This window comes from Oncorhynchus mykiss, chromosome 3 (genome assembly GCF_057628025.1).
Source record: "Oncorhynchus mykiss isolate SJ-2025 chromosome 3, ASM5762802v1, whole genome shotgun sequence".
In the NCBI taxonomy this organism is placed as follows: domain Eukaryota; kingdom Metazoa; phylum Chordata; class Actinopteri; order Salmoniformes; family Salmonidae; genus Oncorhynchus; species Oncorhynchus mykiss.
The window spans coordinates 71,376,983-71,429,482 of NC_143024.1; the positions used below are offsets into that span (position 1 = coordinate 71,376,983).

The 52,500-nt window shown below is 41.3% G+C and overlaps 2 protein-coding genes across 4 annotated transcripts in view; both read left to right on the plus strand.

The window, feature by feature from the left end:
• The first annotated feature begins 2,681 nt into the window (after nt 1-2,681).
• ikzf2 (IKAROS family zinc finger 2) lies at nt 2,682-29,154 on the plus strand. Of its 2 annotated transcripts, XM_021597497.3 has the most exons (9): nt 3,691-3,967; nt 5,930-5,976; nt 9,691-9,847; nt 10,667-10,774; nt 16,739-16,927; nt 18,269-18,436; nt 23,290-23,427; nt 23,753-23,884; nt 24,970-29,154. In XM_021597497.3, the coding sequence occupies exons 3-9, from the start codon at nt 9,790-9,792 to the stop codon at nt 25,788-25,790; spliced, it is 1,614 nt and encodes a 537-aa protein (XP_021453172.3). In that variant the 5' UTR covers nt 3,691-3,967; nt 5,930-5,976; nt 9,691-9,789; the 3' UTR covers nt 25,791-29,154. The 2 variants fall into 2 exon arrangements, with proteins under 2 accessions (XP_021453173.3, XP_021453172.3); XM_021597498.3 differs by lacking the exon at nt 9,691-9,847 and having other exon boundaries at nt 2,682-3,967.
• Nucleotides 29,155-45,009: 15,855 nt separating this feature from the next.
• erbb4b (erb-b2 receptor tyrosine kinase 4b) overlaps nt 45,010-52,500 on the plus strand; it is a 464,723-nt gene continuing 457,232 nt past the window's right edge. For both annotated transcript variants that reach the window (XM_090230064.1, XM_036974796.2), the window contains exon 1: nt 45,010-45,438. In XM_090230064.1, the coding sequence (XP_090086190.1) occupies nt 45,357-45,438 (82 nt within the window). In that variant the 5' untranslated portion in view covers nt 45,010-45,356. The remainder of the gene's footprint in view (nt 45,439-52,500) is intronic.

Consider the following 52,500-nt stretch of genomic DNA (forward strand, 5'->3'; position numbering starts at 1 on the left):
CTAAACAGTTGAGATGTGTATGTTACTTGAACTCTGTGAAGCATTTATTTGGGCTGCAATCTGAGGAGCAGTTAACTCTAATTAACTTATCCTCTGCAGCAGAGGTAACTCTGGGTCCTCCATTCCCGTGGCTGTCCTCATGAAAGCCAGTTTCATCATAGTGCTTGATAGTTTTTGAAATTGACTGACCTTCATGTCTCAAAGGTAATGATGGACTGTCATTTCTCTTTGCTTATTTGAACTGTTCTTGCCATTATGGACTTGGTCTTTTACCAAATAGGTCTATTGTCTGTATAACACCCCTACCTTGTCACAACACAACTGATTGGCTCAAACGCATTAAGAAGGAAAGAAATTCCACAATTTAACTTTTATCAAGGCACACCTGTTAATTTAAATACATTACAGGTGACTGACTACCTCATGAAGCTGGTTGAGAGAATTCCAATAGTGTGCAAAGCTGTCATCAAGGAAAAAGGTGGCTACTTTGAAGAATATAATAGAGAAACTATATTTTGATTTGTTTAACCCTTTTGTGGTTAATTCAAGATTCCATATGTGTTATTTCATAGTTTTGATTTGATGTCTTCACTATTATTCTACAATGTAGAAAATAGTAAAAATAAATAAAAACCCTTGAATGAGTAGGTGTGTCCAAACTCTTGACTGGTACTGTATATATATATATATATATATATATATATATATATATATATATATATATATATATATATATATATATATATATATATATATATATATACAATACCTTTGGAAAGCATTCAGACCCCTTGACTTTTTCCAAATGGTGTTACATTACAGCCTCATTCTAAAATGGATTAATTTAAACAAATTCCTCAGAAAGTTACACACGCTGTTCCTATCCTGTTTCATGTCCGTTGTTCTTTAAATGTTCTCCCTGTACCTGCTTTCTAAGGTCTCCAGTGTCGATGCTTACTGTTTCCAAAGATCATCCTTGAGATGTTTCTACAACTTGATTGGAGTCCTGTCTATAGAAAGTCCCACAGTTGACAGTGCATGTCAGATCAAAAACCAAGCCATGAGGTCGAAGGTATTGTCCGTAGAGCTCCGAGACAGGATTGTGTTGAGGCACAGATCTGGAGAAGGGTACCAACAAAAATTCTGCAGCATTGAAGGTCCCCAAGAACACAGTGGGCTCCATCATTCTTAAATGGAAGAAGTTTGGAACCACCAAGACTTTTGCTAGAGCTGGCCGCCCAGCCAAACCGATCAATCGGGGGGAAAGGGCCTTGGTCAGGGAGGTGACCAAGAACCCGATGGTCACTCTGGCAGAGTTTTCCTGTTCCTCTGTGGAGATGGGAGAACCTTCCAGAAGGACTACAATCTCTGCAGCATTCCACCAATCAGGCCTTTATGGTAGAGTGGCCAGACTGAAGCCACTCCTCAGTAAAAGGCACATGACAGACCATGAGAAACACAATTCTCTTGTCTGATGAAACCAAGACTGAACTCCTTGGCCTGAATTCCAAACTTCACTGCTGGAGAAAACCTGGCACCATCCCTATGGTGAAGCACGTGGTAGCAGAGACTGGGAGACAAGTCAGGATCGAGGCAAAGACGAACGGAGCAAAGTACAGAGAGAACCTTGATGAAAACCTGCTCCAGAAAGCTCAGGACCTCAGACTGAGGTAAAGGTTCAAGCCCAGATTCTGGGCTTGATCCCGATCTAACATCTCTGGAGAGACCTGAAAATAGCTGTGCATTGACACTCCCTATCCAACCTGACAGTGCTTGAGAAGAATGGGAGAAACTCCCCAAATACAGGTATGCCAAGCGTGTAGTGTCATACCCAAGAAGAATTGATGCTGTAATCGACGCCAAAGGTGATTCAACAAAGTACTGAGTAAAGGGTCTGAATACTTATGTAAATATGACATTTTTTTTAAATATAAATTAGCATAAATCCCTCAAATCTTGTTTTTCCATTGTCATTATAGGGTATTGTGTGTATGAAGGGGGGGGGGAATTTAGTAAATTCTAGAATAAGGCTGTAAAGTAACACAATGTGGAAAAAGTCAAGGGGTCTGAACACTTTCTGAAGGCACTGTATATAATGTATTTTTGCTTTTGTCCATGGTTTTTATTATTTAGAACTCTTAGGCAATACGCAGGCAAATGTGCTGTCAAAAATCTGAAAATAACTTGAATCCCCCCTATAATAATAATAATAACAACAATAATAATAACAATAATAATAATATAGATGACAATAATTAAGTGTTATTAATATATGTTCATGTTGTATCAAAATATTGATTTTAAGTCACAGCCTACTTTATAGCCCATCGGCTTAGTTGATATGCACTTTTTAGTAACAGTTTAATAGGCCAATACAGTTCATATTATTATAAGAATTGTATCTACTGTAATTATTAATTAGCAGTATCACTTTATTATCCTCCTATTATTATTATTATCATCCTATTGTATCCTATTCTATCATTGTTTTCACCATTTACTCCGAATCTAAATGTATTAGTGTTATTATAGCTAAATGTAATGTCAATATGTTATATGCCAAAGAAACAGGCTGTGAAGTCCTGTAATCGATTGCCGAACACAGACGGGCAGTCAGAGAGACAGATCCGTATCTCTGTGTTAGACCAAGTTCCCAGAATAGACACACGCCGACCCGTCTGTTTTGCTTTCTAATATGGAGGAAGTATCGGCGGATTAACTGTTGCTGCCTGCGCCACTACTATATTATATTACAGTGTGATCCAAGAAAGATATTCCAATGGGTGAAATGTGTAGGCTAGTCCTAATTTCTGAGCATAGGTGATTGGATTATTCAATCTCCTGCGTTTATAAAGTAAAGAAAGAAAGAAAGAAAAACAATGCAACTCAGTGATGATATTTAGTTTACAAGGATAACGGTTACTCTGCTTTAATGACATATGCCCGTGGATAAACGCTCAATATCCGACCATTGATTCATCCAGACAATGCGATGCGTGCTGCTGTCTCCACGACATCCAGCGAGACAGGTGGGTCTCACGTAAGAAAGCCAGACGGCTCGCGACTCAACCGTGATCCGATACCTGTTGATGCAGGAGTGGGGGGTTCTGCGAAGTCTCTATGACACCATTCGAAATGTTTTTTTTCCCCCAAACAGCAATGCCAAGAGAGACACTCTATCATCTTATGTAACCTTTTTGAATTAGACTGAATGGGCACTATAGTTGATGAGACGTTCTGTCTCTACTGAAATGTATTTCTAGCTGCAGCTGTGAATATTTTGACAGGTTAGTATGAGACAGCATGTTATCTGGCATATCTCTCAAGGACTGCCTACTCACTCACTCTTGATTTCATACAATACCTTTTGAATATACTACGTATGCTTTTCTGATTCTTTAGCCCCCCTCGGTTTAAAATAGGCGTCTCCTTACTCATTTTTCTATGGCTAATTCCTTAGGAACCGGTGGATCCAGTTCTATCCTCTCGTTCTTTATTTAATTTAGTCTAAAAACAAGTTGAGTCTTCGACCTCATTGCTGCTGTAGTAAAAACAACATCCAGTGATACACAGTCTATAAATGTTGACGTGTCCATATTTAGGCTTATGAAGGTTTACTTCATAGAACACTGTAGGATACAGGGAAGGTGTGTGCGGGGGTCACGTTTGAGGTGGAAAAGTTGACAGTTTAGTTCGGCACAGAGGAAGTAACCACCAAAGCTACTTATTGAGGAGTGCGCTGCTCTGTTCCTAATCTTTATTCAGGTTGTATGCGGGACAGGACAGTGTTATACTCAACTGAAGTTTTTTTGGGGGGCATCCCACTTTTTTCGAGGAGAGTTTCCCCTCATTTTTTTGTCTATCAAAAACATATTAGGCTACTGAGCATTTGCATTTGAATTTTAAGAGGTGCAGCTTCCGCTGACGAAGATCACTGATTATCACTTGAACAGGGGAGACACAAAAGGTAATGCCCAATCAAACATTTTGTCAATGTATCAAGTTACAGGCATCCTACACATTATAATGCACTGAAAACGATTAGGCTACCATCCTTATAAGACAACGTTATGTAACTTTGTAATACGTTTATAATAACTTTTCATAATTGTCTTATCTGGACGCAATATATCAACTTCGACGATGCTCCTTCTGCGTACTGTTTAGGAGCGATTGATAGATACATTAACAGTATATCCCATTTGATTGCTCATGTCATACAATATCAGGGGACGGCCGATTGTGTCAATCCAATGCCTTGATTCATATCATATAAATGAGAGAAAAAAATCTAGCCATATAGTTTTGCTTAAACTGAAGGGAGATCGTTGGCTGTCAGTTAGCCTACACACGTGCACGGCGAAGCGTTTGTAGAGACAGGTGTCCACCACCGAGGCGCGGAAAGCTGGTGAAAATACTTCTTATGGGCTTTCCGTTTATTGCAAATGAAGCACTTCTAATTTCAATTGTCAAAATTATAAAGGTAAATTATATTGATTGAATTAATCAAATAACTTAGGTTGCTTATCACTAAAATAACTGTTTTGTATTTATTTATTTGAATAGCCTAGTCTACCCATGTATGACTGACTATAAATTCGAGAGGAAATACTCTTAAAAATATAAACATATCACGGCTCTTAGTCTTATGTATGAGTCGTTTGCATTGTAGGCTAATAGATATCCAAATGATTGAAGAGTCAATTATTAGGGAAAATCTAAGTGCATGCAATTATTTATTGACTGATTATGAATATGTCTTGTGTGATTTGTATTGTATTGTATGTAGAAAGAAGTGGTAATCATTTACAAGACATTTGCCAAAATGTTGACATCTGTGTTCTAGTTCCTAGTAGAAAATGTTTTGCTTGGTCTGTCCTCAACTCTGGGTTTCTGTTTTTTTTTTTTTTTAACTGAACTATGAGGGCTTAGCCCCCTTGTGGGTCATACTATGAGGACAAACTCCTCTTGTGGGGTCATACTATGAAGCTGTACTCTTATTGTGGGTCATAATTATCTTGTGCATCAAACATCAATACTACACAATTTCATCTGAACCACGAACAGATAATACATGTCTACAACATTTCCGTTGATACTGATAGCAGACATTAGGTTGGCCAGTGGGGGTTTGTTTGCACCTCACTACTGTTCTCTCAGACACATTTATTTTTAGCTTAAGGCCTTTGTTAGAGGACGTGAAACTACTAGAACTGCAATGTGTGTTCTCACTCCATGTACATGTATAGCCCATATTATAGTTTTAGCTGAATATGTGTGTTACTTCTCTAACAGTGCAACTTTCAATGAGCCACTTCATTCTATTCAAAGGCTCTATTTTACAACCCACCAGCCCTTCAGCAGCTTTTTGGGAAGTTGAACAATAGAGTTTTATGTTGCGAGACAAGAAACTGGGTGTGTGAACTTTTTGGCTTCAGTTTTATTTGAACACTATCATTTTTACACATCATATAATTGCATCAGTCATAATAAGTTTAATGTATTTTCACTCAACCTTTATTGTAATATATTAGTGAAATATCTCAAATTAATCCTTGCCTTTTTCAAAATCAAAATATCCTCTAATTTGGCTATTTTAGCATTTATAAATATTTATTATCGTTCATAATGGCTTATTAATTAAATGTATTATGAAGTGTTGCCTAAACGTACAATGATCGCGTAAAAAATAAATCGCTCCAACCAAACAGTATAATATGGCTAATTTCATAAGGATTTAGAATAGGTTTGGAAGAGAGTGCCCACTGGGCACAGACGTCAAATCTACATCTATTCCAATTTGGTTCAACTTAATTGAATTGAAATGATGTGGAAACAAAGTTGATTCCACCTCTGTGTGCCCAGTGAGTAAGCATTGTGGTTCAGCTCAGGTGCTCTTCTAATTTATTGTTTCTTTTGATACCCAAAGCTCTCCACCAACTATGGAAACAGAGGCAACTGATGGATATTCTGCAAGTAAGTCAACTCTTCAATCACTCGCTAACCTGAAGCCTCCTGACCTATTCTAATTCTTAAAACTTTTGAAAAGTTGTGTTAGCGAGATCCTGTTCCACATTGCAGATGCTGAATGTGTCTCTCAATTGACATTTTATGCTTTTATACAAGCTGGTCTTTCTAATCAAGTTTGTAGCCTATCCGTCCGTATCCATAGAAATGGTACATTTTTAATTGTTCTGGTTCCCTGAAGAGAGGCCTACAGGGATACTGGGCAGATGGACCAGGTGTAGGAGCAGGGGCGGACAGTCCTGCTAGGAGAAGGAGGTATCCCCTCTCCTCTCCCACCCTCCTTCTCCTTCACAAGCCACATGTGTTCTGATCCTGTAAAACGATCCTGCCAACTTCGCTCTCCTAGAGATGTCTTATCATTAGTAGGGTGGTTCTGTACCAGGTATACAGTGGTACTTCCCTCCTCTTTACATTCCCCTTCACAGATTCCCACTTATAGAACATACTGACAATCTGGAGTTTGACAACTACTTCTTGTGTTTGTTGGTAATAGGTTTGGGATGAGTGGTCAAAAACATGAACGTTATAGTGTGAAGGAAAAAAGTAGGATGAAGTAGGATATAGTGCCTTCTGCTTTCATTCACATTGCTGATACATATCTATTTTGGTTAATGTTGGAAGTATACTGCCATATCTCCACTAACATGTTCATAGGCAAGTTGGTGAATGAGATCTCTCACAGGTTGAGAGTTTGACAGGAAAAACCAGATCCTTGCTCCAGCCTGTGTGTTTCCAACAAGCCACAACATAGTTCATCTGTCATCCGGGGGGAGAAATCCTGCACAGTTCCAACCCTTGATCGTTCTTACTTTGTGTCATTCCTATTTCTTTGGCTCATTATAGTCCTCCCACTCAGAAATGATGGCATTTTTATAACCAGCCAACCACTTGTTGCTGATAGTTTAACACATGTTCTCAATCTCACTTCATGAGACAACCTGCAGTAACTAACATGTCTGATAAGATAAATCATATACGCGGTAGCCTATATCATGATTTCTTGTTCTCTCTTTTGTCATTTTCATACATTTTATTTTCCTTTTGGCAACGCCAACACATGGAACAATCCATATCTGATGCGTTACATACATTGTCTTCTTCCAGTGAAGCCTCCACTGTCTATACAAGTCATCTGGGCCATGGTGTGGTGGTAAATACAGTATTGAGTCAGCTAACAAGTGGTGTGAATCAAAGCTCTGATTCTGACTTAGCAGACTGTGTGTGTGTGCGTGTGTGTGTGTGTGCTGTTGGCCTCAGTCGCTGATGTGGCCATACTCTGTCTCCTCAACCTGGCCCACGGGTTCCAGCATGCATCACTTTGGGGGCAGCGAGCTGCAATTTTAACTATTGTATGAGGAATGGCAGATGATAAACAAGTGAGTGTGTTTGAGTGAACACATATGACTGTATCAAACCATTACATTTACATTTGAGTCATTTACCAGACGCTCCTATCCAGAGCAACTTACAGTTAGTGCATTCATATTAAGATAGCTAGGTGGGACAACCACATATCGCAGTCATAGTAAGTACATTTTTTGTCAATAATGTAGATATCTGCCTCCCGAGTCACGCAGTGGTGTAAGGAACTGCATCGCTGTGCTTTAGGCGTCACTACAGAACCGGGATCGTGACCGGGAGACCCATGAGGCGGGGCACAATTGGCCCAGCATTGTCCGGGTTAGGGGAGGGTTTGGCCGGCCGGGATTTCCTTGTTCCATCACACTCTAGGGACTTCTTGTGGCGGGCCGGGTGCCTGCAAACTGACTTCGGTCGCCAGTTGGACAATGTTTCCTCCGACACATTGGGTGCAGCTGGCTTCCAGGTTAAGGCAGCAGTGTGTCAAGAAGCAGTGCGGCTCGTGGTTTGGCTGACGCATGGCTCTCGACCTTCATCTCTCCCGAGTCCTTAGGGGAGTTGCAGCGATGGGACAAGACTGTAACTAGCAATTGGACTTCACAAAATTGGGGAGAAAAAGGAGTAAAAGTACAAAAAAACAAAAAAACATTTCAGAGCCAAGTGTGAGTGTTAGTTCACTAAATACTTTATTTATTATTATTATTTATTTAAGTATTTTTGGTGGGGGAGGTGTGAGGAAGGGGTGCGATGGGGGGTGCTGTGGGATTATTTAAGATACTCTTTGAAGATGTAGGGTTTCAGAAGTTTTCAGAAGAGGGGCAGGGTATCTGATGTCCTTGGGGTCCCAAGACAGAGAAAAGTTTGGACTGGACTGTTGGAGTTGCCCTCCCTTGAGCAGAGCCTGAAGGTATGGAGTGGCAGTTCATCTTGCTGCTCCATAGGCAAGTACCATGGTATTGTAGTGAACGTGAGCTCTTTTGATGTTTGCAGAGAACGACAGGGTGTAGTCCAGGGTCATGCCAAGGTTCTTTGCACTCTGGAAGAGGGACAGCGTAGAGTTGTCAACCGCGATGGCGAGGTCTTGGAGAGGGCAGGCCTTCCCCAGGAGGAAGATCAGCTCCGTCTTGTTGAGATTGCGATTGAGGTGGTGCAGAGATGCTTATCACCACCTCAATGTCAGAAGGGGAAAGAGAAAAGAAGTTGACTGCCATCCGCATAGCAATGATAGGAGAGAACATGTGAGGATATGACGGAGCCGAGTGACTTGGTTTATAGAGAGAAGAGGAGAGGGCTTGGAAGCGAGCCCTGGGGGACACCAGTAGTGAGAGTAGTGAGTAGTGAGAGATACAGATCCTCTCCACATCACCTGGTAGGAGTAGACTGCCAAGGATCTGATGGTTCACGGTTTCGAAGGCAGCGGATAGATCTAGAAAAATGAGAACAGAGGAGAGAGATTCAGCTTTGGCTGTGTGGAGAGCCTCCGTGACAGAGAAGATCAGTTTTGGTTGAGTGACCTGTCTTGAAGACTGACTGGTTAGGGTTAAGAAGATCGTTCTGAGAGCGATAGGGAGAGAGTTGGTCAGAGACAGCACGCTCAAGTGTTTTGGAAAGAAAATAAAGAAGTAATACCAGTCTGTAGTTTTTGATGATAGAGGGATCAAGTGTTGGTTTCTTGAGGAGGGGTGCGACAGTGGTCAAGGATGTGTTGATGAGGGAAGTGAGGAATGGGAGAAGGTTTCCAGAGATTGTCTGGATAAGGGAGGAGGGAATAGGGTCAAGCGGGCAGGTTGTTGGGTGGCCTGACCTCACTAGTAGCAGGATTTCATCTGTAGAGAGAGGGGAGAAAGAGGTCAAAGCGTAGAGTATTGCTGTGTGAGTGCGACCAGTGGACTCAATAAGCTGAGTGAATGAAGAGCGGATGTCGTCAATCTTCTTTTTAAAGTGGTTGACAAAGTTGTCCACAGAGAGGAAGGAGGGAGGGGGAGGATTAAGGAGGGAGGAGAAGGTGTAAAATAGTTTACTAGGGTTAGCAAGCTGTATATATGAAGGCCTACCACAGTTCGTCTTTGAAACCAGTTTCAGCGAAATGCCTTTAAGGGTTTCAGTAATAATTACAAGTACATAAACCATATGAACATCAACATTCAGGTGCTACGAGTACACACCACCTTTGAGATAGACTGAGCCTTTACCTGACCTGAGAGGCCCTACAGAGCTGCTAGGCAGCCGTCAAGGCATCAACACTTAGCACAGTAATGGAAAATTCTTCATAACAAATCTGGGCCACCCCTATCTCTACAACAGACACCACTGCCATTGGATAGCCACCCGTCAGTCACCTGAGATTTCATCCAACCCCAGCGTGGCGTGTAATCGGAGACCAGACCCAGGGATTGTGTCATCATGGCCATGGACCACAACTCCCAGTGTGTCTCACCCAGCAGCAGCCAATCACAACAATGTAACACCACATAAAATACAAGCATTTTATTTTAGCTTCCATGAGAGAAGCTTTGGCGAAGATTTACTGTTAGACTGTTATTTTCATCTACTTTCCTGTAAACCTATATTAACAAAATACTCCCAGGTGCTAGCTGGTACAGTGTTGTCTATGCTGTGGTCTGGCTCCTGTGGGATTTGACACCTGGGTCAGTGGGGGTGCTGTGGGTGTTGCTGCTGCTGTATTGTCTGAGAGGCTGTGCTGGGGCCAGGCTGTAACCGGATAAGGGATTGTACAGCTCTCCTTCTGAGTGGACAGGACAGGACACACAGCTATAGCTATCCCATAGCACTGCCTGTGTCAGGGAGGGTGCTGACAGGCCGCAATCTGATCTGATCTGTATGGAGAGGACACGAGGCTGACAGAAAAAGTAGCCAGCAGACAGCAGCCATACCACCTTGCACTCTGGTACCGTACTGGCTAGCACCTAGAAGCTAAGCAAGCAAGTGCTGGGTCTGGTTGGCAGATCATCCACAGAGAATCTGTTTGCTACTGAAAGTGGTTCAGAATGATTTCCTGTTATGAATTAGACGTGTGAAATACAGCATTAAATTATCCCCTGGCTAAGTATCTCTGGGTATCATCAGACATTTTTACACTTTTTTTTTAGATGGTGGGATTGCTACAATTGACACCTCTCAAAGCATTTATGTGAGGATGCCATTACATTTGGAGAGATGGAGTTTGTATGTACAGTATGTACTATATCTGTATGCTGTTCAGTGCAGTGCAATGCTGCGCAATGCGATGTTCCCAGCTCTCTTGTTGTCTGTCACCCAGGTAATGGAGACTGCTCTCCCAGGAAGACAGAGAACTCTAGAATGTTGGTGGACCTGTCGGCAAACACACCCAATGCACAGCAGCCCCAGGGTCCTTATTCACCGACTGGTGAGTGGATACACACACACACACACACACACGCACACACACACACACACACACACACACACACACACACACACACACACACACACACACACACACACACACACACACACACACACACACACACACACACACACACACACACACACACTAACACACACACACACACACACACACACACACACACGTCAAGAAACAGTTTATTTTATTTTATCAAAGGGTCATCAGAAATGTATGTCTTATCTGAAGGGTCTTGTGTAGTTCCCTTCCCTTAAATTAACAGAAATAGGAAGAGCTGAGACATGGTGCCATTCTTCTCATTGTCTTCAGACATGTCACCATGAGGTGGCTGAACCAGAAAAGGGAAGTTGTTTCCCGCAGCATCCCCCAGTATTAGTAGCCTGGTCCTATATCTGTGTCAGAGGGAGAGAGACTCTCACAGATACAGCTTGTGTCATCCCGACACAGAGGTTGCCTAACACCACTACGCCATGACACCGCTGTTGTAACACAACACTGAAATTAATCAGTTGTGTCAGTGTGTACAAAACTACAAAACATGTTTGCCTATACACCTGTGTTTAGAATCAAGCTATTAATATGGTATAGCATTTAAAATATTTTTTTCATTCACTTCAGCAAAATACCTCTTCAGTTCCACTAGCAAAATATCTTATGGGTGGCTCTTCTTGATCTTCTTGATCTCTGACCCTAGAGTAATGTAAACTATGAGGTGTTCAATACACAGCCAGGTATGGGACAGGTATCCTTACTCAGATTAGCTTATGATAGCACTTTTCACTTAGCTTGGATACCTACTGTAGTTTCTCCTCCTTGGTAACATGACCCGTCATGCTTCGGGAGTTTCTTTATATTTTATTTATCTGGGTTCTATAAAATGCTGTTGTCGCAGCAACCATCTCAAGTTCAGCCAGCTTCGACAGAGAGTGGCGAGCTCTTCAATGTGTATACCCCACCTACAATACCCCTAGATCTGCTAGCTCCGTGTTGCCAGGATACTGCTCTGGAGGATAAATTCAATGTCATGCTGTTAGTAAAAGAGGAGCTCTTTCAGTTCACACAAGGCTAAGAGATAAAAGGGGAAATATTGCTTAAGAAAATACTGCCATGTTGTTACAGAGATTGCCATGTCATTGCTGACAATAGCAGGACTCCAGAATTCTATTTGGTCTGTGTTGGAAGATAGATGGAAGTTGTCAATCACATCACCTCAGTGGAGTGGATAGTGTGACTTAGTGTCAATCCTATAACAGTCACCATTACTTAGTGTCAAGCCTTATAGTAATCCCCATGACTTAGTGTCAACCCTATAGCAATCCCCATGACTTAGTGTCAACCCTATAGCAATCCCCATGACTTAGTGTCAACCCTATAGCAATCCCCATGACTTAGTGTCAACCCTATAGCAATCTCCATGACTTAGTGTCAACCCTTATAGCAATCCCCATGACTTAGTGTCAACCCTATAGCAATCCCCATGACTTAGTGTCAACCCTATAGCAATCCCCATGACTTAGTGTCAACCCTATAGCAATCCCCATGACTTAGTGTCAACCCTTATAGCAATCCCCATGACTTAGTGTCAACCCTTATAGTAATCCCCATGACTTAGTGTCAACCCTTATAGCAATCCCCATGACTTAGTATCAACCCTATAGCAATCCCCATGACTTAGTATCAACCCTATAGTAATCCCCATGACTTAGTGTCAACCCTTATAGTAATCCCCATGACTTAGTGTCAACCCTATAGCAATCCCCATGACTTAGTGTCAACCCTATAGCAATCCCCATGACTTAGTGTCAACCCTATAGTAATCCCCATGACTTAGTGTCAAACCTATAGCAATCCCCATGACTTAGTGTCAACCCTATAGCAATCCCCATGACTTAGTGTCAACCCTATAGCAATCCCCATGACTTAGTGTCAACCCTATAGCAATCCCCATGACTTAGTATCAACCCTATAGCAATCCCCATGACTTAGTGTCAACCCTATAGCAATCCCCATGACTTAGTGTCAACCCTATAGTAATCCCCATGACTTAGTGTCAAACCTATAGCAATCCCCATGACTTAGTGTCAACCCTATAGCAATCCCCATGACTTAGTGTCAACCCTATAGCAATCCCCATGACTTAGTGTCAACCCTATAGCAATCCCCATGACTTAGTGTCAACCCTATAGCAATCCCCATGACTTAGTATCAACCCTATAGCAATCCCCATGACTTAGTGTAAACCCTATAGCAATCCCCATGACTTAGTGTCAACCCTATAGCAATCCCCATGACTTAGTGTCAACCCTTATAGTAATCCCCATGACTTAGTGTCAACCCTATAGCAATCCCCATGACTTAGTGTCAACCCTATAGCAATCCCCATGACTTAGTGTCAACCCTATAGTAATCCCCATGACTTAGTGTCAACCCTATAGCAATCCCCATGACTTAGTGTCAACCCTATAGCAATCCCCATGACTTAGTGTCAACCCTATAGCAATCCCCATGACTTAGTGTCAACCCTATAGCAATCCCCATGACTTAGTCTCAACCCTATAGCAATCCCCATGACTTAGTATCAACCCTATAGCAATCCCCATGACTTAGTGTCAACCCTATAGCAATCCCCATGACTTAGTGTCAACCCTATAGCAATCCCCATGACTTAGTGTCAATCCTTATAGCAATCCCCATGACTTAGTGTCAACCCTATAGTAATCCCCATGACTTAGTGTCAACCCTATAGCAATCCCCATGACTTAGTATCAACCCTATAGCAATCCCCATGACTTAGTGTCAACCCTATAGCAATCCCCATGACTTAGTGTCAACCCTATAGCAATCCCCATGACTTAGTGTCAACCCTATAGCAATCCCCATGACTTAGTGTCAACCCTATAGTAATCCCCATGACTTAGTGTCAACCCTATAGCAATCCCCATGACTTAGTGTCAACCCTTATAGCAATCCCCATGACTTAGTGTCAACCCTATAGTAATCCCCATGACTTAGTGTCAACCCTATAGCAATCCCCATGACTTAGTGTCAACCCTATAGCAATCCCCATGACTTAGTGTCAACCCTATAGCAATCCCCATGACTTAGTGTCAACCCTATAGCAATCCCCATGACTTAGTGTCAACCCTATAGCAATCCCCATGACTTAGTGTCAACCCTATAGCAATCCCCATGACTTAGTGTCAACCCTATAGCAATCCCCATGACTTAGTGTCAACCCTATAGCAATCCCCATGACTTAGTGTCAACCCTATAGCAATCCCCATGACTTAGTGTCAACCCTATAGCAATCCCCATGACTTAGTGTCAACCCTATAGCAATCCCCATGACTTAGTATCAACCCTATAGCAATCCCCATGACTTAGTGTCAACCCTATAGCAATCCCCATGACTTAGTGTCAACCCTATAGCAATCACCATAGTAAAAGTTGTTGTCAACCCTAGCTATCGCCACACTCCACTTGAATATAAAATAAATATTGGATGAAATATTGAGTTTGGTCTTATTGCAATTAGCTCATAGAAACACGTTGAATAACAGATTCATACATGGAAAAACAGGAAAAAAATCGAAAGGAAGTTTGTGTCTGAGAGATATAGGAAAGATCGTGAACTTATTTATATATATATTTTTAAACATATCCAACCACTTATTTTAGGCACCAACATTTGAACTGGTATCAGGCTACCTTCAGACAAGTCTTGGGAAACTTGTGGGAGTCCTAGAGAAAAACATGTACGTGTTCGTGAGAGTCTCATCTTTCCATAGAGGGGTCATATTTACGTGTTGCCCAAACTGTTCGGCAAAGGGGCAGGTGCTCCAGCACACCTAGGGCTCCATCTGTGCAAGTGCCTGGTCTAGTATGAAGGAAGACTTCAAGTTTTTGCGCTAAGCTAGTTAGCATTGGCTCACAAAACAACCTTTAACTTCCTTCATACTGGATGCAAACATAAACATGGTACTCACAACTTCATCTGACTCTCGGGACGTAGAAACTGTAAGTGGCCTTATTGCCAAAATCCCCTTTAACGGAGCCTAGGAGCCTGAAGGGACGGTCAGGGGATGGATTATATGGATGTGAGAGGTTTGGGGTTATTGCTCTGGCTCCTTCCGTACCTACGCTATGATTATGGTTTCAGTCACAAATCACAAACAGGCTTGACTGGATGGTTATGATTAACGTCCGTATCAGGTTTTCCTTCAGACTACTGTAGAGGAATGCAAGAAGTCTCCTTCTCACGGTATGATGCCTCTGACTTTGTATGACCTAAAAACTTGTATGTACTGTATATGCTGTATATGAATATGTTGTATGTATATGCAGTACAGGAAAACAATGTGTTCTATTGTTCTTATTTAACATGTGTGTTTCTGTTCTTGTCTAATAGAGTTATGTATTTTGCCATACTTTATGTTTTGTGTGGAACCCACGAAAAGTACAGTAGCTGCTGCTTCTGCAACACTTAATGGGGATCCTAATAAAAAAACAAATTCCAAATGTTCAAGATTAAGGTCCCAACGTATATGCTAAGCATACCAGAATCTTAAAGCTGCAAGATACAACTTTTTGGGTAAACCGAACAAATTCACATAGAAACGTGAGATAGATCTGTCATTTCCATTGAACGTAAGTCTAAGAAGCAGTAGATATGTTCTATGTGTGCTGTTTCTATGCGTCCCGTTCTTAAGATTTATTTTTGTCTTTTACTTTCAGTTTTATACACCAGCTTTAAACTGCTGAAAATACAATCATTTTGGTTATTGAAAATATACTTCAGATGGTACAATGATTCTCTACACAATAGATTGCTTGTTTTGTGAAACAAACTGAAATTAGGAAAACTATTTGAATTTAAGCAACCAGTAAATGCCAGTACAATTTCTGCATATTGTACCTTCAAAAGTTGTGTGGGAGAGGACGATCTCTAATTATTCTGTGGCTATGTGTGTGTGTCCCTAATGACTCAAGAGTCAAAAGTTACTAAAGCCAGACTGGAGGAGTATGTATCTGGGCCATATTTGTGTGTCTGTGTCTCCCTATAATGTCGGATGAGGGATACTGAGAGTCTAGTGGCCAACCCAGTAGGGTTGAGGCCTTTGTGCCTTTAGTCAGCCAGAATCCCCCCCCCCCCCCCCCCCCCATCAAGCCATCCAGCCAGTCTCCCAGCGCCAGTCAAATCGAAACCCACAGGGGCTAAACAGCACCTGTCCGCAGCACTCCGCTCTTCCTCTCCTCCTCCTCCTCCCCAGGGACCAGGGCTGGGGTCAATTCGAATTAAAGGCAGTTAATTCAGGAAGTGATTTTAAATTGAAATAAAATGGAGAAGAAAAAAATAGCTTCTACTTCTCAGTTTATTGAGAAGTCATTGAAAATAGATACAATTTTTCTATTCAATTTTGAATTGTTATTTAAGTTTACTTGACTGCCTTCAATTAGAATTGACCCCAGCCTTGCCAAGAACTGAGTGGAACTAGACCATTCTGTTTCTCAGCTCTCCCTCCACAAATCTCTAATGTTCAGGGTTTGGCCGGGGCAGGCCGTCACTGTAAATAAGAATTTGTTCTTAACTGACTTGCCTGGTTAAATACAAAATAATTGCATATAATTAACAATAACTACCATTTTTTTTGTCAGATTTGATGAGTCCCTGCCTCTAGGGGTTAGCATTAACTTTGGCAATTTATGTTGAGCATCATTATATTACTTATTTCTCCAGGGGAAATAACATGCAGATTTGATGAACTTGTTCCAATCAGTGGATGTTTACATTCAAAGAGAAACAGATTTACAAGGTTAGACTCGTAACCTAGAGCCACTGCACCTCTTACTGGAAGAACAAGGATCATCCACTAAAGACATGTCATGTAATTGTCATGTGATTGTCTGAAAAACTGTAATTGGATTGGTCATACCTGTCTCTTCCAGAACACACCATCAAACAAGAAGAAGAGACAGAAGATGAAAGGGACAGGAGGACCACAGCTGAGGATATGGGACAACGTGGGGAAGAGGAATCGGGATTGGAAGAGCCCATAATTGACAGCCCAAACAACCTACAGGATGGGGTCCCTGGGTCAGATGGGTCATGTGACCCAGGAACTCGGCTGCCCAATGGTAAATGTTTCTCTAAAGTTGCTACCCCTTATGTCCCTTTCACAGTATATTGCCCTAACCTAATGTACTTTATATTGAACAACAATGACTCAATACTCTCTGATGTATCTAAGGATTGTCAATGTTTTACCATTAACATCTAGCAAACTGCAAAAAAACATTAGTTATACGTTAGTAAATTATGAATAAATTAACCTTCACGTTGTAGCTCCCTATGAGATATGAATTTTACAGACTCAAGCAATTGTACGTCACTCATCCTATGTTTTTTTTATTTTATTCTGTGAGTCAGAAATTGTTTCTACGGGTGTGGAGCTAGAGAGCTTTGCTGTTTTGTAGAATACAATAGTTTAGCCTTGGAATGATTTTCATGGATAACATCCCAGGAATCCTCCACAACCTGTTCCCGAGCCCTTAACTGACGCCATTACTGTGCCTTGGTCTTCGCAGATTTAGGATCACATTTCACTTTTCCAAACGTTCGGCCGCAGATCAAGAGATGATCATCGAGATGATCATCGAGACTACTGTAGTTTACTGGTGAACTGGGCAAACGTTTTGCGTAGATACAGACAAACATACTTCCATGGTAAAGCTGGTATTAAAGATGTACAGCACTTTAACATAATGGAAGATTATAAGACACACTGTAAGACTCCTTAAGTCTTAACCATTTACTATCTGAAGAGACTTTGATAGCCACACTAAACCTTATTAACTTATACCAACTTAGTGGTGTTGGTGGTGTTTGTGTATCTGTGTGTAGAACACATACAGCCCTACGCGCCTGGTGAAGGATGAAAACTCACTGTATTTCCACACCTACTTTGTGGTGCGAGAGGGAGCTGTAGAAGAGACCCAGAGCAGAGCTATTAGGGTGGAGATCTAACACCTCATCTCACCACACTCCAGACACTATTACTGTAGTAGCAGTAGGCTGTAGTTCAAATGAATCAATTGTACACAGCATACATCAGGCACCACACGCTAGTGTTTTTCCACCCACTGACAATCCTCCTATAAATATATTCTCTGCATTATTTGAGATTTTACAATGTTCTCAGCTAAGGCGTGTTGCTTGCCTTTACCAATCAAACCATGTTTTACCATCGCAATGTGTTGATTGCTGTTGAGTAGCTGTGAACCTCCATTTCCGTCTTTCTCAAGTTTGTTCGGTCCACTAGCCGAGTGAAAACTCAAGACTAGGTGGCTGGTGGTCTGTGGGTATTGTGTGTTTTCTGGCTATATGTAAAAGGGGGAGTGAGAGATGAGAGCCTGCACTTCCTGTGACCCTTCAAGTGATAGGTCGTTCCAGTGTAACACTTCCTGTGCCCCTCTCAGGTGATAGGCCGTTCCAGTGTAACCAGTGTGGTGTGTCGTTCACTCAGAAGGGCAATCTGTTGAGACACATCAAGCTGCACACGGGGGAGAAGCCCTTCAAATGCCCCTTCTGTAGCTACGCCTGCCGCCGTCGTGACGCACTCACAGGCCACCTACGCACACATTCAGGTCAGCCCTTCTACCTCCTCTCTTTTTTTATTTCTTCCTCTTTGTTCTTATCCTCTTCCTCCTTTTTCTCCTTGTCTTCCTATTCCCTTTGTCTTGGGTCCATGCTTCCTTTAACTTTTTTATGACTGTGGTTACTCCTTAGTATTTATCCTGGTTTCAATAACTTCTAAAATAGTCGATGCTATATGTTGATGCTATAGAACCGGCCTGTCTCGAGGTAACTTAAAGCATGATCTGGTCTGACCTGTGTCTTAGCAACAGACCCACAAATATCTAAACCTGACAGGGTTTCGTATTGTGGGATGGATGCATCTCCCTGGGGATTTTTGTGCAGACAGACAAGGGCTGTGGTTAGGCACCCAGGACATGCTGTTCCTATAACCTGCTCAGCTCACGTCTCCTCAGAGAGGAACTCTCTCTGTTATCTGTAGAGATACAGTATGGGGCGACCAGAGAAACATGCTCTAACTGTAACCCACTTTCCTATCTCTGCGTCATAGGCCTCTGTCTCTGTGTTCTCTCCTGCCTCTTCTTTGAGATCCGGGACAGTCGACAGTATAACCTCATCTCTAGTGTTGTCCTCTTTGAAGTACTCACATGTACAGTGCATTCGGAAAGTATTCAGACCCCTTGACTTTTTCCATATTTTGTTACGTTACAGTCTTATTCTAAAACTGACGAAATTGTTTGTTTTTTCCTCATCAATCTACACACATTACCCCTTAATGACAAAGCAAACACAGGTTTTAGAAATGATAAATGTAAAAACTGAAATATCACATTTACATAAGCATTCAAACCCTTTACTCAGTACTTTGTTGAATAACCTTTGGCAGTGATTACAGCCTTGAGTCTTCTTGGGTATGACGCTACAAGCTTAGCACACCTGTATTTGAGGAGTTTCTCCCATTCTTCTCTGCAGATCCTCTCAAGCTCTCTCAGGTTGGATGGGGAGCGTCACTACACAGCTATTTTCAGGTCTCTCCAGAGTTGTTCGATCGGGTTCAAGTCCAGGATCTGGCTGGACCACTCAAGAACATTCACAGACTTGTCCTGAAGCCACCCATGCCTTGTCTTGGCTGTGGGCTTAGGGTCAATGTCCTGTTGGAAGTTGAACCTTCTCCCCAGTCTGAGGTCCTGAGTGCTCTGGAGCAGGTTTTCATCAAGGATGTCTCTATACTTTGCTCCATTCATCTTTCCCTCAATCCTGACTAGTCTCCCAGTCCCTGCCGTTGAAAAACATCACCACAGCATCATGCTGCCACCACTGTGCTTCACTGTAGGGATGGTGCCAGGTTTCCTCCAGATGTGATGCTTGGCATTCAGGCCAAAGAGTTCAATCTTGGTTTCATCAGACCAGAGAATTTTGTTTCCCATGGTCTGAGAGTCCTTTAGGTGCTGTTGTGTCTTTGGCATCATTAAAACTGAAGACGTATCTTTATCAAAAATTCTCTGTAATTATTATTACGTGATTAAACTACTTAATCGTGGAACTGTAATTGACTAGGGAGTCGGGACACCAAGGAAAATATTCAAATTACAAAGTTATAATTTTCCTAATATAACTTTCAGATATTTTAATATCTGATCACTTAGTCTTCTGATTAATGAATTATTCTTTACCTCACGTTAGTCTAATTCCAAACGTCGTAAATTGTTGGTTATCTGCACGAACCCAGTCTTCACTATGAGTCATCCATACATCAATTGTCTTAAAATCATTTATTTACCAACTAAGTACTCACAGAAATGCATAACAAACAAGCAAAGTAGATATGGTTACAAAGAAATAATAGGAGAGTGTGCCCTAGTGGGCTAAACCGGCATGGCGGCTTGTTAGACAAAAGGGGGAGTGGGGGTCAGCTGAGGAGACACGACAGAGTTGATAATTATAACAATTGAAATGCTAATCCTTTGCACATGAACGCTCACTCATTCGGGAATAATTGCAATCAATATATATATTTACTCTCAGTGTGTCGTCGGGATCTCTGTTGAAAAGTTTGTTTCTGTTGGAGAGCTTGTCCGCCCTCTCTCTGTCGTGGTTAGAACGGGTGGTTCAGAGTGACATTCATTCATGTCGTTATGAATAGATGTTTCGGTCTTCGCGTCAATGATACCAAATTCCTGGCTGCAGACTAGTAATTAATATCAAAGACTTGTTCTTATTCTGTCGGTATCGATAGTCAAAGAGTTTAATCACGTGGGATGGTTCAAAGATTCAGGAATCTACTTAAACCTTATTTCCCTCTATGATAGAGGTACTGGTCTCGTCTCCACCCTTAGCCCTCTCATAATTGAGGTAAGTTCGGTCTGGTGATAGAAAACCCAGGTGGGGGTTTTATTCGGAAAAGGGCTGTCTCATGACGCCAGATCCTGTCTGTGCCCCTGGTGGCTTGCCAATGACTTAGTGAAACTTTAAACAGAAATACAATTCTCTCACATCAACATCATTACATAGCATCCGTCATTTCACAAATAGTATCATCTTTACTCATTCATTTTGTACAACAATTAGATGTAAGCCTCATAACTGAGGCTATTGTATAAACAGCTTTATGGTAATGAGGCCTTATTGTCTCTTATTTACCATTGCGTTAAGTTTGTTAAAATAGAGTCCTTTGTATCTCCCTCTCTTTTTCTGTCAATGCTTTCAGACACTCTTTCCATGTGTCTTTTTTTTCTCTTTTGACCTTTTTCTAATTTTCACTTCCTGTTTTGTAAGGCTAAATTAATTCTTTACCCTCCTCCAGTCAGTGTAGACGGCACATTTAGGTGTACAGTAGTTCCTTATGCAGTCCTGTAGTAGGTAGTAGTGCTGTATGAATTCCCTCAGCCTGCCTATACTACACTACCTGAGGGTTGAAAGGAATGTTAGGAACTCTTCTGTGGCGTAGAGAGTTGGTTGGAATGGCGTTCTCTAGATGAAAGGCGTCTCCTCCTTTCTCCTCTCTCTCCCTGCCCCCTGACACACTGCCAGGAAACAGGTGGAGTGACGAGAGAGGGAGGTTAGGTGTGGGGAGAGAGATTGAGTGGGGAGAGAGACAGAGAAACAGAGAGAGAGACAGCGACAGGTTAATGCTTTGATGTATTGTGCAATCCGAGGAGCAAGACAAGAGTATACTTTCCCCTGTCAAGACACAGAGTGGCACTACATGGACTGTGTTGTATCTGAACCCCTCCCAAACACATTGTTAAATATAAATATCAAGTTATTCTTTGAATTGCTGTTCAAATATTTGCAAATTGTTCATCCTGAAGATGTTTTAGATGCCTCACTTAGAGTGATGGGCTCACTCACTAATGACATTACATGAGACAACAATACGTTTCTGAGAGAGGTTCCTGTTTCTCACCCAACTGGATGCAGCCGACTGTATCTGAAGGCAGAGAGAGTTAAGGCTATTTGCATGTTCAAGAATATCTGCTGAAAGTGGGATTTTTGTGATACATCCACCATCTGCAAATGGCTGGAGGTTTCGTAAATGAGTAATAGCATAAAATGTGTGTGTGTGGCCTATTCCAATATGAAAGTGTGACTGCCCATCCGGCTGGCTACAGTTAGCAGGTGCTGTGGCCAATATCATTGGAGCAGACAGAAAGTTCAGGGTGTTTTTCAATTACACTGACATTGTATTAGGCTACATATGGAGAGACTCATAAGTAAAATAAAGCAAGTGTTCTGTAATGATGATGATCATGAACTGTAAATTACATGATAATGCCATTGCTAGTATAAAGCTTACTCATGAACCACAGTTTCAAATGCGCTAAACCAATTGGCATTCACAGGCCACAAAATTACATTAAGACAAGTAACCTATACAGTCATTTGAGATCAGCTTGAAAAAAACGTAAGCCAAACGTTCACACACTCACCAATATTTCCAATCAATTCCCATAGACTTAATGAAATGTTACCTAAGCCTATCTGTGTCTTACTTTCAAAGTACTTGTCAGACTGAAACATGTTATTCCCATAGTAACAGGTCAGGTAGTTTCTAGTAACTGGGGTCACCTCTGGTACGAGAAAATTTTCTCATGTGAACGACACCTATTTTGGGCCAGTGTCTGGGCCACTGCTTGGTGTCATCTGGACCACAGTTCCCCCTTGATGACTCATCCCAAAGACTTTCAGAGCCTTGTTTCTACTACAGAAGACTTTGAGTAGTACTTTTCAGTAGTTTCAGACTTTAGTTGCCAAATCACTATGAATGTATTAATTCATTCATGAGTAATTCCTTCATGAGTGAATAAATGAATGGTGGAAGATTGGAAGGAAGGGAGGACGGAAGGAAGGATCAATGGATGGATCTTCTCTAGGGGAAAGCTAGAGGAGGTTTGCACAATCTCACCAGCATAGACTCCATCAGAATGAAACTGGCAGCATGAATCACTCCCCACCTCCAGCTGCTGAGGAGAAACACAGACGTTGTTTAGGTCTGACGTTAGTTATTTTCCTTCTTCTACGGGATCTGTGTCTGTGTACAGCAGCCAATTGAGTTGTGCACCATAGTAGTAGTGATGGGCTCCCGGAAGAGTTGTAGGCTTTACCAGTTGTTCCAGGGCGTATGAAAGGCAAATGTGTGTATTCGAGTATTTTGGTATATCTCGCCTGCCCACACCTTCTCTGTCTGGTTGGCAATGATGGTGTGTGGGATCCCACTAATGGAAAATGATCACTCCATGAGCTCATAGCCCTGCTCTAGTTTCTGTGTTCTCCACGGGTTCTATGTGTTTACTAAAACCTCCTAGAGAGTTCACATAGAATTGCGTTACCGGTCTGTTTATGTGAGTTGATGAATGAATGAAATTAATAGTTTTTTTCCTTTGATGTCATTTCTCTAATTTAGTGGGTAAACCACACAAGTGTGACTACTGTGGGCGGAGCTACAAACAGAGGACATCATTGGAGGAGCATAAAGAGCGCTGCCATAACTACCTTGAGAGTGCTGGCATGGATCCCACCTCCGTCACTGGGCCTTATCCAGGTGAGTGTGAATGTCCTACTCTGGTACAGAGACCTGCTATATGGTATCTCTGTTGATGGCATGGACTCAGAAACATTTGCTTTCTCTTTGGCACCTTTTTTACACCTTGCACTTTAACCTTTAATAATTTATAATTTAGGTATGAAGTTAAATTAAAGATCATTTTAGTTTCTCTTCCTCCTTCCTTTTTATGGTTTGTGTGAGAATCCTGTGAACTCTACTTATGTTACTTGTACACACCTGCCACCTACAGTACTACAGTACTACCTACAAGCCTTGGTGCAGACCTCTCACACACTCTCATGCTCTGACCCCTGACCCCCAGGTGAGGTCCCTAAAGAGCAGAGGCCCCTGGCGGAGGCCGCTGCCATGGCAACATTAAACCGGCCACCTGTCATTGAGAAACTGCAGAGTAATGTAGGGAAGAGGAAGAGTACCACTCCACAGAAGTTTGTGGGTAAGCATCATTGCATCACTTCCTGTCTGGGAGCACCATAATGTGTTCACCATAAGGATCACTAACTCACAATTATTAATTGTAGCTTAGATAATTATTATTACAAATTACTCATTTGTAATTTTCATAATTATGGTATTAAGGGTATCAGTAGGATATTTATTTAATCCCATTTTGGGATTGAATTTGACCTGTTCTGTTGGATTAAATTCAGTTTACAGTTTTAACTGTTTATTTGTTTTGTTCAGTTCAACATACAGTCACTGCAACAGAATGAGTGTATACATGCAAAAAAGAAATTGAATTGCGTGCCTGGGCAGCGGTACATTGAAACATGATACTGTTGTTTTGCATCTAACAGATGACCTTGACTTAATGGCAGAAATGAAGACGCTATTCACATACTGCACACTTTATTCATGTAGATTTCACATTTTAGATCAGGTTGTTCCACTCTGAATATTTCTCAATCTTTATAATTTGTCATTTTAACATTTTGATCATTTTTTAATACATACATTTGAAAAATATATTGGTTTTGTATTAGGAAACAATTGTTTCGGTGTTGCAAACATTTTGTTGGCATATAACCGCCAATTTTTGCATATTAGCGCGGAAGACAATTATTTAGTTTTTATTATTTACTGCTCTATTAGATAGAGGAAAAGATCGAGTGAGACACAGAGAGCGGATGAGAGAGACGAGGACATGTTTTCACTCTGTGGTTTGTTACACCTGTATCTCTGCAATAGCTCTTATCGAGAGAAGAGCAAAACAGCTCACCGCATCCCTGTTCTGGAGGGGTTAAACAGTGCATTCAGATGGATGGGGCTTTCCACTATTAAACAACACAAGAGAAAATACAATAAGACAAAAACAAGAGAACTTTGATAGTGTTTATCTTATTAAAAACTGGAAAGGTTAGACATGCACACAAAATTAAGGCACTCTTTCATATTCTATAGAGTTAGAGTTGTATGTATTCGGTACTATCCAATGGTGTCATTCGACCGGACAGTTTCTCTTACGGGGAGCTTATGCATATGTGAGTTTCATTGTGGTAATACGTAAGCTGTGCTCTGCAGGTGAGAAGATGATGCGTTACAGTTACCCGGAGCTGAGCTATGAGATGGGTCTGAAGTATGAGAAGGAGGCAGAGCTGATGCAGGCTCACATGATGGACCAGGCTATCAACAACGCCATCTCTTACCTGGGCTCTGACTCCCTGAGACCCCTGGTCCACCATCCCCACCCCCATGGTCCCCACGGTCCACAGCCGTCTCTTTCTATGGCCGAGGTGGTACCCATGGTCAACCCCCTCTTCCACCACGTCTACCCTCTGGGGTCAGGGCTGCGTATGGACCGACCAGGTGGCCGCGACGCCCCACCTCATCCTTCACCTCTGCCCCCTCCTCCCCCTGACTTCCATCCTTCCTCCAACGGGCCCATTGCCCTCACCAGACCCAAGCAGCACCACCCACAGGGTACCAAAGAGGAAAAAGAGTCTCCTAGCAACAGTGGGCTGGACTCGGCTGACTCTGCCCGGAGCAGCCCACAGGATAGAATGGGTTACCACTGGAACAACCCCCACCATCGTCCCAGATCCAGCCCAGCATATGGCGGCAGAGAGGAGGGACGAGGCGGGGCTGAGGTGGCCCAGGGAGGGGCGGCAGAGAGGCCTATAAGTCGGGAAGGAGTGCATGTGTTTGGGCGAGAGGGGCGGAAGATGAGGGTGTTCCAGTGTGAACACTGCCGCATTCTCTTCCTGGACCACGTCATGTACACCATCCACATGGGTTGTCATGGTTACAGGGACCCACTGGAGTGCAACATCTGTGGCCACCGCAGTAAGGACCGCTATGAATTCTCATCTCACATCATCCGCGGGGAACACACCTTCAACTAGAGGGGTGGACTGGACAGGAGCCACCACTGGTCCCCGCCCCATCCCATCTCAGGACAGTGATGTTGAACTAACTGTGTGTGGTCAATGCAACCAACCAGGAGAGAGAGAACTAACCAACATTTGCTGCAGCATAATGATACTAGCTATATATCATTCCAAACAAATATATGAAGGTCTGGGCCAAATACACATTTGAATTGTGCAAGGTGTTTTGAAGAATTTGAGGTTGAGTTATGTATCTCAAGTGAGGGATGTTTTTGGGGAGTGAAGAAGATCACAAAGAAGTAGTACACCTAGACAGTTTTGTCATGGTGTGTCTCAGATTGTCACAGAGCAGCTAATACTGTGAGTAGTTCTATTATAGTTTATCACTGTTCCTTTCTTTCTGAATAATGTACTGTTGGACTTGTTCGTTGCCACATAGACTGCCACTCAACTTATCAAGGGGGCTTTCCCTGAACCCACCAACTGAACCATACTTTAGAATATAATATTCTTTCTTGCATGATTTCTTGCAACAGACTGTATATCTTCTCTGTCTTTCTAACTGCTAACTGCACAGGCGTGTTGTCACACTAGCCACATGAAATTACATTTTCTGCAGAGGGAAAGAGAGTAGTGAGAGAGAAAGAGAGAGGGCGAGAAAGAAAAGGAGAGAGACAAAAAAAAGAGAAATATGGAAGAAAGTGAGGGAGAAAGAGGGAGAAAGAGATGAGAGAGAGAGACAGAGAGAGAAAAGGAGCGAGACAGAGAGAGAGAGAGCGAGAGAGAGAGAGAGAGAAACAGAGACGGAGACGGAGAAACTTACTCATGATTTACCTTTTCAGACATTGTCTACAGATTTGTTTATTGTTTCGTTCATTACCCTAGCTAAATATCTGCTTTCTGTGGAACAGTTCCTATAACCTTCTCAGTTTCACAGAACTTCACAGAGGAAAGGAAAAGCACTGCACTGCAACCCGCCTCCTCCCTAAACCTGTTCTTTCACTAGCAGACTGATGCCTTGACGGATGGGGAGGACGGGAAAGGATTCCCTGTTTTGAAGCCAGTCCCTGTTTTGATGGTTCAATAGTAACTTCAAATCTCCAGCTCGCAAGTTGCCTTTAACCCACTCATGTGTCTTATAGTAGACAGGCTGCTTTCTGCAAGCGCCATGTCAGTGCATGCGCTCTACTCCTGGGTTGGGATCAATGCCATTTCAATTCAGTCAATAAAAACAAATCTATGAGGAAAATTGGAATTTGGATTTGCAGTTTATTTCTTACATTGATAGAATTGGAATGGCATTGAGACCAACCCTGCTGTACATTGCATGTGAATGTGATGTGGAAAGGATTGTGCCCAGTACAATTAAGCTGATGCACTGGTACTGTTTAGTAGATAGATAGCAGTGTGGTTTAAGGTTTTTTAGAAGTATAATGCCAGTGAAGGGTGATGGTATGTATGTGGATCAAATAAAATAATCTATGTGCACTTGGACAAATGCTTAAGACAATGTACATGTTGCTCTGTTGATAACAAATATTTTGCTGGCAAAATATGTAGTGTCGTTGTTGTTCTGTTTATTATGCAGCATATACCATGTTTTGAATTGCCACAGTCTTTTGTCCTGATGGTCTCTGGCCATAGGAATGGCCCTATGTGTATATGGCCAGGCTCAGTTCACTGGTCAGTTCAAACTTCTTCACTCCTTCTGTATGTTATGTGGCACGGTATGTAACCTCCCCAATCAAAGTGGCAGCTTATTTCTCTTTATATTTCAAAACACATACTGTACAGCTTATTGTTACTGTAAAGTATTGGCAATGGTTATTTGTTTACATCTTTTAGCTATTGTAGTAGCTATTACATGCATTCTGCATTCCCTCAGTGCATTATTATTTTTAAATGAAAGCCCCTATTTTGTATTTACTCACACCTTTATCTTTGATCATTAACATTTCTATAGATGTTCTGATGCACCAGTATAGTTGTCTTCAATCTTCTGTATGTCCGCCTATTGTTTTTCTAAACAAATCCAGAATCATTACTATTCTTTATGAAGCAAGCATGGATGCTAACAAATAGTTTTAGGATATTTGAAAAACATATGTCAGCCCACCTGTAGCAAAGTGCACACTATTGCTTTACTATCTGTAATGAAATAATTGCCGTAGGGGCATTACATGTTTTACTTGTCATTGTAGATACTCTTACTGTATTCTGATTTGTCCCATGTGTACATCAATTGAGGGAGACAATGTGAGCACCAAGATTAGATTTTTTAATAATTTTCTACGTAACAAAAAGTCAGACTACCGCACCGGGAAGAAAAGTGATATTGTACAGTTACATTTATTTTTCAGATTTTTTTTACTACAGATGTAGGATCTTAAATTGTTCACCCTGTTGCAAGAGAACTTTCCTGCAATGCATTTGAGGGTTAAAAAGGCTTCTAAAGTTAGTAATTTCCACTTAGAAATGTCAGACTTGTTTTTCCCTTACGAAAAATGTGTCAACCCCTACAAAAATATCAATTTAATTATGCTCCACATAATAATTCACATTTCCTGTTGCTTTAGCAAACTGGCTCAAATTAAGATCCTACATCTATATGTGTGTATGTAAAGGCCTTAGCTCATAAAGTGCTTTCCCACTGTGCACAGGCGTCAATTCAACACATTCCACGTTGGTTCATTGAAATGACATGGAAACGGCGTTGATTCATCCAGTGTGTGCCCAGTGGGTTGTTGTTGGAGCTGTATGATCCGTCTTACCTCTGTAAGTACTGTACAACCTTGTTAAAGACTGATAAATATCATGTTGAAGCATTGTGTGTAAATATATCTGGAGGCTACAACCTATATATGAATTTATATGAGCCTATACGAACACAAAGAAGAAGTGATCTTATTGACAGACTCCACACTCTTGGAAGAATAGCATACTTGAAGCGGAATTAGTGACACTCTCGATTGTGGTGTATTTTATATGTACTAAAAACTGCACTGGATTTCAATTTTTCTTGGTAAATGTAAAAATTTGAATTGTTTTGTAAAAATGATGTTTTTTATTATTATTATATAACAAGTGCTAATGAACAATACTGGTAAAAGAGAGGGTTGCTGTGTACTTTTGTATACATAAAATTAATGGTGAATATTCTGGCATTATATTAAAATGGGTTTGTAATGTGCACAGATATGCACTGATGTTGAAATTATTATCATGTGGGGGTCTCAGGTATTTCTATTCTATGTACTTCTATACACTGTTGTATTTCTTCCAGTACATCTTGGAATACATAATTTCTTTATCAACAAAATCTCAAAATCATAATTTGGGGTATTACTTTTAAAAAATAAAAAATGTAATTGTATCACAATCATTTAACTTGCACGTTTACGTTGCCGATAGAAACACCAGCCACTCTGCTAGTATACACACACGTTTACAGCTTCAAATTATGTTAATTGAAAGCTGAAATACATCTCTTAAGGACTCTTGCTCCTTTAATTCTATATATGACACAATATTGCATGTTAATTGCTTTAATTAATAGGCCAATCTCTGAATTTGGTGGATTATGTGATATTACAATGTTACAAAATTAAAATACCTCTAGAGAATATTGAGGTATTACCAAAACCAATGCTGCTAATATCCTTGACATGAGAAGACGATACAGGGCCGGACATAGTTAAATATATGTTAATAAGGCATGGGCTTCCCACTTTTAAACTATAGATTTGACTGATATGGATGTCAAGATGTTTACAATATGTACTAGTTGAATATCATGAAGCAAGGCATTACCTGTCTATATGTTAAAATGCACTATATACACATACAATCTATGTATTTTAATACCTGCAATTCTGCATATACAGTAAATGGATTGTAAAAAGATGTAACCCATTCTTGGTCCTCACTTGTGACCCTGTCTCTCTCACACCCTGTTCCCACTCAGGTTGCACAACTGATGTTCATCACATTCGACACGATGGTTATTTATGTGACAACGGAGAGTCTGCACATTTCTTTTGTTATACAATCAAGGTGTGGTGTCTCCCCACAACCCTTGAGTATTTATGTTTGTGCATAAAAATCCTCAGTTCTATCTCAACTGTTGTTCCAAATGTGTTGTGCCGCACGTGTTCCAAATACGCGCTACAACTCAAGTGTGTAGGGGCCCATACAGCCAGACTAAGTGGCCCCTGGCCTCCCTGTGCTAAGATGAACCATGGGTTTGAGAGAGACTTCCTCTGTGACGTTTCTCTGGCATTTGGGCAACATGCGGCCTGCTTCATGCGCTGCAGATCCAGTGTGAAGATACTGTACAGTAAGCGTTGTTCAGAGGTGTTGGGGACACAGCAGCTATTCACACACATTTGTGCTGTGGTCAGGCTCGGCCAAGATCAGACAGAATCAACCCCATGACAGTTCATCAAGTCCGGTAGCTCAGTAACACTACTGAAGACCTCCGCAATCCTGAATTATCCTGAAATGTCCAAATAAACTGAGCAGATCTAAGATGTGACCCTGTTGATTCATCTCATCCCAGAAAGGATACTGCAGGTTGGCTTTGTCTAAGCTTGGAAGATAATCAGCAGTTTGTTTGGATGGATGGCAGGTCATTCACACTGGGCACAACACATAGTTTCAACATGGATAATTGGGTAATATTTGGTTGAGATGTTGATCATTGAGATTATAACCTACAGTATATTCACCCACCCAAAAAGAAAGCCAAAAGTTAGTTGATTTTCCAATGTTATCACTTTGCTTTCAACCATAAAAGCACAACCAATTTCCAATGGAAAAACAATGTCAGATTTTTGGTTCAGATGTCAACTAAATTTCTATCGCTGCGCTTTCAACCATTTTAAACCACAGTAAAGTTCAAATGGAAATACAATATCAGATATGTTTTATTTTCATGTAATAGATTACTGTGTTATCCCTGTGCTTCATCTAATAGCAGAACCAAACTACCTAAATTGCAGTTGAGTTAAAATTACATTAAAAGTACATGGTGCAAATTATCAAGACCGGTCGAGATTCTGCAAAGGTAATTACAGCAATTGTGAAGATCTCCACAGACCTGCGATGATCTATGCATTTTGGAACATGCACACTTTAAATGATTACAAAGAAATATATAGTTACAGTAACTCAAAATGTGGCTATTTTTAAGTTTGAATGTTACATCAGTTTGTAAGATAGCGTTAACTTTAGTCTATGAACTGTATTACAAAAGTAATATTGAATTGTGTTTAGTTTACAACTCAATCAAATATCACAATTTTATGGAGCTGTAGGCCTATAAACTGCTTGGATAGTTTGATTAGAGCCACTGGTTTAATCCCATTTTATAATTTACATTGTTGTTTGAGTTGGAGATGTGAATCCAACATATAACATGTTAGCTTGTCGACAAGTTAGTATACTATTTATTGTATTTCAAAACTGATATTGAATTGTGTTTGGTTGTCAATGCAACCAAATATCAACATTTGAAGGAGATCTTCTGCTTGGAGAGTTTAGTCTGGCTTTAATTCCAGTTTGTCTACAAATTAATAATGTGCACTGAACAAAAATGTAAACACAACATGTAAATTGTTGGTCCCATGTTTCATGAGCTGAAATAAAAGATCCGAAAAATTGTCCATATGCACAAAAAGCTGATTTCTCTAAAATGTTGTGCACAAATTTGTTTACATTCCTGTTAGTGAGCATTTCTCCTTTGCCAAGATCATCCATCCACCTGACAGGTGTTGATATCAAGAAGCTGATTAAACAGCATGATCATTACACAGGTGCATCTTGTGCTGGGAACAATAAAAATCCACTCTTAAATGTGCAGTTTTGTCACACAACACAATGCCACAGATGCCTCAAGTTTTGAGGGAGCATGCAATTGACATGCTGACTGCAGGAATGTCCACCAGAGCTGTTGCCAGATAATTGAATGTTCATTTCTCTACCATAAGCCACCTCCTATGTCTTTTTTGATAATTTGGCAGTACATCCAATTTGTAGACCAGCTCGAATTAAAGTCAGACTTAGTGGCAGAGATGGAACTATCCGAGCAGACAATACATCTCCTTCAAATGTTGATATTTGGTTGCGTTGACAACCAAACACAATTCGATATCACCAAATGTCATTACATTTGAAATCAACCAGAGTTTGAAACTATTGTCTATGTTTAGTTGAATCTTGGGTTGAATTTAAACAATAGCTGTTGATGACTTTGCAAATGGTAAATAGGCCTAAATAACATGCATTATTGATGGTAGGAGTGTTAAAGTATGGTCACATTTAGTTTGCGCTGTTAAACCTATCCTTTGGAATGATTTTGTTTTTAAGTGGAAGTCAACAATAATACTCACGATAGCTCATTGGTTATAGTCAGCGACAAATATCATAGCTAAGCCGGGCTTAGTTAAAACCCTGGATGGGAGACCAAAAGGTAGCTGTAGAAAGATCAACTTCCAGTTGGAGGTGCTGCATGACTATTCTTTTTTTTCTGATAGTGGAAATTCCATTTCACAATACGTTGACAAATTACGCTGAAACAACGTTGATTAAACACCAGGTCTTTGCATTGTTGCTTTATCATATCCCTAACCCTAGACACACAAACTCTCCCACGAAGAGGTTGGAGCACAGGGTGAGTCGCAGACTAGTGCAGCGCCCCTGGAGCAGTTTAGGGTTCGGGTTTAGCCCCTTGCTAAAGGGCACAATGGCAGGAGCTGGTGGCTTGGACACTATGAGTAGTTCAATACCCAGGTTAAATGTAAACATTCCACTGTCACTCTGTGATGGGTTCATTTTTAAACAATGACAGTCCTGTGACAACAGACAACTGTTTCCTGTTTAATCCAGTGTAGCGCCAGATGAATTCCCACACCTGTGGATTCCCCTAACAACGCTCCAACACTCCCCAGTCCTTACAGCTCCTGTCTGGAGGCCCCTCCCTGAACTACTCCCTATCCTTACTGACATGGCTCTGACACTGTGATGTGCTGTGACATCACATCAGTCAATCACCACACACACACACGCACACACACAAACACACACACTCACACTCACAGAGAGAGAGGTACAGTAACCTGGGTTAGCCGTAGAACCATTTTTGGTTCTCGCACCATTTCTCTAGTAGTGTACAGCCTGTTGCTACATTGTCTTGTAATGTGTGCTGGGTGTGTCTTGGAGCGAGAGAGAGAGAGAGAGAGATGGTGTAGCAGACCAGCCCTAACATCCCCACAGCCAGGCAGGAAAAACAGGAATAGGAGTCACCAGGTAGAAATTGCACAACCACTGAGTGGCTTTATCTGGGCTTAAGATATCTGGAACCTCCTACTGTAACATCAAACTCGTAAGACAACCCACTGGGCACAAACTGAGGTGATGTCACAGCACATCACAGTGTCAGAGCCATGTCAGTAAGGATAGGGAGTAGTTCGGGGAGGGGCCTCCAGACAGGAGCTGTAAGGACTGGGGAGTGTTGGAGCGTTGTTAGGGGAATCCACAGGTGTGGGAATTCATCTGGCGCTACACTGGATTAAACAGGAAACAGTTGTCTGTTGTCACAGGACTGTCATTGTTTAAAAATGAACCCATCACAGAGTGACAGTGGAATGTTTACATTTAACCTGGGTATTGAACTACTCATAGTGTCCAAGCCACCAGCTCCTGCCATTGTTCCCTTTAGCAAGGGGCTAAACCCGAACCCTAAACTGCTCCAGGGGCGCTGCACTAGTCTGCGACTCACCCTGTGCTCCAACCTCTTCGTGGGAGAGTTTGTGTGTCTAGGGTTAGGGATATGATAAAGCAACAATGCAAAGACCTGGTGTCAGTGCAAAGGCCTCTGTGTAATGTTGGGCTGGTTTGTGGTCAGGCAGCTCAAAGAGCGGGTGGAGAGCTACATGTGGGGAGGATGTTGGACTGTGGGGGAACTTCCACCTTCCTTCCTCTGCTGTGGGCCAAACAACTTGCAGAGAGAGGGAGTGTGTGTGTGTGTGTGTGTGTGTGTGTGTGTGTGTGTGTGTGTGTGTGTGTGTGTGTGTGTGTGTGTGTGTGTGTGTGTGTGTGTGAGTGACAGACAGACAGACAGACAGACAGACAGACAGACAGACAGACAGACAGACAGACAGAGATAAAGAGATAAAGAGATAAAGAGAGATATGAGAAAGGAGAGCAATTAGTGCACCTGATAAGAGGAGAAAATGGCGGAGCAAAGTACAGATGCAGGGTTGCTAGGTTTGTTACTGTATTATTGGGAAGTGAGAGAGAGAGAGAGAGCGAGAGAGAGAGAGAGAGAAAGAAAGAGATGCTTTCTTTGGCAATGTTAACATATGTTTCCCATGTTTCCCATGCCAATAAAGCCCATTGAATTGAATTGAAATGAATTGATAGAGAGAGAGGTTGTGATGTTGGAGAGAGCTGTGGGTTTAAGTTGGGAGGTAGGTTTGTGGATGCAGGGATACAGATGGCCGTTGTCTGACATAAATGGATGCACAGCTGCCAAGAGTTGAAGTGAAAACAGGAAATATATGTAAATACCACAATAGATAGACTGTCTGTGACTTCACTGTACCTAGCTACCCGTCTCTCTTTGAGGCTGCTGAAAGGAGACACCCCCCTGGAAAAAAAAGAGAGAGAAAAATAGAAAACGTGCCATTTCTGCAACTAAGCACTTGGGCAAGATTTTCTCCCCTTTTAAATGTCAACGCTCTTGTTAGTTTTGCGGTTGCTGGGCCTGGGGTCAAGAGAGGAGTGAATAGGGCTTAAATACAACACAACACTCAGAGAAAGATGTAAAAATTATGTTCCATAAAGCCCTCTGAACTTTTTTATAGGTATATCAATTCAATGCATGCACAGAGCAGATCTACTGCATTGTACAGGGCAGAGATGCAAGGACAAGGATTGACTTCTAGAAACTGACAGATATGTTGTTAGCCACTCACTGGTCTTCTCTGGTGTAGTGAGGTGTCTTGTGGTGTAGTGGGGCTGTTGCTATTGGTATAAGTGATGGGATCCTGGTAAAACTTGCCTGGATTGGTGGGTTACAATCTCAAAGACGATCGACCTGTAGGCTTATAAGGCCTCTAGTTTCGGTCATGTCTTCTATAACCGTATTCAAAGAAAATGTGTACAATAATCATGTTAAATTCCTGGACGTCATTGTTTATAGTATTGGAAGCCTGTGGTTTGCCTGAGATGATCTCACATCATCAAGTTTCCTTTAGTCACATCAGGTGACAGATAGTATTGATGAGTCAATGTAACCAATGTGATATTATCTAACCCTACTTTGTAAAAGTCCTCTGGTCCCTACCCCCACACGCTGACATCAAGGGCAGAGTGGTATTAAGATTGTACTCTCAGTATTGCTCAGATAAAACCAGTAATTCAATCTTGTTTCCACACTGATGGTTAATTTTGAGGGCAGACATCAACACAAGCTGTGGGCAAGTCCTGCCACACACACGCACTTTTACAATCATGTAAAGACCACAATAATCCTGTAATAAGGGAATTATTCCAATACCTTATTCTCACGCTTGTGCTGCCCTCCAGTGGCAGTACATTGAGAAGAAGGGCTTCACAAAAAAGAGAGAAGATAGGTGATTAAGATAACATCTGAATAAAGTCATTGAATTACTCTACAGCAGTGTAATGATAGGAATGATTAGGCTCTTTTGGAAAGTCGTTGGGATAATAATGAGATATTTTGCCATACTTGTACTGTGAATGCAGTTCATATAGGTGCCAATAGATGGCAGTATTTTGCAGAAGTAACACAGCAACACAGCAGAGATACAATTATTATTTTTTTTCAGTAGATGGCAGCAGTGTACATCGTACAAACTCTTACTCGTATTTCACAACTATCAATAATATCATTCACATTAAATACATCCTGTAGTGATTTTTTTTACATTTAGTATTGAAAAGCAATATTGCAAGTATAACAACTGTAAAGTACACACACTAAAGGGTAAAAAATATGTTTTGAGCAAAATAGTGTTTTTTAAATACAACTGCAAACTTCAAGGAGGAGGCGTCCAAGGAGTTGGACTGATTGGGAACTATGATGTCCACAACCCCACTTCCCCTCAAACAGAAGGAGCCCACAACCCCACTTCCCCTCAAACAGAAGGAGCCCACAACCTCACTGCCCCTATATTGTAAACAATAATCCTGCCTTTGACTGGATACTGAGCGTCTACAACCCACTGATTGTACACTGAGTCCACAACCCCACAACCCACTGATTGTACACAGAGTCCACAACCCCACAACCCGCTACCCCTTCCTTATACAGAATCGTCTTGACTCACTGCCAGGCCGCTGAGCATTCTGCATCTGTCAGCACACACAGCTATGGTGAGACGGGATGGGATAGGAGTGAACATTTCCCCTAATGGGAAACAATTACACAGTCAGTGGGTTCTTCAGTGACTTCTGATGAGAGTCATTGGCTGAGGAAGTGGCCACGTAATCCTGTGTGTGTAATGTGGTAATGCAGCTTATTGCTCAGTGAATCGCTGTAGCACTGAGCCGAGCCAAAGAGTTGAGGCAAATAGAGACAGAGACAGACTCTGAGGGAACTATTAACCCCTGTCATATAGGAATCATCACTAGTTTTTAACTCCTCCTAATCTGAATATTTAACACCTCCAACCCTACAGCTTCTGGGGATATCCTAAAAATTCTAAGCAATGTTTATTTGTCATATGCACAGGATACAATGGGGTGTGTACCGTACAATGAAATGCCTACTGCTGGCACTGCACCTTATAGTCACACACACACATTTGTATTTATTTTTCATTTTAGATAAAGAATGCTGATGCTTATACTGTGAACAGCAACACTCCTACATCATTGGTTCGCTTGATCTACTGCACACTCTAATGTAGCCAGTGTACACTACTGTACAGTACCGATTGTCATTGAAAGTGTTCGCTTTTCTGTGAAAATAAAATCCACTTACGAGAGGACATGTAATACCTTGAATTCATTATTCATACAGTACCAGTCAAAAGTTTGGACACACACACTCATTCAAGGGTTTCTCTTTATTTTTACTATTTTATGCATTGTCAAATAATAGTGAAGACATCAAAACCATGAAATCATGTGGAATCATGTAGTAACCCCCTAAAAAAACATCAAAAACCATCCAGATATATTTTAGAATCTTCAAAGTAGCCACCATTTGCCTTGATGACAGCATTGCACACTCTTGGCATTCTCTCAACCAGCTTCACCTGGAATTATTTTTCAAACGTCTTGAAGTTCCCACATATGCTGAGCAATTGTTAGCTGCTTTTCCTTCACTCTGAGGTCCAACTCATCCAAAACCATCTCAATTGGGTTGAGATCGGGTGATTGTGGAGGCCAGGTCATCTGATGCAGCACTCCATCACTCTCCTTCTTGGTCTAATAGCCCTTACACAGCTTGGAGATGTGTTGGGTCACTGTCCTGTTGAAAAACAAATGACAGTCCAACTAAGCGCAAACCAGATGGGATGGTGTATCACTGCAGAATGCTGTGGTAGCCAAGCTGGTTAAGTGTGCCTTGAATTCTAAATAAATCACAGACAATGTGTCACCAGCAAAGCACCCTCACACAATCAAACCTCCTCCTCCATGCTTCATGGTGGGAAACACACATGCGGAAATCATTCGTTCACTTACTCTGTGTCTCACAAAGACATGGCGGTTGGGAACAAACATCTCAAATTTGGACTCATCACGTCGAAGGACAGATTTCCACCAGTCTAATGTCCATTTCTGGTGTTTCTTGGTCCAAATAAGTCTCTTCTTCTTTTTGGTGTCCTTTAGTAGTGGTTTCTTTGCAGATATTCGACCATGAAGGCCTGATTCACACAGTCTCCTCTGAACAGTTGATGTTGAGATGTGTCTGTTACTTGAACTATGTGGAGCATTTATTTGGGCTGCAATTTCTGAGGCTGGTAAACTCTAATGAACTTATCCAGGGCAGCAGAGGTACTCTGTGTCTTCCTTTCCTTTGGCGGTCCTCATGAGAGCCAGTTTCATCGTAGCGCTTCATGGTTTTTGCGAATGCACTTGACAAAACTTTAAAGGTTCTTTACATTTTCCAGATTGACTGATCTCCATGTCTTAAAGTAATGAGCTGTTTTTGCCATAGTATGGACTTGGTGTTTTACCAAATAGGGCTATCTTCTGATTATCACCCCTACCTTGTCACAACACAACTGATTGGCTCAAACGCATTGAGAAGGAAAGAAATTCCACAAATTAACTTTTAACAAGGCACACCTGTTAATTGAAATGCATTCCAGGTGACTACCTCATGAAGCTGGTTGAGAGAATGCCAAGAGTGTGCAAAGCTGTCATCAAGGCAAAGGGTGGCAGAATCTCAAATATAAAATATATTTTGATTTGTTTAACACTTTTTTGGATACTACATGATTCCATATGTGTTATTTCATAGTTTTGATGTCTTCACTATTATTCTACAATGTAGAAAATAGTAAAAATAAAGAAAAACTCTTGAATGAGTATGTGTGTCCAAACTTTTGACTGGTACTGTATATTGAAAGAAAAGTTTAGCTCTGACAATAACAAATGTTTGTACTGGAACTTTTTCACCGGCTCAGTTTTTGCGTTCTAAATGGCACTCTATTCCCTATACAATGCACTACTTTTGACCCAGGCCCATAAAAAGTAGTACACTATGTAGGGAATAGGATGATATTTTGGATGCAGGGCCTTTTTGAATAACCTTGCTGCAGGGGGAGAGATTGCCTTGGTTGCAGGGTAGCAGTGAAACAAATAAGCACTGTGTCTGTGTGAGGAGGAGTATGATAAAGTTGCTTCATAAGTTGCAGAACATTGTGTGTGTGGAATCATTATGAGGCATTAGCCCTCTGGAGGCTGCTATGGATTTATTGGCTCGCCTCATGCAGCAAAGTCTCATCCATTAAACAAATCAGGGACTTATGTATTAGATTAGCTACACCACTGGAACCAGGGGAGCCCAGGCAGGAACACAAACACACACACACACACACACACACACACAGTCTCACACAGAACGTCATCATTTTCTGTTTCTGTTTCATAAAAATCCATGGAAAGAATGATGTAATTGACAGCATTAAGAAGATACTGTCAGAGGAGCGATCTTTAAAATAATGAAATTACACACAAACAAACATAATAGAGTGGTCTGAATTGCATTTGAGGTGTTATGAAAATGATAAAAGGCAGCCATTGGAAATGGTTTCGAGCGAGGAATAAGAATTATATTTCTTAATCACTTGTTGTCAGCGATATTAAATGCTCGTCACATTAAGTCGTGTTTTAATAACAATGTGTCTAAATGATAAGATGCTCCAATGTGTCAAATTAAGAGGCACTGAGCCAGTAAACTTGTTGGTACCAGCTTGAGTCATTGATGTGTCCCAAATGGTACTCTCCCAAATGACACCTTATTCCCTATGTAGTGGATGCCTTTTCACCAGGTCCCAAGGGGTTGTGGTAAAAATGTGTGCACTATAAAGTGAATAGGGTACCCTTTGGAAAGCACACATTTAGTCATCCCACTGCTAGCTTTATGCTAAATGTGTCGTGATGTGGTAACCTCTTAGGTTATAGTCTACCTCCCCCCTGTGGTGAAAGGTCAAAACTACAGTTTCGGTGAAAAAGTTAGTGTCGTACAGTTCAATGCATTGTTATTTATTCTGCACTCAAGCAAAAAAACTCTCTATTGTGACCCTGAAAAGCAAAAATGGCAGACTTCCCATTTTCTACATTTTGTGGAAGAAATCAAGGAACATTTGAAAAAAGGACTGACGAAGGATACATAGTAAAAAGGGGCTATTTGCTTTAACATTTAAGATGAAGCGTAGGGGATTTAAACTGAGGCTCAAGGTGTAACAACTATGCCAGGTGGCACAAGTCTCTCCCGCGTTTCATATTTTCATAGCGTTATCATTCTAGAATTATGAGTTAATTGTGTTTTCTCTGAATCTCTGAATGTTATTTGGACTATGTGTTCAGCCGTAGCTGTTCTAAAATTAACCAATATTTATACAGTACCACTCATAAGGTTGGACACACCTAATCATTCAAGGGTTTTTCTTTAATTGTACTATTTTCTATATTGTAGAATAATAGGCAGGCATCAAAACTATGAAATAACACATATGGAATCATCTAGTAAACAAATTAAACACATAAAAATATATTTAATATGTTATATTCTTCAAAGTAGCGACCCTTTGCCTTGATGATAGCTTTGCACACTATTGGCATTCCCTCAACCAGCTTCATGAGGTAGACACCTGTAATGCTTTTCCAACAGTCTTGTAGAGGCCAGGTCATCTGATGTGCACTTCATCACTCTACTTCTTGGTCAAACAGCACTTACACAGCCTGGAGGTGTGTTTTGGGTCATTGACCTGTTGAAAAACGATAGTCCCACTAAGAGCAAACCAGATGGGATTGTGTATCGCTGCAGAATGCTGTGGTAGCCATGCTGGTTAAGTGTGCCTTGCATTTAAAAACAAATAACAGATAATGTCACCAGCAAAAAAAAACACACCGTCACACCTCCTCCTCTATGCTTCAAATTGTGAACCACACATGCGGAGATCATCTGTTCACCTACTCTGCCTTTCACAAAGACATGGTGGTTGGAACCAAAAATCTCAAATTTGGACTCATCAGACCGAAGGATAGATATCCACCGGTCTAATGTCCATTGCTCGTGTTTCTTGGCCCAAGGAAGTCTCTTCTTATGATCGGTGTCCTTTAGTAGTGGTTTCTTTGTAGAAATTCGACCATGAAGGTCGGATTCACGCAGTCTCCTCTGAACAGTTGATGTTGAGATGTATCTGTTACTTGTACTCTGTGAAGCATTTATTTGTGCAGGAATCTGAGGTGAGGTTAATTGTTAGTTTCTGAGGCTGAATTTATCCTCTGAAGCAGAGGTAACTCTGGGTCTTCCTTTCCTGCGGCGGTCCTCATGAGAGTCAGTTTCATCGTAGCTCTTGACTGTTTTTGCGACTCTACTTGAGGAAACTTTCAAAGTTCTTGAAATTATCCAGATTGACTGATCTTCATGTCTGAAAATATGGATGGAATGTCATTTCTCTTTGCTTTTTTGAGCTGTTCTTGCCATAATATGGACTTGGTATTTTACCAAATAGGGTTATCTTCTGTATACAACCCATACCTTGTCACAGCACAACTCATTGCCTCAAACGCATTGTGAAGGAAAGAAATTCCACAAATTAACTTTTAACATTCCATGTGACTACCTCATAAAGCTGGTTGAGAGTGAGTGTGCAAAACTGTAATCAAGGCAAAGAGTGGCTAATTTGAAGAATCTCAATTATAAAATATATTTTGATTTGTTTGAATTGGTTACTACATGACTCCATATGGTTTATAGTTTTCATGCCTTCACTATTATTCTACATTGGGAACCACAGTGAAGAGGCAACTCCGGGATGCTGGCCTTCTAGGCAGAGTTGCAAAGAAAAAGCTGTATCTCAGACTAGCCAATAACTGGCCAATAAAAATAAAATATTAAGATAGGCAAAAGAACACAGACACTGGACAGAGGAACTTTGCCTAGGCCACCATCCCAGAGTCACCTCTTCACTGTTGACGTCGAGTCTGGTGTTTTGTGGTTAATATTTAATGAAGCTGCCAGTTGAGGACTTGTGAGGCGTCTGTTTCTCAAATTAGACACTCTAATGTACTTGTCCTCTTGCTCAGTTGTGCACCGGGGCCTCCCACTCCTCTTTCTATTCTGGTTAGAGTCAGTTTGCGCTGTTCTGTGAAGGGAGTAGTACCAGTGTTGTACCAGATCTTCCGTTTCTTGGCAATTTCTAACCTGGAATAGCCTTCATTTCTCAGAACAAGAATAGACTGACAAGTTTCAGAAGAAAGTTATTTGTTTCTGGCCATTTTGAGCCTGTAATCGAACCCACAAGTGCTGATGCTCCAGATACTCAACTAGTCTAAAGAAGGACAGTTTTATTGCTTCTTTTATCAGAACAAAAGTTTTCTACTGTGCCAACATAATTGCAAAAGGGTTTTCTAATGATCAATAATCCTTTTAAAATTATAGACTTGAATTAGCTAACACAACATGCCATTGGAACACAGGAGTGATGGTTGCTGATAATGGGCCTCTGTACACCTATGTAGATATTCTATTAAAAATCAGCCGTTTCCAGCTACAATGGTTATTTACAACATTAACAATGTCGACACTGTATTTCTGATCAATTTGATGTTATTTTAATGGACAAAAAATTTGCTTTTCTCTCATAAATAAGGACATTTCTAAATGATCCCAAGTTTTTGAACTATAGTGTGTATATGACATTCATCATTATAGGCCAATGCTAAAAAAGATATGCCATAAAATGTAATGCTTCTCTATAACATGATAATATAAGCAATAATATAGTGTTAGTTGACATAACATTTCATGCAATAACAAATCATGCAATAACACATTCCTTAATCCTCTTGTTCCTATTTGGATCATAAGGCTTCCATGAGAGCGTGACCTAGCTGTCGATCTTCTGCTTTTATCAGGATGGCTTTCCATGACAGGCCACAGTCCTTCATCTCCTTCTCCGTGGTTCTTCACCATGTTATTTGTATAAATAAGTTTTAAATTCAGTCTACCTTTTCGTTTACCTTGATTCTACAGTTCGCTTTAACATCAATATTCTTAATACAGTTGTATTAAGGGCAAACTACATGCAAAATGTTCAGAAAGCTTTTCAGCTAAAGTAGACGCTTCTTACAAGTGAGCTACTACTACAACGCTTCTTAAAAGTGAGCGTATGTGTCTTTGTACGTGCGTGTGCCTGCGAGTGTGTGTGTGTGCTTGTGTGTGTGTGTCCATGCACGCCCTATGTATGCAAAACATAAGAAAATGTGCTTTTCAGACCAGATGTTTTGGCATATTGCAGCTCAGAGGGTGTTCTCTTCTCTCTTGGGGTGTGAGAGAGAGAGAGAGAGAGAGAGAGAGAGAGAGAGAGAGAGAGCGAGAGAGAGAGAGAGAGAGAGAGAGAGCGGGAGAGAGGGAGAGAGGGGGAGAGAGAGAGAGAGAGAGAGAGAGAGAGAGAGAGAGAGAGAGAGAGAGAGGGTGTTATTGAGAGGTAGGTCATTCTCATGTTCTGATGTGGACACAAAACATTTATATTTTATCCGGTCACTTCAACTTAAGATGCAATTTGTTTGTTTTTAAGTTCAAAAGTCAAAGTTGAGTAAAAATGTATTCTGTTTAATTCTAGACAACACATAGACCTACTCTAAGATAATAACCTGCCCTATAACCTGCCCTCATTATGTTAATATGTGTCAAATCAAATTTTATTCATCACATGCTTCGTAAACATCAGGTGTGGACTAACAATCAATCCGTTTTTTTTTTTAACAACAACAATATTTCTAAATAGGATAGGGTCAGAAGCAGGATATCATAAATCTCTCGTTCCATGAGCATAAAGCAATGTAGGCCTAATGGCTCTTCCGCAGGAGCCATGGATGTTTGTCCTATCCATTGAAGATAGTTTATTAAATAGTATACAGTAGCTACTACAATAGGCCTAGTTATAACAAATATGTAGCCTAGCCGATCTAGTTGTTTTTACTGGCTTCAACATGAAAATACAGGTAACTGCCGAAATAATGCAAACACTTGACTAAATGAGGGATACAAAGTATATTGAAAGCAGGTGCTTCACAGGTGTGGTTTCTGACTTAATCAATTAACATCCCATTATTCTCAGGGTCATTTATAAAAATTATGGGCAGGCCATTAAAAACAGGAATGTCTGTTGACTCAACTCATAAACTCATTGACTCAACTCAACTCATAAACAACAGGTGTGGACTAACAGTGAAAAGCTTAGTTACGTCCCTTCCCAAAATTGCAGAGAAAAAGAAAATAGATAAATAATAGAAAATTAAAATACGTAATAATTAAAGTAAAAGTAGATACACAATGAGAAACGATAACCTGGCTATATACAACAGGTACCATTACTGAGTCCATGTGCAGGGGAAAGAGGTAATTGAGGTAGATATACAGTATACTGTACATATAACTAGGAATAAGATGACAGATGGTAAACAGTAGCAGCAGTGTACAGTCTGTGATGAGTCAAACAAAGTTAGTGTAAAAAGGGACATTGCAGATAGTCCAGCTAGCTATTTAAAGCTGCAATATGTAACTTTTTGGGCAACCCCACGAAATTCACATAAAAATGTTAGTAACTAACATTTACTAACTATAACTGTTATAGATCTGTCATTCTCATTGAAAGCTAGTCTAAGAAGCAGTAGATAGTTTCCATGTGTGCTGTTTCTATGCTTCCTGGTCTTAAGTTTCATTTTTGACTCTTTTACTTTTGGGTTTATACACCAGCTTCAAACAGCAGAAAATACAATATTTAAATGCTTTAATTTGTTTTATTTTACCTTCATTTAACTAGACAAGTGAGTTAAGAACAAATTCTTGTTTACAATGACGCCTACCAAAATCAAAAGGCCTCCTGCCGGGACAGGGGTTGGGATTAAAAATGTAAATATAGGACAAAACACAGATCATGACAAGAGAGACACCACAAAACTACATAAAGAGAGACCTAAAGACAACAACATAGCATGGTTATGGAAAATATATTTCACAGCTGTTTAAACGGTACAATGATTCTCTACCCTATAGTTGCTTGTTGTGTCACATAAACTGAAATTATGCTATTTTTTTATCATTTAAACCACCTTGAAATTGCGGAGCAATTTCTGCATAGTGCATCTTTAACTAGCTATTTAGCAGGCTTATATGGCTTAGGGGTAGAAGCTGTTCGTGGTCCTGTTGGTTCCAGACCCATTTAGACATGTCTCCAGAAATGTAACGATAGTCCACAATTTAAATACATTTTAAGTGGTAAGAATAAATGCTAGAGTAGCCTATTATGCTTAAATGTAGGTCTCCCAAAACAGGTAGGCATATAACGCATCATTTTGACAAGCAATATTATTTTGTAGATTTAGACAGTTGCAAGGGACCTACGCAACAAATTCAAGGATTATGGCAACATTAAAAATCCCTGGTTCTAGGAGGAGGGCTTACATCAATCAGCGATACCTTCAACCAATCCTGTTGACTGTGGGAGGAGACAACATTGCAAGGGGGTGTGTCTCTAGACAGTACGCAGTCGCTTAGTACCGTATCCAACTCCGAGAGAGTAATGAATGGCATGAGCATTGCTTTACTATTTTTGACAAGCCATATCAATGCGCTACCTTGGAACATACGCTACCTAATATCGGTTTGAACTTTTATTCACATTTATTCACTAGGCATAAACCAGACAAGGAGAAGAAGAAGACCGAGTTGGACTAATTAGTCTACTACTAACTCGAATCAATAACCTAACCGCAAACTGACACAAGCTTCTACATTTTCATATTTGTCAAGCCGAAAGGGATCTTGCTTCTGGACATGTGAATCAAAGGAGTTACTGCGAACCCCTGAAAATGAAGCTACTAGCATCGGTTCTGTGTTGCTTGGGCTTTCTGCTCACTTCTGCGCTGTTTCGGAGGATCTCTTCACAAGCAGGTGAGTGACAGTTCGGTGTCTGGCTGGCTGGTGCACAGCGCAAGAGGTTTGTGGCTACTCTTGTCACAACTGTCTGCGCGCTGCGCACTGAACAAGTAGTGTGTTGTATGCCTCTTCCAACAGTCCCCACACAATTTGGCCGTTTTGTTTACAAACTCTCTGGGTTGCCCTTCAAATTATCTATACCCACTATGTTGATTTTCGTTCATATCCGCTTTAAAATCACCCCGACTCTATCTAAGAACATTGAAGAGTAGCCTAAAGTAGCCCATACACTTATCCTCTAAGTTAAAGAGGTAATATTGAGAAATATCAGTATATATTAGCTAGGTTATTCTATTCCCACAATGACAAACCATCCGAAATGAAAGAGTGACGTGTGTTTGGCTGGTAACATTTCTGAATTCCTTATGTATTTCTCTCTAACGAAATTCGAGGAATCTCAACGGACAACATGTTTCTGATCTCAGCCTCGAGCACAAGCACAGACAGAGAGCGGCACTGTTCATTTTTTGGGGAATAAGGAGCATTAAATCACCGACACACGTGTCCGTTGGCTTGGAAAAGAGCGGACTTCACTGAGACTGAGACCAAGTCCACCATAGATTCCTGGCTCCTGCTTTATTCTCACCTCGCGTCGTCCGTCGCACTGTGAGAGTGGGTGGTGGGCATTTATAATGGGCATTGGTCCGTCCGTCTGTGTGTGTGTGTTTTTGTTTTCTCAGACAACATTCGATTCCGGTAAATAAAAATCGTGTTTTGTTGGCTTTGGTTTACAAGTCGCAGGTACTTTTGTCACTTTGAAAGGGCACATTTGTTCTCTGAATTCACCTATCTATTAACTTTCTACTCATAGGTAATAACAAAGCCGGCTATTATTATTATTATTATTATACTAATATTAGCCTAGTCTTTATTATTATTATTATTATTATTATTAGCCTAGTATTATTATCAGTTAATAGTAGACTAGTTTTAGGCATAATAGTATAAAATAGCCTAGCCTATAGTAAAGCAAGTAGGCTAGTTGAGTGGGTGCTAACGAGGGTATGACTCGTCTCAAACGTACAATACTTTATACATTTGACTATGATCAGATTTTTAATCGCTCGCTTGGTGCGCCGTGCTTGGAGCAGTGCAGCTTTTCACATGATGGTAGTCTATAGTATGAACCAGAGAGAAACACTCTCCGCTACGCGTCAGGGAAGGGACTGAGAGCGCGCGCTGATACACACACACACACGCAACACACACGCATACACAGACGCACGCACACGCACAAACTCAAACACACCCCGATATTTCAGAGTGTTTTTTCCGTTCAATATCTACTATGAACGATTTTTACACTCTTTAAAAACAAAAAAGTTGTCATGTTGTATAACATACAGTATTTGGCAGGTGTTTATCCCCTTCTGCATGTGCACTGGGTGTAGGGTTTCTGTCTCTGTCCAGTAGGTAGCATATACACCGCAGCTGGTCTTTTCAACTCTCGTTTAATATCGAATCACATATTCTAAGTAACCAATCCACCACAGCACCACTCTGTTCCGCGCGCCTCACATTCTATACAACCTGCATGCGGTGTGTTCAGAGCTAAAGGTGCAATACAGCGCACCCGCACTGCCCCAGGGCGACAAGACGTTGATTGAATTGTCTACTAAACAAAGAGAAGGGAGCAGGGAAGAGAAGAAATAAACCGTCGGCTGTATTCCTGATAAGACCCGTTTAATTGGATAGCCCTAGTTCTTTTAAAATGTTATCGTTCACATTAGTAATTATTAGAACATTAGACCTACTATAACAATCAAATGTTGTAATCAACATGTGTAGTAATTTTGTCTAGCGAGCCTCCACTCCAGCCTGCCAGGCAATTACATACATATATATTATAATGTTTTATTTATTTATTTTACCAGGCAAATTCTTATTTACAATGAAGTCTTACACTGGCAAACCTGATCAACGCTGGGCCAATTCTGCACCGCCCTATGGGACTCCCAATCATGGCCTGTTGTGATACAGCCTGGAATCAAACCAGGATGTCTGTAGTGACACCTCTAGCACTGAGATGCAGTGCCTTAGATCGCTGCGCCACTCGGGAGCCCTCGGATTGATTCATATATTTTCTGTATTGGAAAGAGGTTGTAGGCCTATGGCAATTGCGCTTCTATAAATGTGATGGTTCAGCGGCTGCAGTTTGCTGAGAGCGTTGTTATCCATAATGCCTTATTCTTATGCAGTTCAGTCTCAGTCAAGTAAATCCAACATCCTGCTTGACGTAAGGAAGATATGTCTATCCTGTCAAGTTGCAGTGGGCTGTGCATTTAAATCAAGCAGTATTGTGACATTTAGAAGTTAACATAAAATGGTTGCATGGTGGTGGAAGAATACAAATATCAGTGTTAATCGGAGGGACAGGTGAGATGGAAAGGCCAGAGGGACAGGCCAGAGGGACAGGCCAGAGGGACAGGTGAGATGGAGAGGCCAGAGGGACAGGCAGGGAAGACAGGTGAGAGGGACAGTCAGGAAGGACAGGTGAGGTGAGAGGGACAGGCAAGAGGGACAGGCAGCAGGGACAGGCAAGAGGGACAGGCAAAAGGGACAGGCGAGAGGGAGAGGCTTACCTCAGCACTTGACTTCACTTTTGCCATGTGTGCCTCTGGGTGTCCCGATGTCCCACAGCTGCACCTCTGGCATGACACACTTTACAGAGGGTGGTTACACTCTCCAGATTTGCTTGGCTGCGTCCGAAACGGTACTCTATAGAGGTAGGGCTCTTGTCGAAAGTATCCCATTTAGGCTATATGGTGACGTAAGGTAGGCAGGTATTCCATCGTGAAGGCTTTTATTTGCAAGGTGGGAATTTCAAGGTGCCAAACGTAGGTCTAACATCATCACAGTATTTACAAAACAACGTAGGTCTAACCTCGTCACAGTATTTACAAAACAACGTAGGTCTAACATCATCACAGTATTTACAAAACAACGTAGGTCTAACCTCGTCACAGTATTTACAAAACAACGTAGGTCTAACATCATCACAGTATTTACAAAACAACGTAGGTCTAACCTCATCACAGTATTTACAAAACAACGTAGGTCTAACATCATCACAGTATTTACAAAACAACGTAGGTCTAACCTCGTCACAGTATTTACAAAACAACGTAGGTCTAACCTCATCACAGTATTTACAAAACAACGTAGGTCTAACCTCGTCACAGTATTTACAAAACAACGTAGGTCTAACCTCATCACAGTATTTACTAAACAACGTAGGTCTAACCTCGTCACAGTATTTACAAAACAACGTAGGTCTAACCTCGTCACAGTATTTACAAAACAACGTAGGTCTAACCTCGTCACAGTATTTACAAAACAACGTAGGTCTAACCTCATCACAGTATTTACAAAACAACGTAGGTCTAACCTCATCACAGTATTTACAAAACAACGTAGGTCTAACCTCATCACATTATTTACAAAACAACGTAGGTCTAACCTCATCACAGTATTTACAAAACAACAAACAGGACGAAGAGCAACGTTACTGACAAGCACAGACTTGACCAGGCCTCATAATATGACTGTCCTCTGTCAGGCCAAATGACCGCATCAAAAAGTTAGGGTTGAAATACCTTTATCCATGATGCGTTTCGTCATGGAAATCAACCAATAAACAGGTGGGAATGCGCCACAACACAGTTAAACATGGGACTCACCTCCATTTTTCTGTCACAATCCTTTCCGCAGTATCCGGTTTGGAGCGTGAAGTCACAAGCTCTGACGGTCTCTACTGCATAGCAACCTAGTAGTGCCAAAAGCCCTGGTCTGCCCTAGAAAGCCTATATAAATTACGATCGCCAGAACGGCCCAAATATTTTGTAGACGGACGTTTTGGGCTCTAAAATGTTTATTATGATCAAGTTCGATCCTTATGGTGAATTCTTTTAAATCATTTATTTTGCTACAAATCGAGATAGGCTATTGAATTAAATAGTGATCCATTATAACTACTACATTTGTCTTCAAACAGGACCACATGCTGACACAGACCAATCACAGGCTGCAAGGCTATGAGGAGGCTCTTGCCTTCATGCCATTGACCAGTGGTTTTCCATCCTGGTCCTGGGGACCGAAAGACCTATAATTTTTTTAAACAAATTAATGAGTGAAAAGGTAGCCTAAATAGTTGCAATCATATTTCCACGAAGTTGTTTTAATATATGACTTATTGTCAACATTGTAGGCCTACTTGTAAGAGATCAGCTCCGTGACAAGTGAATAGATTAGGTTTCCATTTCAGACACGCTGTGTTTGCCCTTTTTTCTCCCTTCAGATGCTGTTTGTTTTTTGCTTGCTTTAAAAGAAGGGAAATTAACATTAAAGTAGGTAAAAATGTATGGAGTCTGAGTCCTATTAATATTTATTGAATTACAAAAAAAACCTCACATTTAATTTGGAGCTTTATCAAGGGAAATGGAATGCAGTCTCTGCTTGGATGTTTTGATAATTTTTCATGATTCGTATTTTATGTTTGCCTAGGCCTATATCCCCCGGTAATTTTGGTTGTATTATGTTTGAAAAGCTATATCATTGTAATTAATGTACATTAAGGACACAACATGAAGGTAATTTCAAGTTTTCATGTTTTAATGTCTGGCATTAAGATGTCTTTGGTTCATATAGTGTCAATATTCTGACATTGGGTTATAGTGACCATATCACCAATTTACAACCAAGTAGCAATGTTGATAAACCATATGAGCAGTTCCTATTACGCTGACTATCCCCAAAAACAGAGACGACAGTAGATGAAATGACAAGGACGAGTTGTTTGGTTGACATTTGGTTGTTTTTTCTTATTACGCCAATCTTGAGTTCACAGTACATCTAAATGTTTACATGGTCTGACTGACTCAAGCAGGGAGTCTGGACAGCAGAGAATGGGAATGTATTTGGCTTGTGGCTTTCACAGTCTCTCACAGTCTCTCTCTACAAGTGACTACGTCACTTGTATTACATGTGTTCCCCTCCATTTCTTTCTATCAAAGCAAAAAATAATGGTGTCATTTTCTGCCCACACGGCAATACACCACCGTCACACAAAGACCCTCTTATTCATTCCTTTAAAATCTTTGGCTATAAAGATGATGTGACCTCTGTGTCTCTGGCACTCAGCTGGAAGAATAGTGAGCTTTGATTCCCAGGCGATCCCCTCCGTAGCTCAGTGAAAGCAGACTAGCAGGCTGCTCAGTGAAAGCAGACTAGCAGGCTGCTCAGTGAAAGCAGACTAGCAGGCTCCTCAGTGAAAGCAGACTAGCTGGCTGCTCAGTGAAGGCAGACTAGCAGGCTGCTCAGTGAAAGCAGACTAGCGGGCTGCTCAGTGAAAGCAGACTAGCTGGCTGCTCAGTGAAAGCAGACTAGCAGGCTGCTCAGTGAAAGCAGACTAGCAGGCTCCTCAGTGAAAGCAGACTAGCGGGCTGCTCAGTGAAGGCAGACTAGCGGGCTGCTCAGTGAAAGCAGACTAGCGGGCTGTTCAGTGGAAGCAGACTAGCTGGCTGCTCAGTGAAAGCAGACTAGCAGGCTGCTCAGTGAAAGCAGACTAGCAGGCTCCTCAGTGAAAGCAGACTAGCGGGCTGCTCAGTGAAGGCAGACTAGCAGGCTGCTCAGTGAAAGCAGACTAGCAGGCTGCTCAGTGAAAGCAGACTAGCAGGCTCCTCAGTGAAAGCAGACTAGCAGGCTCCTCAGTGAAAGCAGACTAGCCGGCTGCTCAGTGAACGCAGACTAGCTGGCTGCTCAGTGAAAGCAGACTAGCAGGCTGCTCAGTGAAAGTAGACTAGCGGGCTGCTCAGTGAAAGCAGACTCGCGGGCTGCTCGTGAGGCGCTCTGCGCTAGCTGCTCTCTGCCCTCTGAGTTAAGTGTCTCAATCAGATGAGGAACATGCAATACACAAAACAACTGAAGAGCTGAAGAGAACAGTAAGAACAGTGACACCAGGATACATTTGTGTGTGTGTGTGTGTGTGTTTGTGTGTGTGTGTGTGTGTGTGTGTGTGTGTGTGTGAGTAAAGTGGCTTATAAAGGGGGGTGGGGGGGGGGTGGGGGGCGTGATAGGGCATAGATATAATGTTTGTTGGTTGTTTTTCCAGTATTAGATACAGTAAGTGTTGACACGAGAGAGAGAGGACATACATACAGTAGCCTAGCTGATATTTGGATCCCATATACACTCATATACTGCGTGTGCAGTCGCTAGACGCACAAGGAGGGGCAGAGGATGATCATTTCTTCATAGAATTATGAGCACCATCCAAGCCCGAGGTCCACAGCGCTTTGTTTGGACGGTAATTCATCACATGTTGGTAATTCATCACATGTTGGTAATTCATCACATGTTGGTAATTCATCACATGTTGGTAATTCATCACATGTTGGTAATTCATCACATGTTGGTAATTCATCACATGTTGGTAATTCATCACATGTGGTTTAGGCCTACTGCTGCACATGAGATTGCAAATCATGTATGTGAGATTACGGCTTAATCTGCTACATGAGACAAATAGACTACTGTGCTTCTGATTAGGCCTTGTGAGTTCCCCTCTTTTGCAGTCTTTTTGTCTCTCTCTCTCCTCTTATTCATAATGCTCTGTCTATGGTCTCAGAAGTTCCACTCTCCTCTCTTTGAAAGTAAATCTTGTTTTTATTCATTATTTACCCTGGTACATGCTCACAACATGGCCAGTCTTAGTGTGCCAGCTGGCTTTGTGTAGGAATTACAATTTACACTAACTACAGGGTGTCTGAGTATGGGCTGAAAGCCAAGAATACTGCCCAGGGGTGCTAGGGATGCTCTTTCCCCTTTTCTGAATCTGTGTGTGTGTTTGTGTGTTCTTGTGCATGTGTGTCTGTGTGCACGCACGTGTTCATGCCTGTGTGTGTCTCTCAAGTCAAGTATTATCATATTTTTATTTTTACAGAGTATAATGATTTTGAGGGAAAATGTAAATGACATCAGCACATGTTTGCCAAGATGAATTTCTAATAGAATTTGGTC

What these genes read in the sequence shown, in the direction of transcription:
- ikzf2 (XM_021597497.3), top strand. Translation starts at nt 9,790, where the DNA reads ATGGCCATGGACCACAACTCCCAGTGTGTCTCACCCAGCAGCAGCCAA. An exon ending in CCACCTACGCACACATTCAG is followed by an intron (nt 18,437 to 23,289) that starts GTCAGCCCTTCT and finishes TCTCTAATTTAG; the next exon opens with TGGGTAAACCACACAAGTGT. An exon ending in CACTCCACAGAAGTTTGTGG is followed by an intron (nt 23,885 to 24,969) that starts GTAAGCATCATT and finishes TGTGCTCTGCAG; the next exon opens with GTGAGAAGATGATGCGTTAC.